Genomic DNA, 72,089 nt, shown 5'->3' on the forward strand with positions numbered 1-72,089 from the left:
TCCCAGCATACATTGGGCAAAAGGCAGGAATACACCCTGGACAGGTCGCCAGTCCATCGCAGGGCGCACACACCATTCACTCACACACTCCTACCAATGGGCAATTTAGATTCTCCAATCAGCCTAACCTGCATGTCTTTGGACTGTGGGAGGAAACCGGAGTACCCGGAGAAAACCCACACAGACACGGGGAGAACATGCAAACTCCACACAGAGAGGCCCCGGCCGACGGGGATTCGAACCCAGGACCTCCTTGCTGTGAGGCGGCAGTGCTACCCACTGCACCATCCGTGCCGCCTTTCTTTCTGACAGAGGCAATTAATAGTAAATGTCAAATTATTACAGATGAGCCATACAAATGTACATGGTGTGGGAAGTGTTTTACTTTCAGATATGCATTAAATAGACATCAGACAATTCATACAGGTAAAAAGCCCTACACATGTTCTGAGTGTGAGAAATGCTTTTCCACAAAATACAGTTTAAATATCCACGAGAGAACTCATACAGGTGAGAAGCCCTTCAATTGTATTCTTTGTGGAAAGTACTTTTCCACAAAATCTTATTTAAATACCCACAAGATAATTCATACAGGTAAAAAGCCCTACACATGTTCTCAGTGTGGGAAATGCTTTTCCAGAAAAAATGCTTTATATGTCCACCAGATGACTCATACAGGTGAGAAGCCCTATACTTGTACTCTGTGTGGAAAGTGCTTTTCCAGAAAATCTCATTTAACTATCCACGAGAGAATTCATACAGGTGAGAAGCCCTATACTTGTACTCTGTGTGGAAAGTCCTTTTCCGCGAAAAGTACTTTAAATATCCACCAGATAACTCATTCAGGTGAGAAGCCTTTAAATCGCCGCAAGATGATTCATGCAGGTCTTTAATGCACGATATTTATACTTCTGATTATTCAACCAGACGAATATCCCTGGGAGTATACACAGAGTAGGATCTGTTGAGGAAACATAATTTAACTACCACTGTACCATTTAACTTACCATTCCTGCAATAGCCCTGCAAATGGAATATAGCTACCGGAATATAGCTTTCAACTATGCGGTATCTATATAAAAATAAATAAAGCAATACATTATCATGAGGCTATTTATCCATTGGATATTGAAAGTGAAAATTCCCTGCTTTCAGTAAAAAACAGACCATGATTGTCCCGCGCCATATAAAATGCATTGGCAAAGTTTGCCGTTACATAATAATATAGCAAATTGTATAGAGACCTGTATTGGCATGTGTGCAAAATTTTTAGACCAGTCACCTATGGTAAAATAGAATAAACAACCCTGTCTGTAAATTATTTACAGCAGCATATTTACAGATTTCACGCAAATTAAGTCTGTCAGGCAGAAGCCATAGGGAAGAGGGATGAAAACATTAAGAATTCTTATTTTACCTGATGCATTTTAAGAAATGAGAGGCAATCGACCAGCATGCCTGGACATTAACTACAGGGATTTAACTTGCCTACGGAATGCTGTAACTGTGAGGTTACACTGAACCATGTCAATGTACATGTAAATCTTTAAGTTCGCAATTAGGCTATTATCTGACTTATAATGTTGAAATTGAACTATTAAGATGGCCCAAAATGCAATTCAAAAATTGGGATGCTATTCGTTTCCAAAAACTGATGATTTCTCACATTCCTAACTAATGTGGTGCCCTTAATGCAATATGAATGCAGTCGACCACACCGATTACATTTGGAAACAAGCACCACCACGTACTCTGGTGTGAAGTCTGCTGTTGCTCAACCGATAGAAGACACCAAATGACAGATGATTGAGTTCACGATGAGTGATGAGTTCATGCATTTGCGAATTAACAAATTGAATTAAAAAAATTTACAAAAAAAGTGCATATTTATTGATTTTGGAACCATGTTTGTAAGCGTTCTGATAATAAGAGAACCATAGCATTATATTTGTTTTTGAAGAAGATATCTGTGTCTTTAGGTAGGGTGTCCAATATGGGTCAGCTTTGGGTTTCTCTCTCTTGAATAGTTGGCTCAGGACCAAACCACATTCTAACACTCATATCGGTCAACATGCATTAAAATCGTTCAAATTATTCAAATCTAAAAGGGTGTGGTGAGAAAGTGATTGATTTCTGATGGAATGGCCCATAACTGTTTTCAGTAAATAAATCAATGGTAATTAAAAAAATGTCCCCATGTTTTCTGTTTACTCTGTATCCTTTTGTCTATTGCACATTCTGTCTTAAAATTCAAAACAATATTGTGTGTCAAGCAGTTATGGAGGAAATGAGGTCGGGAGCAAATACTTTTTCATTGCACTGTATATTGTGAATATGCACTGGCAAAAGGATTTCATGCCATGTACACATCTTTATGAACTATATGTGTTACTGCTTTCTGCTTTACTATCCATTTGTAAATGTAGTTTCATTCCTGCTGCAACACTAATCATGTAATAAATACATTCAGCTCATATGGGGTGTGTATTGTATGAATCATGTTCATGCTCACCTAATTCCATTACTCGATGTCCTGAGGAATCCATTTCAGGCTTCTTTTTTCAGTTGAGTGTTTTCATTTTGCATGAGATCAAGGTTTGTAATCCCAATATACAAATATGGGTGGACATGTGAGAGGCAGGAAATGCTCCTGACGAGCTGGTTGGTACCTTACATGGCAGTCAATCGCCTTTGGTGTGTGAGTGTTTGTATGAATGGGTGAATGAGAAGCATCATTTGTACAGCGCTTTGGATAAAGGCTCTATATAAAGGCCAACCATTTACATTTGCTTTCTCAGGAGTAATTTGCTATTGCTGGCTAATGTTTACCCACATTGATTTAATATCTATGTTCTCTTTAAGCAATGAATGTATGTGTTTGAATTGTAGTACTTTTTCTTATTATGATGGTTGTTCATTTTTAGCAAAATTAACATTAATATTTTACTACTGTCAGTCTAGTCCTGATTCTGTCGACGATCGTAAAACCAAGTATCGCAAAAAACACCATTACATGCAATACTTCATCCATTTTTGCCAATGTGTATTGTCATTTCCAAGAACATTATTACTATTCACTGGAACTCACCACCACATTCAGCATGACCATCATAATAATCAACAACATATAAAAGTTATTTTGGATTAATCTGAATGTTGGTCAGCATATAAATCTTTTTTAGGGTCACCTTTCTGTACTGGTGGAGGGTTCTGACTAGCTGTGGCCACAGGCTCCTACAAGCACCTCCAGTCCTCCCACAGTCCCCCAGCAGCTGCTCTCTCAGAAATACAGTTACAGTGTTATTGTTATTATTGTTCTTCAAGAATCGAATTTCCGAAATGTACACTGAAAGGACAGTAAGATTCTCGTTGCGTACAAACGAACACATTTTCCAAGCAGATAAACATACAAATTAATTATACATTGCTGGCTAAGATTACACTTGAGTTGCGGTGAGCAATTTTTAGGCACTTTTCCTACATTTCTGAGAGTGTGGGCAGCCTCTAGCTCTGCAAGGCTGCTAGTTTGTATTAGGGCAAGTAGACTCAGATCTGCTGCCTGCTACGGCTGCACTAGCCACGTGAAAAATATTTTATACAGAGGGTTCACCACAACATGTAAACCATTGGTGAGCCTCAAAAACAGGAAGACCAGATTAGAGTTTGCCAAACAACATCTAAAAAAGCCTTTACAGTTCTGGAACAACATCCTATGGACAGATGAGACAAAGATCAACTTGTACCAGAATTATGGGAAGAGAAGAGTATGGAGAAGGAAAGGAACTGCTCATGATCCAAAACATACCACTTCATCAGTGAAGTATGGTGGTGGTAGTGTCATGGCATGGGAATGTATGGCTGCCAATGGAACTGGTTCCCTTGTATTTATTGATGATGTGACTGCTGACAAAAGTAGCAGGATGAATTCTGAAGTGTTTTGGGCAATATTATCTGCTCATATTCAGCCAAATGCTTCAGAACTCATTGGACGGTGCTTCACAGTGCAGATGGACAATGACCCGAAGCATACTGCGAAAGCAGCCAAAGAGTTTTTTAAGGCAGAGAAGTGGAATGTTATGCAATGGCCAAGTCAATCACCTGACCTGAATCCGATTGAACATGCATTTCACTTGCTGAAGACAAAACTGAAGGGAAAATGCCCCAAGAACAAGCAGGAACTTTATAGAAACATATACAAACTGTTGTAATTCCTACACCGTTCACCTGATTTGGATGTAAATACCCTCAAATTAAAGCTGAAAGTCTGCAGTTAAAGCACATCCCGTTCGTTTCATTTCAAATCCATTGTGGTGGTGTATAGAGCCAAAAAGATGAGAATTGTGTCGATGTCCCAATATTTATGGACCTGACTGTAGCTGCAAGTGTCATTATACAGGTTCTTGATCATGTTACAGAAACTCTAACCAAAAGAAAAAAACATGTTCAATCATGTTGAAAGCTTTAAATAAATTTGTGGTTAAAATGAAGGCATCAGTCTCAACTAATGAGTTATAATCAAACATTTCCAAAATTGGACGGATGTGCTTGTGAATGTGCCTCCACTTAATAAATGCCACCCATTGGTATTCAGCAATGATATTTGGCAGTCCATCTTTTAGCCTGGTGGCGTTGACTAAGGCTGGAAGCTTATAACGTTATGCGTCCCCAGCTATCTATCTGTAATTTATCGTTATTAAGCTTTCGGAGTAGTTTGTTGATTGGGTCTGTGTTTTTCAAAACCAAAGTAGAAGGTATTATTGTCTCCCTCTTCTTGCCATTTGGTATATGACTGATTAAATGCTCCTTTTGTTTGTCAGTGTAAAATATATTAATTTTTTTATCTGAAGAGTTTTGTATTGTCTTCCAGTTTGAAATCCTTTTTACAGCACAGATTATTGATTTCTCATCCTGCTTCACTTTCTTCTGTTGTGCCAAATCTTTTGACATTTCAATAGCAATTTGCTTTTCCCATTTATCCATTGAGGACATTTCTACCATCATAACTTAATTATAAGGGACCTTACTCTGTGACAAAAAGTTTAGAAGGAAGTAAATTATTAATACACGTCCAATGGGATTCAATAGTAGGCACATTCTTAAAATGGAAAATTCAGCCAATAATCAAAAAAGAAATGAACTTTTATTTTGAAGCTCACTTGGAATCAGCACCGGAAGACACGATTTAAATGTCCACCAGAGTACTCATACAGGTGAGAAGCCCTACAGTTGTATTCTTTGTGGTCAGTACTTTTCAACAAAAGGTTATTTAAATATCAACCGGAATACTCATACAGGTGAGAAGCCCTACAGTTCTACTCTGTGTAGAAAGTGCTTTTCCACAAAAGGTTATTTAAATATCCACCAAAGAATTCAAACAGGTGAGAAGCCCTCCAGTTGTACTCTGTGTAGAAAGTGCTTTTCCACAAAAAGGTCATTTAAATACAAAGTGAGTACTAAACGTTTAAAAGAAAATTCTAGCCGATCATTTTTGCTGAAGCTGGAATGGTAAACTCAGTTCGCCATCGCACCCTATTTGGTAACGTTGGCAAAGTTTGCGTTCCATAAAAAGATATATAATTGTTCGGAGACCTGTACTGGCATAAAAGTTAAATCATTAGACCTGTCGCCTATGGTAAAATAGATCCGGTGTTATCATATTATATCAGGCAAATATTGCGTAAGCACAATTTTGAGTGGACAACCCCGTCTGCAACAAAGCTCTTAACAGCAGCATATTTGCAGATTTCATGCCAAGTCTATCAGGCAGAAGCCAAAGGGAAGAGGGATGAAAACATCAAGAATAACATTTTTACTGATGCATATTAAAAAAATGACACACGATCGACCAGCATGCCTGGAGGTAAACTACAGGAATTTAACTCCAGGCTTCTGTGACTGTGAGGCTACACTGCACAATGTAAATGTAAATCTTTAATTTGGCAAATTGGCCATTATCTGACTTACAGTGTTGACATTTAACGATTGAGATGGCTCAAAATAAAGTTTGAAAATGCGATTAAATTTGACAGTACTCCACTAAAAAAAAATATATATATATATATATAGATATGTACGGTCATAAGCAGTATCGGTTATAACCGTTTAAAAATGGGATGGTAACTGTTGACAAAAGTAGTGATTGTCACATCCCCATTCCTTTTTTCAGTGTAAAAAATATCTATTTGATATCTGAAGAGAATTGAGTTTAATATTGTCGTCAAGTGTTAAATCTTTTTTACAGCACGGATTAGTGATTTCACATATACCTTCATCCTGCTTCAGTTTCTTCTGTTGTGTCAAATCGTTTGACGTTTCAATAGGTATTGACGTTTGCCATTTATACATGAGGATGAGGACATTTCTACCATCTCAATTTAATTATAAGGGACTTTACAATGGGATTTAATAGTAGGCACGTATGGCATAATGACCTGTTAAAGGAGAAGCAGTACTGTCACTGCTTGAGAGGAGCCAAAAGTCTAACCTGGGCCATTGCCGTTTCCATATCCGTTAAAGCATGTATAATTTAAACCATTACGATTTGCCATTCTTCATACGTCTACCAAATGTAATTTAGTTTGTTCATGTATTTTTAGTTAATGATCTTGGTAAATATTTATTTCACATTATTTCTGTTCTCCATTCATTTATTTCTTTTAAACAGCGGCGGAATTCACGAAGAACTGTAAAATAGCTTGTCCACAACTGGAAGTACACAACGAGCTCGACATTTTACTTGATTACCACACTGGAATAACGAATGTAATGTTTAAGCCTCCATGAGCTCGCCAGCTAAATTGCTTGGAATTACGCATCATGTAATCACTTTACTTTCACTCAGACAACTTTCTGCTTTCAAAGTGCGTCTCAATCGCGTGCTGCGAACACACCTCCGAAGTCGCCTTTTTTTGAAGGACAGATTACTAATCAAGCAACTGATTTCGGTTTCGGACACAGCACAGGCGACTGAAAGTGATCAATGGCGGAGCAGTAATACAATGAAACCAAGCGGACCAATCACATTTCTTACGGAACGGTATTTACATTTCTGGGGAGGTGAGCGTCAGGCCAGAACGCGGCTTGTCGTAGACTCGACACAGACGTATAAAACTCTGCTTAAAGAATTGTGCGAGGAGCCGATTAAGGAGGCTGCTATGTTTGACTATGGGGCTCAGTGGCGCTATTTTGACACCAGAGCATGTGCACTGGAAAAATAAACGGGAACGAATCAATTGGAATGAAAACAAACGTATGTGCTCCTCCGAATAAAATCGGTCCGTGGTGAGAAATTCATTCAGAGGAAAGAAAATTAGAATCGGAAAATTACTGTCCACTGTAGTATAAATTCACCATGGTAAAACATCGGATCAATGTTTTGTACATAAGTAGGCCTATTATACCTTTAGAAGTACATAACGTTTAATTTTGATTGGAAACTTTCTACCTTGTCATCTACATGGTTGAGCATGGAACAGTTTGTGGTCATTTTCTACACACACCCAACTTTATTTACTTTATTATGTTTTTCAAAAAGAATACAATTTGACTTCATTTTCCCTGTGGCTGTTATTTTTTTGAAATGGTTACAGTTCCCTCAAAGTATTGGAACAGCAAGACCAATTCCTTTGTTTTTGTAATCCACTGAATACATTTGTGGTTGAGATAAAAAGATGAACATGAGACAAGAGTTCAGAATTGATGCTTTTATTTCTTGGTATTTACAACTAGATGTGCGAACGAACTCCCCGTTGAGGTCAGAACTATAGAATCTCTCCCCACCTTCAAGCACAAGCTGAAGACGCACCTCTTCAAGCAGCACCTCTCCCCATCCCTCCCTACCTCCCTGTGAACCTTAATTGTTGTCTCTGTGACTTGCTTTGTGTATCGGTATTTTTAGTTGGCTAGGTAAGCAGTGTTTGGATAGTTAACTTTGGTGACTTTTTCTCTGTTTGTTTGTTTGTTTGTTCAAAAAAAATAAAAATAAAAAAAAGCCCCTTGTCCTTATCTTTGTTGTACAGGTAGCAGTTGAAATTGTACTTACCTCTAGGGTCTTTCAGCGAAGTTATCCCTGGTTATGGGTATGCACTTTGTTGTATGTCTCTCTGGATAAGAGCGTCTGCCAAATGCCAATAATGTAACGTAATGTAATGTAATGTAATGTGCAAAACTACTTATAACATAGCGCCTTTGTTATCAGACCACCCCATCTTCAGGTTAGAAAACGTGTTTGGTGATGAACTTGGCCCGCCTAAAACCTTCCACTTTTACTCCCTAATGCAGTGTACAACTTTGGTAGGGTAATCTTGGTCCCATCAGTCCATAAAACTTTGTGTGAGAACTTTGATGTCACTGACTGATGTTTTGGGGGTTTTCTTCACAGCTCTCACAATGATTCTGTCATCAACTGCTTTTGTTTTCCTTTGTTGACCTTTTTGATGTCTGTTGCTCAGTAGACCAGTGGTTTTTCAGGACATTCTGAGTTGTTGTTCCAAGCTATTCTCAATGCTTGTGCAATCTCTGTGATTGATTGATGGCTTTCTTTTCTCCCAAAGACAGCTCTCTGGTCTCCATGTATTCTAACACAAATGCAGTCATTCAGAACTATTTTTTAAACCGAAATTAGGTCATCTGATACTGTTTAACAAATCTAGATACAAATACCAGGAAATAAAAGCTGAAATTCAGATCTGTCATCTCAAATATATCTTTTGACCTCAATTGTCTTCAGGATATAGCAAAAGCAAAGGAATTGGCCTTGCTTTTCCAATACTTTTGGAGGCGGCTATATATTCAGTTTGGATACCGTCCACCAAGTGATGCTGATGTGGGAAGCCATCAAAGTATGTTTTATTTCCATTCCAACTCAATTTTTTGGACATGAGTAGGCCTATTACAGCTTTTTAACTACATGAATTTACATTTTGGTAAGGAACTTTCCTTACTTGGTTACTTACTTTTTGGTAATTTTCTGTCCCAACTTTGGCTTAGATGATTTTCTAAAATGATAGTAAAATTCTAAAATTAGTCGGTGTGCAACTGCATCAAACTGATGTCTGCATCAAGGTCCGATTCCTTAACTGTGCATCATCGCAGCGCCCCGTGTGGCTGTTCTTCATCATAGCAGTTTAGAATTCAAACACCAAGTGGTGCTGTTCTTTATTGAATCTACACTCACCAGAACATTTCAGTTTTATTGCACCTACTTATTGAGTATCCCAGAAACTGCTGATCTCCTGCGATTTTCATGCACACTAGACTCTTGAAAGGGTTTGTAAAAAATAGTGCAAAAAACAAAATCAAATCTAGTGAGCAGCAGTTGCCCAGACAGAAATGCCTTGCAAATGAGATGTCAGAGGAGAATGGCCAGACTGGCCAGACTGGTCAAAACTGACAGGAAGATAACAGTAATGCAAATAACCTCACATTTCTGCAGTGATATGTAGGAGAGCATCTTTGAACACACAACGTATCATAATTAAGTGGATAGGCTACAGTAGTAGAAGTGTAAATATAGTGCTTGGTGAATGTATAAAGAACACTTACACAATATTGGAGTGGTCAACTCCCACACCTCTGGTAGATTTTTCACAGAATACAGCATGTACAGCAGCCTCAGAATCCACAGAGAATGTCCACAGGGTTTCTGAAGATGCTGCTGGTGCACACTGATTCCACCATGAATGTCATGGAGACCAGTGTTCTGCCCTTTTGCCATGGCCAGCCCATTCTTCCTGTTCTCAGGCCCTTCAGAAACGGCTTTCTTTCAGTGTTCACAGTTGAAGCTAAAGCTGTGTTTTTAAAGTGGAACTGTGGTATCAGCCATTGAGGGAATAAGGGTTTCCCCCACCTCAAAATGTTAGAGCCCCCCTGTGGTCAGTCAGGTATCTGCAGGACTGCAGAGTGTAAAGAATGTGTCCTTCGGACCCATTTGATTCAGGTTAAAACCATTCCCCTGTTTCTCCCCAGGAGCTGAACATTTGCACACCTGTGAGCAGCAGTATGATGCAGACAGGAGTCTTTCTGAGACAGGACACTGAGACAACACTACCAGAGCTCACTGAGCAGCACAGGATCAGACTGAAAAAAGAGGAACTCGGTGGACTGGTCCACATGGCAGAGTCAGAGACGTGTGCTGCAGCAGGACTCAACACTCTGGAGCCAGTGTGTGTTACATTACACAGAGGGGTCAGTGATGTACACCATACACACACATCACTGATTAAAACAGAAACTGATCTGGGCTTCACCCACCCTGGGGACCTTATTAAGACAGAGACACTAGACAGTGCAGAGCTGGGATATGTAACCCATCTGCATCCTGACCAAATCAAAACCGAGACTGGTAATGGAGGATACCTTAAGGCAGAACACATGAGTGACTTGGAGAATATTAAATGTGTTCATTTGAAATCTGATAAAATTAAGTGTGAATCCAGTGAAAGTTTAGTGAGTGATCTCATGAATGCTATGATGAATGGAGCTGCAGGTGATCACAAAGCCAAGACAGAACCATCGCAATGTGCAGGAGAGCCAAATCCAAACTGTAAAAAGGAAGAAATGCACGATCCGCTGACCCAGTGTGGAGACTTAAATCACCTCTGTCATATAAACGGTGAGAATAGTCTGACCAGAATGTTGCAGAAAGGTAGAAATGGCAGCAACAAGCATTTTAATTGCCAGGGAACGAATGAGAGAACTGAACCCATAACCAATTCAAGTAAAACCCCAAGCCTTTTGAATTTCTTTCGGACATCCATCCATCCATCTATCCATTATCTTAACCCGCTTATCCTGAACAGGGTCGCAGGGGGGCTGGAGCCTATCCCAGCATACATTGGGCAAAAGGCAGGAATACACCCTGGACAGGTCGCCAGTCCATCGCAGGGCGCACACACCATTCACTCACACACTCCTACCAATGGGCAATTTAGATTCTCCAATCAGCCTAACCTGCATGTCTTTGGACTGTGGGAGGAAACCGGAGTACCCGGAGAAAACCCACACAGACACGGGGAGAACATGCAAACTCCACACAGAGAGGCCCCGGCCGACGGGGATTCGAACCCAGGACCTCCTTGCTGTGAGGCGGCAGTGCTACCCACTGCACCATCCGTGCCGCCTTTCTTTCTGACAGAGGCAATTAATAGTAAATGTCAAATTATTACAGATGAGCCATACAAATGTACATGGTGTGGGAAGTGTTTTACTTTCAGATATGCATTAAATAGACATCAGACAATTCATACAGGTAAAAAGCCCTACACATGTTCTGAGTGTGAGAAATGCTTTTCCACAAAATACAGTTTAAATATCCACGAGAGAACTCATACAGGTGAGAAGCCCTTCAATTGTATTCTTTGTGGAAAGTACTTTTCCACAAAATCTTATTTAAATACCCACAAGATAATTCATACAGGTAAAAAGCCCTACACATGTTCTCAGTGTGGGAAATGCTTTTCCAGAAAAAATGCTTTATATGTCCACCAGATGACTCATACAGGTGAGAAGCCCTATACTTGTACTCTGTGTGGAAAGTGCTTTTCCAGAAAATCTCATTTAACTATCCACGAGAGAATTCATACAGGTGAGAAGCCCTATACTTGTACTCTGTGTGGAAAGTCCTTTTCCGCGAAAAGTACTTTAAATATCCACCAGATAACTCATTCAGGTGAGAAGCCTTTAAATCGCCGCAAGATGATTCATGCAGGTCTTTAATGCACGATATTTATACTTCTGATTATTCAACCAGACGAATATCCCTGGGAGTATACACAGAGTAGGATCTGTTGAGGAAACATAATTTAACTACCACTGTACCATTTAACTTACCATTCCTGCAATAGCCCTGCAAATGGAATATAGCTACCGGAATATAGCTTTCAACTATGCGGTATCTATATAAAAATAAATAAAGCAATACATTATCATGAGGCTATTTATCCATTGGATATTGAAAGTGAAAATTCCCTGCTTTCAGTAAAAAACAGACCATGATTGTCCCGCGCCATATAAAATGCATTGGCAAAGTTTGCCGTTACATAATAATATAGCAAATTGTATAGAGACCTGTATTGGCATGTGTGCAAAATTTTTAGACCAGTCACCTATGGTAAAATAGAATAAACAACCCTGTCTGTAAATTCTTTACAGCAGCATATTTACAGATTTCACGCAAATTAAGTCTGTCAGGCAGAAGCCATAGGGAAGAGGGATGAAAACATTAAGAATTCTTATTTTACCTGATGCATTTTAAGAAATGAGAGGCAATCGACCAGCATGCCTGGACATTAACTACAGGGATTTAACTTGCCTACGGAATGCTGTAACTGTGAGGTTACACTGAACCATGTCAATGTACATGTAAATCTTTAAGGTCGCAATTAGGCTATTATCTGACTTATAATGTTGAAATTGAACTATTAAGATGGCCCAAAATGCAATTCAAAAATTGGGATGCTATTCGTTTCCAAAAACTGATGATTTCTCACATTCCTAACTAATGTGGTGCCCTTAATGCAATATGAATGCAGTCGACCACACCGATTACATTTGGAAACAAGCACCACCACGTACTCTGGTGTGAAGTCTGCTGTTGCTCAACCGATAGAAGACACCAAATGACAGATGATTGAGTTCACGATGAGTGATGAGTTCATGCATTTGCGAATTAACAAATTGAATAAAAAAAATTTACAAAAAAAGTGACAGATAATTTTGGCATTGATGGAATTGTTTCACAAAAGCCTTATTTAAACGGTTGACCAAACCTTAGTTGTAAATGTTTACAATGCATTTCTATGTGATAATTTTTTCTGAAGCTGAAATCTCAGTTGAAAATAAATACACATTCACCATAAGCTGTATTATTGCGGTTTTCCTCATTTTTTGTGGTTGATTTTTGTGATGTCATAATAGTGGAGCCAGCCACAACAAAAGGCAGAACATGCTATCTAGGTTCAAAATGCATGAGCAAAGACGCATCAACACTTGACCAATGGCTTCAAAATGAATACAAAGATTGCATGGATTTACACTACACACTGACTGTAGCGTCATTGTGTAATGTTAATTTTGATTGCAAACTTATGGGAAAAGTGACATATTATTTCAGGTGAAAGAAAATCTTAGGCAACATTAAAGTTTCATGTGTTATACTGACCCACCCACCATGTACTCCATGTGCACCAAATGACAGATGATGGAGTTCATGATGAGTGATGAGTTCATGCATAGCATTATATTTGTTTTTGAAGAAGATATGTGTCTTTAAGTAGGGCATCCAATATGGTTCAGCTTTGGGTCTCTGTCTTTTGAATGGTTGGCTCAGGACTAAACCACATTGTAATACTCATATAGGTCACCATGCATTAAAAAATTGTTAAAATCTAAAAGGGTGTGGTCAGAAAGTGATTGATTCTAATGGAATGGCCCAGAACTTTTTTCAGTAAATAAATGAATGGTTACTTTAAAAATGTCCCCATGTTTTCTGATTACTGATCTATTGCACATTTTGGTCTTAAGATCTGAAACTATGTTGTGTGTCAAGCAGTAATGGAGGAAATGAGGAAGGGAGCAAATACTTTTTCATTGCACTGTATATTGTGAATGTGCACATGCAAAAGGGCCGCATGCTATGTACATATCTTTATGAACTATATGTGTTACTGCTTTCTGCTTTACTATCCATTTGTAAATGTAGTTTCATTCCTGCTGCAACACTAATCATGTAATAAATACACACCCCTTATGAGTTAAATATATTGTATGAATCATTTTAAACATGTTCATGCTCACCTGATTCAATTACTCAATGTCCTGAGTATTCCATTTCAGGCTTCTTTTATTCAGTGGAATGTCTTAATTTTGCATGAGAGCAAAGTACAAAATACAAAATACAAAGACTAAAACTCATCTGAATCTCTTATGATACCTTCAGATTAGTTAATTTCATGTTTGCTTTCTCAGGAGCAGTTTGCTTTTGTTGGCTAATGTTTACAATATCTATATTCTATTTCTGCAATTAATGTGTGTATGAATTGTAGTATTTTTTCTTACTGTGATGGTTGTTAATTTTAAGCAAAATTGACATTATTCACAACTGTCAGTCTCATCCATGATTCTGTCGACTATCGTAAAACCAAGTATAGCAAAAAACACCATTGCCTGCCTTAGCCAATATCCATTTTAGCCAATCTGTATTGTCATTTCTAAGAACATTATTAATATTCACTGGAATACCATATTCAGCATGATCATCATAATAATTAACAACATATAAAAGTTAATTTGGATTAATCTGACTGTTGGTCACTTTCCTCGACTGGGGGAAGGTTGCAGGAACGTTATGGGTCCCCAGCCATCTATCTGTAACGTATCTTTATGAAGCTTTGGGAGTAGTTTGTTTATTATGTCTGTTTTTCAAGCCCAAAGTAAAAGGTATTATTGTCTCCCCCTTATAGCCATTTGGTATTTGACTGAATAAATGCTCCTTTTGTTTGTCAGTGTAAAAAAGAGAACTGAGTTTAGTATTGTCTTCCAGTTTTAAATCCCTTTTACACCACAGATTATTGATTTCTCCATCCTGCTTCACTTTCTTCTGTTGTGCCAAATCTTTTGACATTTCAATAGCTATTTGCTTTTCCCATTTATCCATTGAGGATATTTCTACCATCATAACTTAATTATAAGGGACCTTACTCTGTCTAAAAGTTTAGAAGGAAGTACATTATTAATACAGGTCCAATGGGATTTAATAGTAGGCACATTCTTAGAATTGGATAAATGCAATGATCTGACGCAATGGCCTGATAAAGGAGGAGCAGTAATATTACGGCTTGAGACGAGCCAATAGTCTAACCTTGACCATTGCCGTTTCCAGATGCGTTAAAACATGTATAATTTATGCTATTAAGATTTGTCATTCTCCATATGTGTACTAACTTTCATTTTGGTTAATGATCTTGGTATATAAATGTGGTTTATTATTCACATTGTTTCTGTTCTAGTTTATAATATATACAGTGGTGTGAAAAAGTGTTTGCCCCATTCCTGATTTCTTATTTTTTTGCATGTTTGTCACACTTAAATGTTTCAGATCATCAAACAAATTTAAATATTAGTCAAAGACAACACAAGTAAACACAAAACGCAGTTTTTAAATGAAGGTTTTTATTATTAAGGGAGAAAAAAAAATCCAAACCTACATGGCCCTGTGTGAAAAAGTGATTGCCCCCTAAGCCTAATAACTGGTTGGGCCACCCTTAGCAGCAACAACTGCAGTCAAGCGTTTGCGATAACTTGCAATGAGTTTCTTACAGCGCTGTGGAGGTGACAAACATGCAAAAGAATAAGAAATCAGGAAGAGGGCAAACACTTTTTGACACCACTGTATATATATATATAACTAGAACAGATACAATGTGAAAAAGTAATGAGTTTTAGTCTTTGTATTTGCTGTAGGAACTTTTGTGAGTGTAACTCTCACATGTCCACCCATATTTTGATATTGGGGAGCCATCCACTGAATAAAAGAAGCCTGAAATGGATTCCTTAGGACATTGAGTAATTGAATCAGGTGAATTTATTACATGATTAGTGTTGCAGCAGGAATGAAACTACATTTACAAATGGGGAGTAAAGCAGAAAGCAGTAACACATATAGTCCATAAAGATATGTACATAGCATGAAATCCTTTTGCATGTGCACATTCACAATATACAGTGCAATGAAAAAGTATTTGCTCCCTTTCTCATTTCCTCCATTACTGCTTGACACACAATATAGTTTCAGATCTTGAGAAAAAAATGTGCAATAGACAAAAGGATACGGAGTAAACAGTAAACATGGGGACATTTTTAAAGTAACCATTCATTTATTTACTGAAAAAAGTTCTGGGCCATTCCATTAGAAATCAATCACTTTCTCACCACATCCTTTTAGATTTTAACAATTTTTTAATGCATGGTGACCTACATGAGTATTAGAATGTGGTTTGGTCCTGAGCCAACCATTCAAAAGACAGAGACCCAAAGCTGTTTAAAAGTGTAAAAACTTTTAAACATTCATGTGTACATTTGTAGTGTCGTCAAATGTATCAAAACATTGTACAACTGTACAGCAATTAAAGCTCATTGGCTGAAAAATGGTTCCAACTGCCACAGGCAATGGCATTCTGGGGGTTTATTCCGATTGTTCGTGTCGCTGTCCAAAATGCACTCCAGACAAGCAATCACAGAAGCTCTGTGTACTATTGATTCAAGCGAAGACTACATATCTAGTTATGAAACAATACCGGTTTGTTATCGGTAGCAACAAGCAAATTGGGTATAGTTAGCTTGAAGAATTTACTAATATCCACTTCCGATAAAATATAGGCAGCGTATATACAGCGTCCGCTGTATTCACAGGCAAAGCAACAAGCGCATCTGATCATCAAACTAACAGTTAACTAGTGAAGTGCAGAGCTCCACCAGGAGAGCACACAGCTGATACATGGTTTGTTTACATGGTGAAACCATGCGCCTTTACGCACAGCCAACATTCACTCATACAGTGGACTAGGAAGGCTATATAGTAGGGAGGGCAAAGTGGAGCTTTAGAATATAGACCGCTGTGTGTGCACGTGAGTTCGCCAATAATTTCTCACAGAAAACGTAATTTGTACAGTTTTTTTACTTCACAGTAGAGGTGATGAAATTTACAATAACTAAGTGCTAGCGTGTTCTAAGCCTTTACTGGTCCCTCTATGAGGCTAGCATGATGTAGCTAGCATACGCGAATAGCACAAAGCCATACAATTTGTTTTTTGACGGCACTTGGGGTCAGTCGAACAATATTTTACATTACGTTATTGGCATTTGGCAGACGCTCTTATCCAGAGCGACGTACAGTTGATTAGACAAAGCAGGAGACAATCCTCCCCTGGAGCAATTATTGTGGCTACACCAGGATTAGGACCACCGACCTTGCGTGTCCCAGTCATTTACCTTAACCACTACGCCCCCATTTATAAATTAAAGCATTCGATTCGTTCAACGGCACCGAACATTTCTGTCGCACCGTCCATAAATGGCAAAAGTCCCACCATAGGATGGTTTTAAACCTTTAAAGGTTAAACATTTTCTGAATCGTCATTCATTTCTCTTGGCCGTTATCGGTGATTCCGCGTGATCTGAGAGTTCAGTTGCTATGTACATTACGTTAGAAGGATACAACACGGTTATTTGCAACGTAGGCGCACGCTCGAGAGCGTTCACATGATTGAAGTCTGACATGTCTACTGTCAAAATCCATTGAAACTATTCAAAAGTAACCAGGGACTTTGGATTTATAAGGCGGGACATACCGAGTATCCAGCGAAAATATTGACCTGGCTACAGCCTGGAACTGCCACCAACTGCCATGTATGAGCGCGTGAAGTCAACCAGTAAATGCTATTGTTGCGTCAACATTTTCGAGCTCCATAAATGTAAACATGGAATAGTCAATGAAATCTGCCTGTTTTTCGGTGCTGTCGGGGTACAGCATTTAACATTGATGGAATGCTGGTAAAATGAGCGCTTAAAAGCCACAAAACAGTCATTTCATGACATTAAAATTCCACCTGAGCATAATTATTGTCAACAACAGGTTAATTCAAGGTTAAACTGAGATTTTAATCATAATACTCATGTTGATTTCCGGAAAAACATTTTTCGGTTGTCCTCCCTATTACAGGACAAGCAAGTCGGTCTAGCTGTAGCTAAAATGAACAAAAACCCAAGCCAGTGTACAAAAATCAAAAGATGACTAAAGAGTCCACATTAGTACATGAACAGCCATCAACATGGCTACAGTCTAATGGCATTCCAAATGAGAATTCTACTGCACCTTAGCCATTGTTGGCAGAGTATGCTGTGAAGTGTCAATCTGGGGAAGTCGTTTAGGAACATGAAATGAACCTTTATTTAGCAACTTCTGTGAAATCGGACACCGGAAGTAAGATTCGTATTGGGGCGGGCTTCCGCTGGTCCTGCACGATTAACACAACTAGTCGAACTCCATGCGACTTTTTATGGTTAACAGATGTAACGTGCATTGGGAACCTTTACCTCCAATAATTACATTACATCCAAAAACGATTGTGCAGACGTCATTTATTCATCATCCGACCAGGGTAAGTATTTCCCCCATAGTCTTCATGCTTTAACGAACTGCTTCATGAATGTTTGCAGAAGATATCGGATTTCAAATTTGTCAGTCGATTTTAGCCTGGAGTTGTCGCATGTTATGTACAATTCATTTTCTAGTTATAAAACTTCGGGATACACAAGTACTGGAGAGAGCTTCCGCCTGCTGGTTCCATGGATTTCAATGAGAACTGTTCATTGTGCGAGGAGCCGATTTATGGAGGATTCCATGTTTGACTATGGGGCTTTGTCGCATGCTTAGTTGTTAGTGGCGCTACTTTGGCACCGGAGCATGTGCATTGAAAACCTAAACGGTAAGGAATGAATGGCAATCAAATCGGTCCTTGTAGAGTAATTCATTCAGTGGGAAATTTTGAATTGAAAAGTACTGTCCAATATAGTAAAAATTCACCATGGTAATCGTAATTTTGAATGGGCTTTAATGATAAAATGTGCTTTTCGTCGCCAAAGGCTAAATACGCTGCATTACGTCGTAACCACTGGCGTTTGCGTGTTTCTCTGGGTGGGGGTCCAGTGTTCACTTTACTTCACTTTACCGAATGAACTTGGTTACAATGGCGTCAGATTGTAAGACTAAATTCGTCCATTGAACAGGTCCTCCATAAATCGTGTGGAACATATAAATGGCGAGCTTGATAGAAAAAAAAAGGCTTTGCAGTATCAGATCAATATTTTATTCCTAAGTAGGCCTATTATACCTTATTGAAGGACAAAACGTTTAATAATCTACCTTACCATCTACAGGTGCTACAGGTACAATAATCTAGAATCTCAGAATATTAAAATATTACATAAGACCAATCAAAAAAAATGATTTATAATACAGGAATGTCGACCTTCTGAAAAGTATGTTCTTTTGTGCACTCTACTTCGGGGCTCCTTTTGCACAAATTACTGCATCAATGCGGCGTGGCAGGGAGGTAATCAGCCTGTGGCACTGATGCCTATGTGTAATGAATCAAGAATATATGAAAGTTTCACTTTTTGAATGAAATTACAGAACAAAATGAACTTTTCCAAGATATTCAAATTTTGTGTGATGCACCTGTACTTGGTTGAGCATTGAACACCAAGATATTTTTTTCCAAAAGAATACTATTAGACTTAATTTTCCAAATTTTTCATGGCTGTTCTTTTTTAACAGTTACAGTCCCCTCCAAAAGTATTGGTACAGCAAGTCCAATTCCTTTGTTTTTGCCATCTACTGAATACATTTGGGGTTGAGATAAAAAGATGAACACGAGACCAGAGTTCAGATTTTCCACTTTTATTTCTTGGAATTTACACCTAGATGTGTTAAACTACTTGGAACATAGCACCTTTGGAATCGGACCACCCAATCAATTTTTATGTTTAGAAAAAGCATTGGTAGACCTGAGTATTTATGAAAATGAAAGTAAATAATACTTAATATTTGGCAGCATATCCCTTGCCTACAATAACTGCATCAAGCCTGTGACCCATTTATATCACCAAACTGTTGCATTCTGCTTTTGTGATGCTTTTCCAGTCTTTTACTGCAGCCTCTTCCAGTTGTTATTTGTTGAGGGGTTTTTCCCTTCGATCTCCTCTTCAGAAGGTGAAATGCATTGTCAATTGTCTTCCCCTGTTTCTCTCCAAGAGCTGTCCCAGCTATCAGATGTTTTTATTATTATTAAGGTAAAGACCTCAGACCTCCTCACATACCCTCCGCTCTGCAACCACCAACCTCCTCAAACCCCCCAGGACCAAGCTCCGCACAATGGGGGATCGGGCATTCTGCTCGGCCGCTCCCAGTCTGTGGAATGCTCTCCCCGACCACCTGAGGGCACCACAGTCTGTGGATACTTTTAAACGAGGTCTAAAAACCTAGAGCCTTCTGCTAGATTTTAAATTTTTCTCATGTTTTGTATTTCTTTTTTTTAGCACTTTTTTAATATTATTATTATTATTATAAAACCCTTCCCCTGTTTCTCCCCAAGAGCTGAACATCTGCACACCTGTGAGCAGCAGTATGATGCAGACAGGAGTCATTCTGAGACAGGACACTGAGACAACACTACCAGAGCTCACTGAACAGCACAGGATCAGACTGAAAAAAGAGGAACTCGGTGGACTGGTCCACATGGCAGAGTCAGAGACGTGTGCTGCAGCAGGACTCAACACTCTGGAGCCAGTGTGTGTTACATTACACGGAGGGGTCAGTGATGTACACCATACACACACATCACTGATTAAAACAGAAACTGATCTGGGCTTCACCCACCCTGGGGACCTTATTAAGAAAGAGACACTAGACAGTACAGAGCTGGGATATGTAACCCATGTATGTAATCTGCATCCTGACCAAATCAAAACCGAGACTGGTGATGGAGGATACCTTAAGGCAGAACACATCAGTGACTTGAAGAATATGAAATGTGTTCATTTGAAATCTGATAAAATGAAGTGTGAATCCAGTGAAAGTTCAGTGAGTGATCTCATGAATGCTATGATGAATGGAGCTGCAGGTGATCGCAAAGCCAAGACAGAACCATCGCAATGTGCAGGAGAGCCAAATCCAAACTGTAAGAAGGAAGAAATGCATGATCCGCTGACCCAGTGTGGAGACTTAAATCACCACTGTCACATAAACGGTGAGAATAGTCAGACCAGAATTCTGCAGAAAGGTGGAAATGGCAGCAACAAGTGTATTAATTTCCAGGGAACAAACGAGAGAACTGAATCCAATCCAAGACTTTGGAATTTCTGTCAGAAGGAAGCAATTAATAAAAGTAAAGGTCAAATGAATAGTGATGAAAAGCCATACAGATGTACATGGTGTGAGAAGTGTTTTAATTTCAAATCTGCTTTAAATAGACATCTGATAATTCACACAGGTGAAAAACCATACAAATGTACTCATTGTGGGAAGTGCTTTTCCACAAAAGGTCATATAAATATCCACCAGAGAATTCATACAGGTGAGAAGCCCTACAATTGTATTATTTGTGGAAAGTGCTTTTCCACAAGATATAATTTAAATATCCACCAGAGTACTCATACAGGTGAGAAGCCCTACAATTGTATTATTTGTGGAAAGTGTTTTTACACAAAAAGTAAATTAAGTGTCCACCAGAGAACTCATACAGGTGAGATGCCCTACAATTGTATTCTTTGTGGAAAGTGCTTTTCCACAAGATATAATTTAAATATCCACCAGAGTATTCATACAGGTGAGAAGCCCTACAATTGTACTCTGTGTGGAAAGTGCTTTTCCTCAAAAGCTTATTTAAATATCCACCAGAGAATTCATACAGGTGAAAAGCCCTATACTTGTACTCTGTGTGGAAAGTGCTTTTCCATGAAAAGTAATTTAAATATCCACCAGATAACTCATTCAGGTAAGAAGCCTTACAAATGTTCTACGTGTGGGAAGTGCTTTTCTGGAAAATCTAATTTAAATCGGCACAAGATGATTCATGCAGGTCTTTAATGCAAGATATTTATACTTCTGACTATTCAACCAGATGAATATCCCTGGGAGTATACACAGAGTAGGATCTGTTGAGGAAGCATAATTTAACTGCCACCGTGCCATTTAACTTACCATTCCTGCAATAGCCCTGCAAATGTATTCGGTTTGGGTTGGGAGATGTTTTTCACAAGTGTTTTTCTTGGGTACACAGCGTGGGATGTGTTATTTAACAAAATCGTATTAATTTCTACCAACAAATCAATCCATTGGAGGATCCTTCCTTGTGTAGTACACCGTATGGAAAGTGCTTTTTCAGAGGAAGAAATCACCAGTAGCCTCATTTATAAAACTTTATAAAAGGCATACGCCTTCCAGTGAGCAAGAGGGAGGCTGCTCGAGCAGCATGGAGCGACTCACTGACGGAGAGGAGCGCGGTCTCTGTCGAGTGGCCCGATCTGAAGCCAGACTGATGGGGGTCTAGCAGGTTGTTAGAAAAGAAAGAAGAAAGTTGAGTAGAAGCGGCTCGTTCTATGGTTTTAGAAAGAAAAGGAAGAAGAGATACCGGGCGGTAGTTCTAGATGATGGAGGGATCCAGAGTAGGCTTTTTTAGCAGCGGAGTGATGTGGGCCCTCTTGGGGGATGCTGGACAACAGCCAGAAGACAGGGAGGAGTTGACAAGGGAGGTGACAAATGGGAGAATGTCAGGTGTGATAGTCTGGAGAAGAGAAGAGGGAATAGGGTCAAGGGCACAGGTTGTAGGGCGGTGGGAGAGCAGGAGGTGAGAGACATCAGAGTCTGTAAGGGGGGAGAAAGTGGAAAAGGAAGGGATGGGCCTAGAGGGGGGGAAGGGCACAGAGAGGGGGGCGGTGGTTGTAAGGGATCTGCGGATGTCTGTGACCTTCTCATGGAAGCCGTATTGTAACCCTTTGAGAATTAGTGAAATTGCTTAACAATTGAATCAATCAGTGTGGACAAATTGATGCCCCAGTCCATTATGAAAATGTTTTTGAAAATAGATACTTTTTTTTTTTTTGGTTATGTGCTTTATTGGTAACAAAACGATTACTCAGGCTTTGATTTTCCGCTGACAGTGATATTCAGTAATATTATTAGCAGACTTCCAAATTGTAGATGGAGTCCAAATAATTGAGTGAAATTGTCATTAGAACATATTCTAGATTTTATTTATTTCACTACTTTGCCTGCAGAGTCGCTGTTGCCCTCTGCCTCCATAAAGTTTCTGTCAATCTTCGCATTTTTCCTCATCAAGTTTATGCTTAGAAAGTGGCGTACACACATTTAAAGTCATTTTTTGCGCGTACGCAATGATTATAAATGAGACCCCAGGACAGAATTCATCCAGGTGAAAAGCCAAACAAGTATCCGCAGAGTGGTCTGATCTATAGTAATAATATAATAATCAGATAATTAATTCAGCACCAACCTTATGTGCATTAATATGGGCGTTTCCCAGGTAGATAATTTGTGCAGCTACCAAATAATGTGTGCAGGTGAAAAGCTTTTTGTACCAACTTTGTTTTTCAATAAAGAATTTGTTATTTATGACTCCAAGAAAGCATAGACTGCTAAAAAGCTGCTACTGCTAATTCTCATTGTGTGAAGTGTTATACGGCGTCATACTTCATGAGGTGTGCATTGTGTGAAGTGTTTCCAGTGTTCATCCAATTCAGAACCACACCTGATGAATTGTATTTTTTCAGAAATCGCCTGAAAACTGTTACAAATATGCAGTGTTGGATTTGAAATGCGATGATGAATATGAGGTTAAAGTGAAGACTGTCACCATTAAACATTTTGGGAAATTCGGCGAGATGTTCAATTTCAGTTAAATTTTTGTGCATTCACTGGCTCAGTTTCAATGTTAGTGTACACAAGATATTGTGTATTTGAAATACAAAATACAAAAAATTTGATGCACTTGACTAATGGCTTCAAAATATATACTTAAGATCTTAACTTCAGGGATTTACATTACACATTTACACTGACTTCAGTGTGAGTGTGTACTGTTAATTTTCAGTTTTTCAATCATGTGATTGTAAATGTTTGGGGAAAAAAGTGACATTATTTCAGGTGAAAGAAATTCTTAGGCAACATTAAGGTTTCGGTGTTATACTGACCCACCCACCATGTACTCTGGTGTGAAGTCTGCTGTTGCTCAACCGATAGAAGACACCAAATGACAGATGATTGAGTTCATGATGAGTTCATGCATTTGCGTTTTAGGAAAAAAAAAGTGCATATTTATTGATTTTGGAACCTTGTTTGTAAGTGTTCCGATAATAAGAGAACCATAGCATTATATTTGTTTTTGAAGAAGATATCTGTGTCTTTATGTAGGGTGTCCAATATGGGTCAGCTTTGGGTTTCTGTCTCTTGAATGGTTGGCTCAAGACCAAACCACATTCAAACATTCATATAGATCAACATGCATTAAAATTGTTCAAATTGTTCAAATCTAAAAGGGTGTGGTGAGAAAGTGATTGATTTCTGATGGAATGGCCCAAAACTTTTTTCAGTAAATAAATGAATGGTCATTTAAAAAATGTCCCAATGTTTTCGGTTTACTCTGTATCCTTTTGTCTATTGCACATTCTGTCTTTAAATTCGAAACTATATTGTGTGTCAAGCAGTAATGGAGGAAATGAGGAAGGGAGCAAATACTTTTTCATTTCACTGTATATTGTGAATGTGCACATGCAAAAGGGTTTCATGCCATGCTTACATCTTTATGAACTGTATGTGTTACTGCTTTCTACTTTACTATCCATTTGTAAATGTATTTTAATTCCTGCTGCAACACTAATCATGTAATAAATACATTTAGCTCATATGGGGTGTGTATTGTATGAGTCATGTTCATGCTCACCTAATTCCATTACTCAATGTCCTGAGGAATCCATTTCAGGCTTCTTTTTTCAGTTGAGTGTTTTCATTTTGCACGAGATCAAGGTTTGTAATCCCAATATACAAATATGGGTGGACATGTGAGAGGCAGGAAATGCTCCTGACGAGCTGGTTGGTACCTTACATGGCTGCCAATCGGCGTTGATGTGTGAGTGTTTGTATGAATGGGTGAATGAGAAGCATCAATTGTACAGCGCTTTGGATACAGGCTCTAAATAAAGGCCAACCATTTCCATTTGCTTTCTCAGGAGCAATTTGCTATTGCTGGCTAATGTTTACCCACATTGATTTAATATCTATGTTCTCTTTAAGCAATGAATGTATGTGTTTGAATTGTAGTACTTTTTCTTATTATGATGGTTGTTCATTTTTAGCAAAATTAACATTAATATTTTACTACTGTCAGTCTAGTCCTGATTCTGTCGACGATCGTAAAACCAAGTATCGCAAAAAACACCATTACATGCAATACTTCATCAGATGCCAATGTGTATTGTCATTTCCAAGAACATTATTACTATTCAGTAGGTTTCACCATATTCAGCATGACCATCATAATAATCAACAACATATAAAAGTTATTTTGGATTAATCTGAATGTTGGTCAGCATATAAATCTTTTTTAGGGTCACCTTTCTGTACTGGTGGAGGGTTCTGACGAGCTGTGGACACAGGCTCCTACAAGCACCTCCAGTCCTCCCACAGTCCCCCAGCAGCTGCTCTCTCAGAAATACAGTAACAGTGTGGGTACATTTTTGTTCTTCAAGGATCAAATTTCCGAAATGTACACTGAAAGTACAGTGAGGTTCTTGTTGGGTACAAATGAGCACATTTTCCAAGCAGATAAACATACAAATTAATTATACATTGCTGGCTAAGATTACAATTTAGTTGCGACAAACAATTTTTAGAGAGTGTGGGCAGCCTCTAGCTCTGCAAGGCTGCTAGTTCGTCTTTGGGCAGGTAGACTCAGATCTGCTGCCTGCTACGGCTGCACTAACCAAGTGAAAAATATATTTTAGTTGGTCAACCGATGCCATAGCTGGAGCCTGGCTGGAGGACTGCCCTTCCTACGATGCTGAAGCACCCCTTCAGCCCTGATCAGAAAGGCTTCTGTCCTCCTCTTCACAAGGATCCTCTTGATCTTAGCTTTGAATCTTCTGCATTTGCAAGGTGTTCCTTGGACTGGGAATCCATTTTAAATCATTGTTTCAGTGTGTGATTGGAAATGTCTTTTAATGTTCACCATGAAGGCAAAAAGCAGGAAAACCTAAAAAATAATAAACGGTGAATAATTTTGTCTCTGTGTTATTTCAAATTAGACTTGAACACTGCTGAGAGCTAACCAACATGCATCATTGCCCCACGCAGAAAGCCTCCAAAAGGTTCAGAAACAGATAAGGGAGAACCGGACTGACTGTGGTGACACGTATGAGGCATTGGGGGCCAAAGCGAGCAATATGCCCCCTGTCCTCACTCCTTATGAATGTCCAAACTGACCATTCTCCCACCCTGACCCCAAGATTGCATGACTCCAGCACCATCATGTTCCAGCAACAAATGACAATTCATTTCTGAAAATTGTGGTGAAAATGTCATTTGGTTCGGATTTCATGTATATATTTTGGGGGTTTTTTTGAGACCAAGAATCATAGAAACACCAATATAACATGATCTGAAACAACATCACAATCTAAGTGGTGCAAGAAGATGGTTATTCAACAAAAAACTACATTCGAAAGGGAACTTAAAAAAAAAAATTATTATTAAAAAGTATATACATCAGTGACCACTTTTAGGTAGACCTGTACACCAGCTTGTTAATGCATTACATTACACTACATTATTGGCATTTGGCAGACACTTATCCAGAGTGATGTACAGTTGATTAGACTAAGCAGGAGAAAATCCTCCCCTGGAGCAATGCAGGGTTAAGGGCCTTGCTCAAGGCTGCCCTGTAGTGGAGAGCATGGTGTGAAAAACAAAAACTTTCAGTGAGCAGTTCTGCAGGCAGACATGTGTTGTTAATGAGACAGGACAGAGGAGAAGGGCCAGACTGGTTGTGCCAAAGATTTCATCTTAGCCCAGCTGATCCTGAATACGTCAATCACTTGTAAAGCTATAGGCACCATTGAAACAGCTGTGTCATCCACAAATTCACTTAATGGATATGTTCTATCAAGGATGTCAATTCCAGTGGATGGTAATACTTGGGTAGCTAAAATGAAGAGTACCCTTTTATAGCTGCAAGTGTCATTAAACAGGGTTTTGATCATGTTACAGAAACTGACCAAAAGAAAAAAACATTAAATCATGTTGAAAGCTTTAAATACATTTGTCGTTAAAATGAAGGCATCAGTCTCAACCAATGAGTTATAATCAAGCATTTCCAAAATTGGACAGATGTGCTTGTGAATGTGCCTCCCCTTAATAAATGCCATTGGTATTCAGCAATGATATTTGGCAATCCATCTATTAGTGTGGTGGCGTTGACTAAGGCTGGAAGCTTATAATATTTTGAAAGTAACGTTATGCGTCCCCAGCTATCTATCTGTAATCTTTATTAAGCTTTGGGAGTAGTTTGTTGATTGTGTCTGTGTTTTTCAAAACCAAAGTAGAAGGTATTATTGTCTCCCTCTTCTTGCCATTTGGTATTTGACTGATTAAATGCTCCTTTTGTTTGTCAGTGTAAAAAAATATATCTTTTTATCTGAAGAGTTTTGTATTGTCTTCCAGTTTTAAATACTTTTTACAGCACAGATTATTGATTTCTCCATCCTGCTTCACTTTCTTCTGTTGTGCCAAATCTTTTGACATTTCAATGGCTATTTGCTTTTCCCATTTATCCACTGAGGACATTTCTACCATCATAACTTAATTATAAGGGACCTTACTCTGTTACAAAAAGTTTAGAAGGAAGTAAATTGTTAATACACGTCCAATGGGATTGAATAGTAGGCACATTCTTAAAATGGAAAATTCAGCCAATAATCAAAAAAGAAATGAACTTTTATTTTGAAGCTCACCTTGAATCTGCACCGGAAGACACGATTTAAATATCCACCAGAGTACTCATACAGGTGAGAAGCCCTACCAATTGTATTCTTTGTGGTAAGTACTTTTCAAAAAATGGTTATTTAAATATCCACCGGAATACTCATACAGGTGAGAAGCCCTCCAGTTGTACTCTGTGTAGAAAGTGCTTTTACACAAAAGGCCATTTAAATACCCACAAATAAAAGTACTGTCCTCGTTTAAGCGTTTAAATGGTTAACCAAACTGAGTAGTAAACGTTTAAAAGAAAATTCTAGCCGATCATTTTTGCTGAAGCTGGAATGGTAAACTCAGTTTAATATAAATCCGCATTCACCATCGCACCATATTTGGTAACGTTGGCAAAGTTTGCGTTACAGAAAAATATATATAATTGTTCGGAGACCTGTATTGGCAAGAAAGTTAAATCATTAGACCTTTCGCCTATGGTAAAATAGATCCCGTGTTCTCACATTGTATCAGGCAAATATTGCGTGACCACAATTTTGAATGCACAACCCCGTCTGTAACAAAGTTCTTAACAGCAGCATATTTGCAGATTTCATCCCAAGTCTATCAGGCAGAAGCCATATGGAAGAGGGATGAAAACATCAAGAATAACGTTTTTACTGATGCATTAAAAAAAAATGACACGATCGACCAGCATGCCTGCAGGAATATAACTCCAGGCTTCTGCGACTGTGAGGCTACACTGCACAATGTTAATGTAAATGTAAATCTTTAATTTGGCAAATAGGCCATTAGCTGACTTACAGTGTTGACATTTAACGATTGAGATGGTCCAAAATATAGTTTGAAAATACAATTAAATTTGACAGTACTCCACAAAAAAATTATTTTGTGAAATACGACCCCCAGCGGTCATAAGCAGTATCGGTTATAACCGTTTAAAAAATGGGACGGTAACTGTTTACAAAAACAGTGATTCCTTTTTTCCCATTCCTTTTTTCAGTGTAAAAAATATCTATTTGATATCTGAAGAGAATTGAGTTTAATATTGTCCTCAAGTGTTAAATCTCTTTTACAGCACCGATTAGCGATTTCACATATACCTTCATCCTGCTTCAGTTTCTTCTGTTGTGTCAAATCGTTTGACGTTTCAATAGGTATTAGCGTTTCCCATTTATACATGAGGATGAGGACATTTCTACCATCTCTATTTAATTATGAGGGACTTTACAATGGGATTTAATAGTAGGCACATATGACATAATGACCTGTTAAAGGAGAAGCAGTAATGTCACTGCTTGAGATGAGCCAAAAGTCTAACCTGGGCCATTGCCGTTTCCATATCCGTTAAAGCATGTATAATTTAAACCATTACGATTTGCCATTCTTCATACGTCTACCAAATGTAATTTAGTTTGTTTTCATGTATATTTGGTTAATGATCTTGGTAAATATTTATTACACATTATTTCTGTTCTCCATTCATTTATTTATGTTAAACAGCGGCGGAATGCACGAAGAACTGTAAAATAGCTTGTCCACAACTGGAAGTACACAACACATTTTACTTGATTACCACACTGGAATAACGAATGTAATGTTTAAGCCTCCATGAGCTAGCCAGCTAAATTTCTTGGAATTACGCATCATGTAATCACTTTACTTTCACTCAGACAACTTTCTGCTTTCAAAGTGCGTCTCAATCGCGTGCTGCGAACACACCTCTGAAGTCGCCTTTTTTTGAAGGACAGATTACTAATCAAGCAACTGATTTCGGTTTCGGACACAGCACAGGCGACTGAAAGTGATCAATGGCGGAGCAGTAATACAATGAAACCAAGCGGACCAATCACATTTCTTACGGAACGGTATTTACATTTCTGGGGAGGTGAGCGTCAGGCCAGAACGCGGCTTGGCGTAGACTCGACACCGACGTATAAACCTCTCTGCTTAAAAGAACAGAAGTGGAAGAACAGAACTCCGGCGACTTCATATGGTTAACACAGATGTAATCAGTCATTGGGAGCCTTTAACTGCAAGAAGTACATTCCATCGAAAAACAGTCATTCATTCATCATCCAAACAGGGTAAGTATTTTCCCCATCGTCTTCATGCTTTAACGAACTGCTTCATTAATGTTTGCAAAAGATATCGTTTTTCAAATTTGTCAGTCGATTTTAGCCTGGAACTGTAGCACGTTATGAATAATTAATTTTCTATTTATTAAACTTCGGATTCGTCCAGCTATCGGGATATATAAGAACTGGGTAGAGCTTCCTCCTGCTGGTTACATGGATTCCAATGAGAACTTGTCAATTGTGCGAGGAGCCGATTGAGGAGGCTGCCATGTTTGACTTTGGGGCTTTGTCGCGTGCTCAGTGGCGCTATTTTGTAACCAGAGCATGCGCACTGGAATAATAAACGTATGTGCTCCTCCGAATAAAATCGGTCCGTGGTGAGAAATTCATTCAGAGGGAAGAAAATTAGAATCGGAAAATTACTGTCCAATGTAGTATAAATTCACCCTGGTAAAACATCCGATCAATGTTTTGTACATAAGTAGGCCTATTATACCTTTACAATCATATAACGTTTAATTTTGATTGGAAACTTTCTACCTTCTCATCTACATGGTTGAGCATGGAACAGTTTGTGGTAATTTTCTACACAGACCCAACTTTATTTACTTTATTATTTTTTTCAAAAAGAATACAATTTGACTTCATTTTCCCTGTGGCTGTAATTTTTTTGAAACGGTTACAGTTCCCTCAAAGTATTGGAACAGCAAGACCAATTCCTTTGTTTTTGCAATCCACTGAATAAATTTGGGGTTGAGATAAATATATGAAGATGAGACAAGAGTTGTGTTTTTATGCTTTTATTTCTTGGTATTTACAACAAGATGTGCAAAACTACTTATAACATAGCACCTTTGTTATCAGACCACCCCATCTTCAGGTTAGAAAATGTGTTTGAACACAGAGTATTTAAGTAAATAAAAGTAAATAACACTTCATATTTTGTAGCATTTCCCTTGCTTACAATAACTGCATCAAGCCTGCGACCCATTTACATCACCAAACAGTTCTGCATTCTGCTTTTGTGATGCTTTTCCAGGCTTATACTGCAGCCTCTTCCAGTTGTTTGTTATGAGTGTTTTTTCCCTTCAGTCTCCTCTTCAGGAGGTGAAATGCCTGGTCAGTTGTCAGGTGTTGAACTTGGCCCGTCTAAAACCTTCCACTTTTGCTCCCTAATGAAGTCCTTTGTTTTGTTGGCAGTGTACAATTTTGGAAGGGTAATCTTGGTCCCATCAGTCCATAAAACTTTGTTTGAGAACTTTGATGTCACTGACTGATGTTTTGGGGGTTTTCCTCACAGCTCTCACAATGTTTCTGTCATCAACTGCTTTTGTTTTCCTTTGTTGACCTTTTTGATGTCTGTTGCTCAGTAGACCAGCGGTTTTTCAGGACATTCTGAGTTGTTGTTCCAAGCTATTCTCAATGCTTGTGCAATCTCTATGATTGATTGATGGCTTGCTTTTCTCCCAACGACAGCTCTCTGGTCTCCATGTATTCTAACACAAATGCAGTCATTCAGAACTATTTTTTAAACCGAAATTAGGTCATCTGATACTGTTTAACAAATCTAGATACAAATACCAGGAAATAAAAGCTGAAATTCAGATCTATCATCTCAAATATATCTTTTGACCTCAATTGTCTTCAGGATATAGTAAAAGCAAAGGAATTGGCCTTGCTTTTCCAATACTTTTGGAGGCGGCTATATATTCAGTTTGGATACTGTCCACCAAGTGATGCTGATGTGGGAAGCCATCAAAGTATGTTTTATTTCCATTCCAACTCAATTTTTTGGACATGAGTAGGCCTATTACAGCTTTTTAACTACATGAATTTACATTTTGGTAAGGAACTTTCCTTACTTGGTTACTTACTTTTTGGTAATTTTCTGTCCCAACTTTGGCTTAGATGATTTTCTAAAATGATAGTAAAATTCTAAAATTAGTCGGTGTGCAACTGCATCAAACTGATGTCGGCATCAAGGTCCGATTCCTTAACTGTGCATCATCGCAGCGCCCCGTGTGGCTGTTCTTCAGAATAGCAGTTTAGAATTCAAACACCAAGTGGTGCTGTTCTTTATTGAATCTACACTCACCAGAACATTTCAGTTTTATTGCACCTACTTATTGAGTATCCCAGAAACTGCTGATCTCCTGCGATTTTCATGCACACTAGACTCTTGAAAGGGTTTGTAAAAAAATAGTGCAAAAAACAAAATCAAATCTAGTGAGCAGCAGTTGCCCAGACAGAAATGCCTTGCAAATGAGATGTCAGAGGAGAATGGCCAGACTGGCCAGACTGGTCAAAACTGACAGGAAGATAACAGTAATGCAAATAACCTCACATTTCTGCAGTAATATGTAGGAGAGCATCTTTGAACACACCACGTATCATAATTAAGTGGATAGGCTACAGCAGTAGAAGTGTTAAAAATAAGTCCAATGAATACTGAATATAGTGCTTGGTGAATGTATAAAGAACACTTACACAAAGTTGGATCAATATTGGAGTGGTCAACTCCCCCACCTCTGGTAGATTTTTCACAGAATACAGCATGTACAGCAGCCTCAGAATCCACAGAGAATGTCCACAGGGTTTCTGAAGATGCTGCTGGTGCACACTGATTCCACCATGAATGTCATGGAGACCAGTGTTCTGCCCTTTTGCCATGGCCAGCCCATTCTTCCTGTTCTGAGGCCCTTCAGAAATGGCTTTCTTTCAGTGTTCACAGTTGAAGCTAAAGCTGTGTTTTTAAAGTGGAACTGTGGTATCAGCCATTGAGGGAATAAGGGTTTCCCCCACCTCAAAATGTCAGAGCACCCCCTGTGGTCAGTCAGCCATCTGCAGGACTGCAGAGTGTAAAGAATGTGTCCTTCGGACCCATTTGATTCAGGTTAAAACCATTCCCGTTTCTCCCCAGGAGCTGAACATCTGCACACCTGTGAGCAGCAGTATGATGCAGACAGGAGTCATTCTGAGACAGGACACTGAGACAACACTACCAGAGCTCACTGAGCAGCACAGGATCAGACTGAAAGAAGAGGAACTCGGTGGACTGGTCCACATGGCAGAGTCAGAGACGTGTGCTGCAGCAGGACTCAACACTCTGGAGCCAGTGTGTGTTACATTACACAGAGGGGTCAGTGATGTACACCATACACACACATCACTGATTAAAACGGAAACTGATCTGGGCTTCACCCACCCTGGGGACCTTATTAAGACAGAGACACTAGACAGTGCAGAGCTGGGATATGTAACCCATCTGCATCCTGACCAAATCAAAACCGAGACTGATGATGGAGGATACCTTAAGGCAGAACACATCAGTGACTTGGAGAATATTAAATGTGTTCATTTGAAATCTGATAAAATGAAGTGTGAATCCAGTGAAAGTTCAGTGAGTGATCTCATGAATGCTATGATGAATGGAGCTGCAGGTGATCGCAAAGCCAAGACAGAACCATCGCAATGTGCAGGAGAGCCAAATCCAAACTGGATGGAGCCTATCCAAGCACACATTGGGCGAAAGGCAGGAATACACCCTGGACAGGTCGCCAGTCCATCGCAGGGCACACACATCATTCACTCACACACTCATACCAATGGGCAATTTAGACTCTCCAATCAGCCTAACCTGCATGTCCTTGGATTGTGGGAGGAAACCGGAGTACCCGGAGAAAACCCACGCAGACACGGGGAGAACATGCAAACTCCACACAGAGAGGCCCCGGCCGACGGGGATTCGAACCCAGGACCTCCTTGCTGTGAGGTGGCAGTGCTACCCACTGCACCATCCGTGCCACCTTTCTTTCTGACAGAGGCAATTAATAGTAAATGTCAAATTATTACAGATGAGCCATACAAATGTACATGGTGTGAGAAGTGTTTTACTTTCAGATCTGCTTTAAATAGACATCAGAAAATTCATACAGGTAAAAAGCCCTACACATGTTCTCAGTGTCGGAAATGCTTTTCCAGAAAAGATGCTTTATATATCCACCAGATGACTCATACAGGTGAGAAGCCCTTCAAGTGTACTCTCTGTGGAAAGTGCTTTTGCGTAAAAAGTCATTTAAATCTCCACAAGATTATTCATACAGGTGAGAAGCCCTACAATTGTATTATTTGTGGAAAGTACTTTTCCACAAAAGCTTCTTTTAATATCCACCAGAGAATTCATACAGGTGAGAAGCCCTACAATTGTATTCTTTGTGGAAAGTACTTTTCCAAAAAAGCTCATTTAAATATCCACCAGAGAATTCATACAGGTGAGAAGCCCTATACTTGTACTCTGTGCGGAAAGTGCTTTTCCACGAAAAGTTGTTTAAATATCCACCAGATAACTCATACAGGTGAGAAGCCCTACAATTGTATTCTTTGTGGAAAGTACTTTTGCACAAAAGCTTATTTAAATATCCACCAGAGAATTCATACAGGTGAGAAGCCCTATACTTGTACTCTGTGCGGAAAGTGCTTTTCCACGAAAAGTCATTTAAATATCCACCAGATAACTCATTGAGGTGAGAAGCCTTTAAATCGCCGCAAGATGATTCATGCAGGTCTTTAATGCAAGATATTTATACTTCTGACTATTCAACCAGATGAATATCCCTGGGATTATACACAAAGTAGGATGTATTGAGGAAACATTATTTAACTACCACTGAACCATGTCAATGTAAATGTAAATCTTTAAGTTTGCAATTATCTGACTTACAATGTTGACATTGAACTATTAAGATGGCCCCAAATGCAATAAAAAATTGGGATGCTATTCATTTCCAAAAACTGATGCTTTCTCACATTCCTACCTAATGTGGTGCCCTTAATGCAATATGAGTGCAGTCGACCACACCGATTACATTTAGAAACATGCTGCAAATTGCGCTTTGATTTTGGCCTGTTCACCTGCAGTGTAGAGAAACTTTATGTATCGCTGGGTCATTCCAGTTATGCCATCCCACATTGATGGCATCACAAGGTTCAATGAGAATTGTGAAATCCCTGACCCCCTTACACCAATTCCCTCTGGAATGTGCTGGTTTCCAGAAATCCTAGAGTGGTCAAAATCTGTAAAGGGATCTAGTATTGGCCAGTTTCTGTAGGTTGGTCACTCTAATGTTGGGCCCAATTCAGCACACAATTCCAAGAGAATTGCTCTTAGGAATCGAAATCGGCTGATAAGCCAGTCATCATCTTGGGCCGGAAAATCCTAAAGTAGCCATTGTAACCCTTTGACAATTAGTGGAATTGCTTAACATTTTGAATCAATCAGTGTGGACGAATCGATGCCCCAAGTCCATTATGAAAATGTTTTTAAAAATAGAGATACATTTTTTTTTTTGGTTATGTGCTTTTTTGGTAACAAAATGATTACTCTGGCATGGATTTTCCACTGGCAGTGATATTAAGTAATATTATTAGCAGGCTTCCAAATTGTATATGGAGTCCAAATAATTGAGTGAACTTGTCATTAGAACATATTCTAGATTTTATTTATTTCTCTATTTTGCCTGCAGAGTCGCTGTTGCCCTCTGCCTCCATAATGTGTGTACGCATGAGTCAAAGTTTCTGTAAATGTTTGTTTGTAAATGTCCGTAAAAGTTTTTTTAGATGAATAAATATCCAAATGTATGCTTAGCAAGTGGCGTACACACATTTAAAGTCATTTTTTGTGTGTACACAATGGTTATAAATGAGGCCCCAGGACAGAATTCATCCAGGTGAAAAGCCAAACAAGTATCCACAGAGTGGTCAGATCTATATCTTCAAAAAAATAGACTTTCAATGTCTGCTCATAATTTATTCAGGACAAACCCTATGTGCATTAATCCCAGGTAGATAATTTGTGCAGCTACCAAATATTGTGTGCAGGTGAAAAGCTTTCTATACCAACTTTGTTTTTAAATAAAGTTCGTTATTTATGACTCCAAGAAAGCATATGCTGCTAAAAAGCTTGTCTAATTCTCATTGTGTGAAGTGTTATATGGCGTCATACTTCATGAAGTGTGCATTGTGTGAAGTGTTTCCACTGTTCATCCAATTCAGAACCACACCTGATGAATTGTATTTTTTCAGAAATCGCCTGAAAACTGTTACAAATATGCAGTGTTGGATTTTAAATGCAATGATGAATATGAGGTTCAGACTCAGTGCAGACTGTGCAGACTGTCACCATTAAGTGCAGACTGTCACCATTAAAGGAATACACCAACATTTTGGGAAATATACTTTTTTTCCGATTTATCCAGATTTTGACCAATGGCTCCACAATATGTACTCAAGATCTTAACTTCACAGGGATTTACACTACACATTTACACTGACTTCGTGATTGTATACTGTTAATTTTTAGTTTTTCAATCATGTGATTGTCAACGTATGGGATAAAAGTGACTTATTATTTCCGGTGAAAGAAATTCTTAGGCAACATTAAGGTTTCGGTGTTATACTGACCCACCCACCATGTACTCTGGTGTTAAGTCTGCTGTTGCTCAACCGATAGAAGACACCAAATGACAGATGATTGAGTTCATGATGAGTGATGAGTTCATGCATTTAAGGTTTAGGACAAAAAAAGTGTATATTTATTGATTTTTGATCGTTGTTTGTAAGCATTCCGATAATAAGAGAACCATAGCATTATATTTGTTTTTGAAGAAGATATCTGTGTCTTTAGGTAGGGTGTCCAATATGGGTCAGCTTTGGGTTTCTGTCTCTTGAATGGTTGGCTCAGGACCAAACCACATTCTAACACTCTCATATCGGTCAACATGCATTAAAATTGTTCAAATTGTTCAAATCTAAAAGGGTGTGGTGAGAAAGTGATTGATTTCTGATGGAATGGCCCATAACTTTTTTCAGTAAATAAATGAATGGTAATTTTAAAAATGTCCCCATGTTTAATGTTTACTCTGTATCCTTTTGCCTATTGCACATTCTGTCTTTAAATTCGAAACTATATTGTGTGTCAAGCAGTAATGGAGGAAATGAGGAAGGGATCAAATACTTTTTCATTTCACTGTATATTGTGAATGTGCACATGCAAAAGGGTTTCATGCCATGTACACATCTTTATGAACTGTATGTGTTACTGCTTTCTGCTTTACTATCCATTTGTAAATGTAGTTTCATTCCTGCTGCAACACTAATCATGGAATAAATACATTTAGCTCATATGGGGTGTGTATTGTATGAATCATGTTCATGCTCACCTAATTCCATTACTCGATGTCCTGAGGAATCCATTTCAGGCTTTTTTCAGTTGAGTGTTTTCATTTTGCATGAGATCAAGGTTTGTAATCCCAATATACAAATATGGGTGGACATGTGAGAGGCAGGAAATGCTCCTGATGAGCTGGTTGGTACCTTACATGGCAGCCAATCGACGTTGATGTGTGAGTGTTTGTATGAATGGGTGAATGAGAAGCATCAATTGTACAGCGCATTGGATAAGGGCTCTATATAAATGCCAACCATTTACATTTGCTTTCTCAGGAGCAATTTGCTATTGCTGGCTAATGTTTACCCACATTGATTTAATATCTATGTTCTCTTTAAGCAATGAATGTATTTGTTTGAATTGTAGTACTTTTTCTTATTATGATGCTTGTTCATTTTTAGCAAAATTGACATTAATATATTACTACTGTCAGTCTAGTCCTGATTCTGTCGACGATCGTAAAACCAAGTATCGCAAAAAACACCATTATATGCAATGCTTCATCCATTTTTGCCAATGTGTATTGTCATTTCCAAGAACATTATTACTATTCACTGGAACTCACCACCATATTCAGCATGACCATCATAATAATCAACAACATATAAAAGTTATTTTGGATTAATCTGAATGTTGGTCAGCATATAATTCTTTTTTATGGTCACCTTTCTGTACTGGTGGAGGGTTCTGACTAACTGTGGTCACAGGCTCCTACAAGCACCTCCAGTCCTCCCACAGTCCCCCAGCAGCTGCTCTCTCAGAAATACAGTAACCGTGTGGGTACATTTTTGTTCTTCAAGGATCAAATTTCCGAAATGTACACTGAAAGTACAGTGAGGTTCTTGTTGGGTACAAATGAGCACATTTTCCAAGCAGATAAACATACAAATTAATTATACATTGCTGGCTAAGATTCCAATTTAGTTGCGACGAACAATTTTTAGAGAGTGTGGGCAGCCTCTAGCTCTGCAAGGCTGCTGCCTCTAGCTCGGCAAGGCTGCTAGTTTGTATTAGGGCAGGTAGACTCAGAGCTGCTGCCTGCTACGGCTGCACTAACCAAGTGAAAAATATATTTTAGTTGGTCAACCGATGTCATAGCTGGAGCCTGGCTGGAGGACTGCCCTTCCTACGATGCTGAAGCATCCCTTCAGCCCTGATCAGAAAGGCTTCTGTCCTCCTCTTCACAAAGATCCTCTTGATCTTAGCTTTGAATCTTCTGCATTTGCGAGGTGCTCCTTGGACTGGGAATCCATTTTAAATCATTGTTTCAGTGTGTGATTGGAAATGTCTTTTAATGTTCAACCTGAAGGCAAAAAGCAGGAAAACCTAAAAAATAATAAACGGTGAATAATTTTGTCTCTGTGCTATTTCAAATTAGACTTGAACACTGCTGAGAGCTAACCAACATGCATCATTGCCACATGCAGAAAGCCTCCAAAAGGTTCAGAAACAGATAAGGGAGAACCAGACTGACTGTGGTGACACGTATGAGGCATTGGGGGCCAAAGCAAGCAATATGCCCCCTGTCCTCACTCCTTATGAATGTCCAAACTGACCATTCTCCCACCCTGACCCCAAGATTGCATGACTCCAGCACCATCATGTTCCAGCAACAAATGACAATTCATTTCTGAAAATTGTGGTGAAAATGTCATTTGGTTCGGATTTCATGTATATATTTTTGGGGGTTTTTTTGAGACCAGAATCATAGAAACACCGATATAACATGATCTGAAACAACATCACAATCTAAGTGGTGCAAGAAGATGGTTATTAAACAAAAAACAACATTCGAAAGAGAACTTACTATTAAAATAAAAAATTATTATTAAAAAGTATATACAATCAGTGACCACTTTTAGGTAGACCTGTACACCAGCTTGTTAATGCATTACATTACACTACATTATTGGCATTTGGCAGACACTTTTATCCAGAGTGATGTACAGTTGATTAGACTAAGCAGGAGAAAATCCTCCCCTGGAGCAATGCAGGGTTAAGGGCCTCGCTCAAGGCTGCCCTGTAGTGGAGAGCATGGTGCGAAAAACAAAAACTTTCAGGGAGCAGAAGTTCTGCAGGCAGACATGTGTTGTTAATGAGACAGGACAGAGGAGAAGGGCCAGACTGGTTGTGCCAAAGATTTCATCTTAGCCCAGCTGATCCTGAATACGTCAATCACTTGTAAAGCTATAGGCACCATTGAAACAGCTGTGTCATCCACAAATTCACTTAATGGATATGTTCTATCAAGGATGTCAATTCGGTATTTCCATATTTAATAATGGTAAGTAGATGGTAATACTTGGGTAGCTAAAATGAAGAGTTTCAAGTAGACAGGGCACCCTTATATAGCTGCAAGTGTCATTATACAGGGTCTTGATCATGTTACAGAAACTAACCAAAAGAAATAAACATATTAAATCATGTTGAAAGCTTTAAATAAATTTGTGGTTAAAATGAAGGCATCAGTCTCAACCAATGAGTTATAATCAAGCATTTCCAAAATTGGACGGATGTGCTTGTGAATGTGCCTCCCTTTAATAAATGCCACCCATTGGTATTCAGCAATGGTATTTGGCAATCCATCTTTTAGTCTGGTGGCGTCGACTAAGGCTGGAAGCTTATAATATTTTGAAAGTAACATTATGCGTCCCCAGCTATCTATCTGTAATCTTTATTAAGCTTTGGGAGTAGTTTTTGATTGGGTCTGTGTTTTTCAAAACCAAAGTAGAAGGTATTATTGTCTCCCTCTTCTTGCCATTTGATATTTGACTGATTAAATGCTCCTTTTGTTTGTCAGTGTAAAAGATATATATTTTTATCTGAAGAGTTTTGTATTGTCTTCCAGTTTTAAATCCTTTATACAGCACAGATTATTGATTTCTCCATCCTGCTTCACTTTCTTCTGTTGTGCCAAATCTTTTGACATTTCAATAGCTATTTGCTTTTCCCATTTATCCATTGAGGACATTTCTACAATCATAACTTAATTATAAGGGACCTTAATCTGTTACAAAAAGTTTAGAAGCAAGTAAATTGTTAATACACGTCCAATGGGATTTAATAGTAGGCACATTCTTAAAATGGAAAATTCAGCCAATAATCTAAAAAGAAATGAACTTTTATTTTGAAGCTCACTTGGAATCTGCACCGGAAGACACGATTTCAAGGTCCACCAGAGTACTCATACAGGTGAGAAGCCCAACAATTGTATTCTTTGTGGTAAGTACTTTTCAACAAAAGGTTATTTAAATATCCACCGGAATACTCATACAGGTGAGAAGCCCTACAGTTCTACTCTGTGTAGAAAGTGCTTTTCCACAAAAGGTTATTTAAATATCCACCAAAGAATTCAAACAGGTGAGAAGCCCTCCAGTTGTACTCTGTATAGAAAGTGCTTTTACACAAAAGGCCATTTAAATGCCCTCAAATAAAGTACTGTCCTCGTTTAAGCGTTTAAATGGTTAACCAAACTGAGTTCTAAACGTTTAAAAGAAAATTCTAGCCGATCATTTTTGCTGAAGCTGGAATGGTAAACTCAGTTTAATATAAATCCGCATTCACCATCGCACCATATTTGGTAACGTTGGCAAAGTTTGCGTTTCAGAAAAATATATATAATTGTTCGGAGACCTGTATTGGCATACAAGTTAAATCATTAGACCTTTCGCCTATGGTAAAATAGATCCCGTGTTATCACATTGTATCAGGCAAATATTGCGTGACCACAATTTTGAGTGCACAACCCCGTCTGTAACAAAGTTCTTAACAGCAGCATATTTGCAGATTTCAAGTCAAGTCTATCAGGCAGAAGCCATATGGAAGAGGGATGAAAACATCAAGAATAACATTTTTACTGATGCATTTTTAAAAAATGACACACGATCGACCAGCATGCCTGCAGGAATTTAACTCCAGGCTTCTGCGACTGAGGCTACACTGCACAATGTTAATGTAAATGTAAATCTTTAATTTGGCAAATAGGCCATTAGCTGACTTACAGTGTTGACATTTAACGATTGAGATGGTCCAAAATAAAGTTTGAAAATGCAATTAAATTTGACAGTACTCCACTAAAAAAAATATTTTGTGAAATACGACCCCCAGCGGTCATAAGCAGTATCGGTTATAACCGTTTAAAAAATTGGATGGAAACTGTTTACAAAAACAGTGATTCCTTTTTTCCCATTCCTTTTTTCAGTGTAAAAAATATCTATTTGATATCTGAAGAGAATTGAGTTTAATATTGTCCTCAAGTGTTAAATCTCTTTTACAGCACGGATTAGTGATTTCACATATACCTTCATCCTGCTTCAGTTTCTTCTGTTGTGTCAAATCGTTTGACGTTTCAATAGGTATTAGCGTTTCCCATTTATACATGAGGATGAGGACATTTCTACCATCTCTATTTAATTATGAGGGACTTTACAATGGGATTTAATAGTAGGCACATATGACATAATGACCTGTTAAAGGAGAAGCAGTAATGTCACTGCTTGAGAGGAGCCAAAAGTCTAGCCTGGGCCATTGCCGTTTCCATATCCGTTAAAGCATGTATAATTTAAACCATTACGATTTGCCATTCTTCATACGTCTACCAAATGTAATTTAGTTTGTTTTCATGTATATTTGGTTAATGATCTTGGTAAATATTTATTACACATTATTTCTGTTATCCATTCATTTATTTATGTTAAACAGCGGCGGAATGCACGAAGAACTGTAAAATAGCTTGTCCACAACTGGAAGTACACAACACATTTTACTTGATTACCACACTGGAATAACGAATGTAATGTTTAAGCCTCCATGAGCTAGCCAGCTAAATTTCTTGGAATTACGCATCATGTAATCACTTTACTTTCACTCAGACAACTTTCTGCTTTCAAAGTGCGTCTCAATCGCGTGCTGCGAACACACCTCCGAAGTCGCCTTTTTTTGAAGGACAGATTACTAATCAAGCAACTGATTTCGGTTTCGGACACAGCACAGGCATTTCTTACGGAACGGTATTTACATTTCTGGGGAGGTGAGCGTCAGGCCAGAACGCGGCTTGGCGTAGACTCGACACCGACGTATACACCTCTCTGCTTAAAGAACAGAAGTGGAAGAACAGAACTCCGGCGACTTCATATGGTTAACACAGATGTAATCAGTCATTGGGAGCCTTTAACTGCAAGAAGTACATTCCATCGAAAAACAGTCATTCATTCATCATCCAAACAGGGTAAGTATTTTCCCCATCGTCTTCATGCTTTAACGAACTGCTTCATTAATGTTTGCAAAAGATATCGTTTTTCAAATTTGTCAGTCGATTTTAGCCTGGAACTGTAGCACGTTATGAATAATTAATTTTCTATTTATTAAACTTCGGATTCGTCCAGCTATCGGGATATATAAGAACTGGGTAGAGCTTCCTCCTGCTGGTTACATGGATTCCAATGAGAACTTGTCAATCGTGCGAGGAGCCGATTGAGGAGGCTGCCATGTTTGACTATGGGGCTTTGTCGCATGCTCAGTGGCGCTATTTTGTAACCAGAGCATGCGCACTGGAATAATAAACATATGTGCTCCTCCGAATAAAATCGGTCCGTGGTGAGAAATTCATTCAGAGGGAAGAAAATTAGAATCGGAAAATGACTGTCCAATGTAGTATAAATTCACCATGGTAAAACATCCGATCAATGTTTTGTACATAAGTAGGCCTATTATACCTTTACAATCATATAACGTTTAATTTTGATTGGAAACTTTCTACCTTCTCATCTACATGGTTGAGCATGGAACAGTTTGTGGTCATTTTCTACACAGACCCAACTTTATTTACTTTATTATTTTTTTCAAAAAGAATACAATTTGACTTCATTTTCCCTGTGGCTGTAATTTTTTTGAAACGGTTACAGTTTCCTCAAAGTATTGGAACAGCAAGACCAATTCCTTTGTTTTTGCAATCCACTGAATAAATTTGGGGTTGAGATAAATATATGAAGATGAGACAAGAGTTGTGTTTTTATGCTTTTATTTCTTGGTATTTACAACAAGATGTGCAAAACTACTTATAACATAGCACCTTTGTTATCAGACCACCCCATCTTCAGGTTAGAAAATGTGTTTGAACACAGAGTATTTAAGTAAATAAAAGTAAATAACACTTCATATTTTGTAGCATTTCCCTTGCTTACAATAACTGCATCAAGCCTGCGACCCATTTACATCACCAAACAGTTCTGCATTCTGCTTTTGTGATGCTTTTCCAGGCTTATACTGCAGCCTCTTCCAGTTGTTTGTTATGAGGGTTTTTTCCCTTCAGTCTCCTCTTCAGGAGGTGAAATGCATGGTCAGTTGTGTTAAAGTCAGATGATGAACTTGGCCCGTCTAAAACCTTCCACTTTTGCTCCCTAATGAAGTCCTTTGTTTTGTTGGCAGTGTACAACTTTGGAAGGGTAATCTTGGTCCCATCAGTCCATAAAACTTTGTTTGAGAACTTTGATGTCACTGACTGATGTTTTGGGGGTTTTCCTCACAGCTCTCACAATGTTTCTGTCATCAACTGCTTTTGTTTTCCTTTGTTGACCTTTTTGATGTCTGTTGCTCAGTAGACCAGCGGTTTTTCAGGACATTCTGAGTTGTTGTTCCAAGCTATTCTCAATGCTTGTGCAATCTCTATGATTGATTGATGGCTTGCTTTTCTCCCAACGACAGCTCTCTGGTCTCCATGTATTCTAACACAAATGCAGTCATTCAGAACTATTTTTTAAACCGAAATTAGGTCATCTGATACTGTTTAACAAATCTAGATACAAATACCAGGAAATAAAAGCTGAAATTCAGATCTATCATGGGCTATCTGGGCTTCACCCACCCTGGGGACCTTATTAAGAAAGAGACACTAGACAGTGCAGAGCTGGGATATGTAACCCATCTGCATCCTGACCAAATCAAAACCGAGACTGATGATGGAGGATACCTTAAGGCAGAACACATCAGTGACTTGGAGAATATTAAATGTGTTCATTTGAAATCTGATAAAATGAAGTGTGAATCCAGTGAAAGTTCAGTGAGTGATCTCATGAATGCTATGATGAATGGAGCTGCAGGTGATCGCAAAGCCAAGACAGAACCATCGCAATGTGCAGGAGAGCCAAATCCAAACTGGATGGAGCCTATCCAAGCATACATTGGGCGAAAGGCAGGAATACACCCTGGACAGGTCGCCAGTCCATCGCAGGGCACACACATCATTCACTCACACACTCATACCTATGGGCAATTTAGACTCTCCAATCAGCCTAACCTGCATGTCCTTGGATTGTGGGAGGAAGCCGGAGTACCCGGAGAAAACCCACGCAGACACGGGGAGAACATGCAAACTCCACACAGAGAGGCCCCGGCCGACGGGGATTCGAACCCAGGACCTCCTTGCTGTGAGGTGGCAGTGCTACCCACTGCACCATCCGTGCCACCTTTCTTTCTGACAGAGGCAATTAATAGTAAATGTCAAATTATTACAGATGAGCCATACAAATGTACATGGTGTGAGAAGTGTTTTACTTTCAGATCTGCTTTAAATAGACATCAGAAAATTCATACAGGTAAAAAGCCCTACACATGTTCTCAGTGTTGGAAATGCTTTTCCAGAAAAGATGCTTTATATATCCACCAGATGACTCATACAGGTGAGAAGCCCTTCAAGTGTACTCTCTGTGGAAAGTGCTTTTGCGTAAAAAGTCATTTAAATCTCCACAAGATTATTCATACAGGTGAGAAGCCCTACAATTGTATTATTTGTGGAAAGTACTTTTCCACAAAAGCTTCTTTTAATATCCACCAGAGAATTCATACAGGTGAGAAGCCCTACAATTGTATTCTTTGTGGAAAGTACTTTTCCAAAAAAGCTCATTTAAATATCCACCAGAGAATTCATACAGGTGAGAAGCCCTATACTTGTACTCTGTGCGGAAAGTGCTTTTCCACGAAAAGTCATTTAAATATCCACCAGATAACTCATTCAGGTGAGAAGCCTTTAAATCGCCGCAAGATGATTCATGCAGGTCTTTAATGCAAGATATTTATACTTCTGACTATTCAACCAGATGAATATCCCTGGGATTATACACAAAGTAGGATGTATTGAGGAAACATTATTTAACTACCACTGTACCATTTAACTTACCATTCCTGCAATAGCCCTGCGAATGTATTCAGTTTGGGTTGGGAGATGTTTTTCACAAGTGTTTTTCTTGGGTACACAGTGTGGGATGTGTTATTTAACAAAATCGTATTAATTTCTACCAACAAATCAATCCATTGGAGGATCCTTCCATGTGTAGTACACAGTTTGGAAAGTGCTTTTTCAAAGCAAGAAATCACCAGTGGCCCCATTTATAAAACTTTATAAAAGGCATATGCCTTCCTGAGCAATTTCTTTTCATAAACCCCAAATCAATTTGGAATTGTCCATACATTCACAAGCCCAACACACCACCTAGTTCACTCCTACAATTACCCTTTAATGGTTAAGGAAACGCCCTTAATTAATATTGAAAAGCATAGATAATCCCTATGTAGGCTATGTCTGTGAATGGCAATGTCAGAGTGCAAAGCAAAGAAGAGAAATTTAGAAAGATAAATAAGAAAGATAATTTGGACATTGATGGAATTGTTTCACAAAAGCAAATTTGTCCTCGTTTAAATGGTTAACCAAACTGAGTTGTAAACGTTTACAAAAAATGACTCACTGGTCATTTTTTCTGAAGCTGAAATGGTAAACTCATTTTAAAATATATACGCATTTACCATCAGCTGTATTATTTTGGTTTAAGCAATATTGCAATGCCCTGTTTAGATTCTAAACTAGCTACCAATCTGTGGCTATTTCAGGGCGTTTGGAATACAAACACCGCAGGGAATTGAATGCAGAAACACTATAGTTATCAAATCATTTCTGTGTGTTCTAAATCTGTAGCTGTTGGTTTACTGGTGGCTTATTGTATGGCAATTTTGAAGGAGCGCAATACAGCCTTCAGATCAGGTGACAGAGAGCATTACAGCGCAGCCAGGCACAATTTGAAAAAAGGCATTAAGCAGGCAAAAGCTGCATACAGGGAAAAAATCGAGGATCACTTCACCAACAGGGATCCGGCACAGGGATCCGGCACGTAATGTCTCCTTGGCTGAGGAGCTCAATCATTTCTTTGCCCGCTTTGAAACAGTGGGGCTTGATAATGGAGCTGCACCTTCACCAACGGCCTCTGACCACATACTGACTGTACAGACACAGGAAGTGAGGCGAATCTTAAATTCTGTGAATGAAAGGAAGGCGGGGGGGCCGGATGGGATTCCAGGGAGACTGTGCCCACCAGCTTGCAGATGTCTTCACAGACATTTTTAATCTGTCTCTGTCCCAAGCTACTGTGCCGACCTGCCTCAAATCATCCACAATCATCCCAGTGCCCAAACAAAGCAACATCAGCACTTTTAATGACTATAGACCTCTGGCACTCACCCCTGTCATCGCCAAGTGTTTTGAGAGACTGGTTATGAAGCACATTAAATCTGCCCTCCCCCCTAACCTGGACCAACATCAGTATGCATATAGAGCAAACAGGTCCACAGAGGATGCTATCGCCACAACCCTTCATACAGCACTGGCGCACCTGGACCAGAGTGGGACATATGTGAGAATGCTTTTTATAGATTACAGCTCGGCGTTCAACACAATTGTCCCCAGTAGGTTGGTCACCAAACGTCTCGACCTGGGTCTCAGCAACTCTCTGTGTATGTGGATTAAAGACTTTCTATCCAACCGCCCACAGACAGTCCGACTCGGCCCACACCTCTCCTCCAGTCTGTCCCTCAGCACCGGCGCACCACAAGGCTGTGTGCTGAGTCCACTGCTCTACTCCCTCTACACACATGACTGCATCTTCACACACCCCTCAAACACAATAATTAAATTTGCAGATGATACAACAGTGGTGGGACTGATTTCCAACAGTGATGAGACAGCCTACAGAGATGAAGTCCACAAACTGATAGGATGGTGCACAGACAATAACCTCACACTAAACATCAAAAAGACTAAAGAAATCATCATCGACTTCAGGAGACGCAGAGGGGACCTTTCCCCCCTAACCATCAAGGGAGAGGAAGTGGAGAGGGTCTCCTGCTTTAAGTTCTTGGGGACCCACATGACTGAGGACCTCAAATGGTCAGCCAACTCCACGGCACTGGTAAAAAAGGCCCAACAGCGGCTCTATTTTTTAAGGACACTCAAGAAAACCAACTTGTCTGCTGAGCTGCTCAAGGCCTTTTACCACTGCTCTATCGAGAGCATTTTAACCTATTGCATCACGGCATGGTATGCAAACTGCACAGAAACGGAAAGGAAATCCCTGCAGAGAGTCATTAACACTTCGCAGAAAATCATCGGACTTCCCCTGCCCACACTGGATGACATCTTCAGGTCACGCTGCCTCCGCAGAGCTAGCAGCATCCTGAAAGACGGAACCCACCCCTCTCATCACCTCTTTTCTCTGCTGCCATCTGGAAGGCGATACAGGGCCTTCAAAGCCCGCACCTCCAGGCTGCAGAACAGCTTCTTTCCAAGAGCCATCACTGAACTAAATAAACACTCCCCGCCTATTGCCATCACATCTGCATCATAACACTCAGGACTAAACCATCATTTATTTATATATATATATTTTAATAATTGTGGGACGTGCAATATTTTTCTACTGCTTGAAATGTTCTCCTATGCTGCTTTTAAACTCGGGTGCGTGAGTGTGTAATGTGTGTAGTGTGTGGGTGCATGAATGTGTAGGGTGTGTAGTGTGTGGGTGCATGAATGTGTAGGGTGTGTAGTGTGTGTATGCATGTATCGTTTTAGGTGCTGCACATCAAATTTCGTTGTACTGTTTGTGCAATGACAATAAAGCTTTCTGATTCTGATTCTGATTTTTCATTCGTGTTTATTTGTTGACTCAAACTACCGGCAAACTGAATATAGCTTTCAACTATGCGGTATCTATATAAAAATAAATAAAGCAATACATTATCATTAGGCTATTTACCCATTGAATATTGAAAGTGAAAATTCCCTGCTTTCAGCAAAGAATGTTAATCTCAGAACCATGATTGTCCCGCGCCACATAAAATGCATTGGCAAAGTTTACCGTTACATAATAATATAGCAAATTGTATAGAGACCTGTATTGGCATATATGTAAAATTATTAGACCAGTCGCATATGGTAAAATAGAATAAACAACCCTGTCTGTAAGTTCTTTACAGTTGCATATTTACAGATTTCATGCAAATCAAGTCTGTCAGGCCATAGGGAAGAATACTTATTTTAACTGATGCAGACGCGATCGACCAGCATTCCTGGACGTAAACTACAGGGATTTAACTTACCTACGGACTGCTGTAACTTTGAGTTTACACTGAACCATGTCAATGTAAATGTAAATCTTTAAGTTTGCAATTATCTGACTTACAATGTTGACATTGAACTATTAAGATGGCCCCAAATGCAATAAAAAATTGGGATGCTATTCATTTCCAAAAACTGATGCTTTCTCACATTCCTACCTAATGTGGTACCTTACATGGCAGCCAATCGACGTTGATGTGTGAGTGTTTGTATGAATGGGTGAATGAGAAGCATCAATTGTACAGCGCATTGGATAAGGGCTCTATATAAATTCCAACCATTTACCATTTACATTTGCTGAAATTGTGAAAAAGCAACAAGACATGTTGAAGAGCAATTTCAAAGTAGAGGCTACAAACGTGGACAGTGTTCAAATAAAACAGAGGTTCAACACAGGCAAAGAAAGGCAGCAGAAGATGCAAGCTAGAACTAAACACAGAAACACTCATCAGCCTCAGCCAGGTAATCAGCCAAGGTGCAAGTGGTGTGGTGGAACACCAGCACACAGCAAGATGCAGTGCCCAGCTAAAAACGCAGCATGCAACCTATGTAATAAAAGGGGACATTATGTAAAAGTGTGCAGGTCCGGGACTATTAATGAAGTCAACACAACTAATGATGAGAATGAGGATATTGCATTCCTAGGCATAGTTAGCTCAGAATCTGCAGACACACCATGGTTAATCACACTGAAAGTAGATGACTATGATGCAGTATTCAAAATAGATACAGGTGCAGACGTAACAGAGTTGTCAGATGAGGTGTTTAAGAAGGGACCATTTCAGTGCCTGGAGCAGACGAATAAAATCCTGCAGGGACCAGGTCAGACCCCCATTAGAGTGAATGGAAAATTCACAGCCACACTGAAAACAGAGAGTAAGTGCACAGTACAGGAAGTCTATGTAGTTCCGGGTCTGAAGTTTAGTCTATTGGGACGTCCAGCTATCCAAGCACTAGGTTTAGTGGCCAGAGTAGATTCTGTGTCCCTGAACTCTAGAGAGCGAGTGAAGCAGCAGTTCCATAAACTCTTCAAAGGGTTAGGAAAACTGGAGGGAGAATACAAGATTGAGCTTAAAGAAGATGCCAAGCCGTTCTCCATATCAACTCCACGACGCATCCCACTGCCTCTCATGTCCAGAGTCAGAAAAGAACTCACCCGTATGGAAGAGCTAGGTGTGATTTGAGCGACCCACAGACTGGTGTGCTGGTATGGTTCCAGTACCAAAACCAGGCAGAGATGAGGTGCGCATTTGCGTAGACTTGACCAAACTGAACCAGTCAGTCAAGAGAGAAAGACACATGCTCCCGTCAGTCGAGCACACACTTGGGCAGCTAGAGGGTGCCAAAATCTTCTCGAAAATCGACGCAAACTCTGGGTTTTGGCAAATTCCCTTAGCCAAAGAGTCAGCCCTCCTCACGACGTTCCTCACACCTTTTGGGAGATTCTGCTTCAACCGCCTATGTTTCGGCATATCCTCTGCACCTGAACATTATCAAAGGAGAATGTCCCAGATACTGGAAGGTCTGGATGGCGTACTATGCCAAATGGCTTGTGCTTGTGCACGGAGACACACAGGCGCAGCACGACACACGACTGTTTGCAGTGTTAGAGAGGCTGCAGGTGTCACGCTGAGAGGAGAGAAATGTGAATTCTCAGCAGACTGTGTCAAATTTCTCGGACAGATCATAGATGCAGCGGGCGTGAGAGCAGATCCCATCAAGGTGAAAGCAGTGAGAAACATGGAGCAGCCCACAGACACGGGAGGAGTGAGACGATTCCTTGGAATGGTGAATCACCTGGGCAAGTATCTCCCTCATCTTGCAGAAAAGACTCAGCCTCTCTGGGACCTGTTAAAGACAAAGAACGTGTGGATGTGGGGACACGACCAACAGAAAGCGTTCAACAGCATCAAGGAGGAGCTGAGCACCCCACCAGGGCTAGCGCTCTACAACGCAAAAGCAGAGGCAGTTGTCTCATCAGACGCGTCATCATATGGACTGGGAGCCGTGTTACTCCAGAGGCAGGATGACGGCCAGCTCAAGCCAGTCGCATATGCATCCAGGGCACTCACCGACACAGAGAAAAGGTATGCCCAAATAGAAAAAGAGGCCCTAGCCATCACGTGGGCGTGTGAGCGATTCTCAGACTTCTGGTGGGAATCAGGTTCCACATCGAGACGGACCACAAGCCCCTGGTGCCGCTACTAGGGTCCAAAAACCTCGACGAGCTTCCGCCACGCATCCAGAGACTCAGGATGAGACTGTTGGCTTTCTGTTACTCCATCTCACATGTGGCAGGCAAGAACTTACCCACAGCTGATGTACTGTCAAGAGCACCGTTGAGAGAGAGAGAGCAGTTGGAGCAGGAGAGAGAGGTAAATCTGTATGTGAACATGGTCCTGTCAAGCTTGCCAGCCACATATAAAAGGCTGCAGGAAATTCAAGATCATCAAAAACGAGATGAGATACTGAGCCAAATGAAAAGGTACTGTCTTGAGGGCTGGCCAGACAGATTCACAATAGATCGAGCTTTCCTTCCTTACATGCAGTTTGCTGGAGAGATAACAGTTGAAAACGGACTACTACTAAAAGGGTGTAGGTTAATTATTCCCAAGTCACTACAAACCGAAATCCTACACAAACTGCATGTAGGGCACCAGGGGATAGCAAAATGCCGTGAAAGAGCAAAACAGTCAGTCTGGTGGCCGGGACTGAGTGCACAGCTTCAGAAAGTGGTTGAGGACTGTGACGCATGTGCAAAGGAGAAAAGCAACTTCAAAGAGACATTACTGCCAACAGAGTTCCCAGACAGGCCATGGGCCAAGGTCGGTGCTGATTTATTTCAGTGGAGTGATGACCAGTACCTACTGGTTGTAGACTACTTCTCCCGTTTCATAGAAGTGGCTAAACTCGCATCAACAACCTCAGCAGCAGTGGTGGAACATTTCAAGTCCATCTTCGCCAGGCATGGCATAGCATCCGAGGTAATGACAGACAATGGTCCCCAGTTCTCCTCGGAGTGCTTCAGACAGTTCGCGGCACAGTGGGGATTCACACACACCACGTCTAGCCCCAGATATCCCCAGAGCAATGGGGAAGCAGAGCGTGCTGTGAGGACAGTAAAAAGCCTACTCCAGAAAGACAAGGACCCTTACTTAGCACTCATGGCTTACAGAGCCACTCCTCTAGCAAATGGGTACAGTCCAGCTGAACTACTGATGGGCCGGCGGCTCAGAACAACAGTTCCTGTCACTCCATCGTCCCTGGACCCAGGTTGGACTGACATAACAAAACTCAAAGAGGAGGAACAGAACAAGAGACAGAGACAAAGTAAGAACTTCAACAAAAGACATAGGGCTCACGATCTGTCAAGAGTAATTCCAGGTGATCATGTCTGGGTAAAGGACACAAAAGAAAAAGGGACTGTGATGAGACAGGCGGATGCACCAAGGTCATACATCATTGACACACCCAGAGGGACCCTACGTCGGAACCGGAACCACCTTGTCACAACGCCAGTGGCTCCAGCGACGCAGATCATCCTGCCAGAGCAACCTACAAGTCAGCCAGCGAGTCCATGCCGACCAGAGCAGGGGCCAACTCAGCCACACAGCCCTGAGCGTATGAAACACTACCCTACAAGAGAAAGAAAAGCTCCAGAGTACCTGAAAGACTTTGTGCCTAAATAGCAGGTACTCCTGGCCAATGTGTATTGTCATTTCCAAGAACATTATTACTATTCACTGGAACTCACCACCATATTCAGCATGACCATCATAATAATCAACAACATATAAAAGTTATTTTGGATTAATCTGAATGTTGGTCAGCATATAATTCTTTTTTATGGTCACCTTTCTGTACTGGTGGAGGGTTCTGACTAGCTGTGGTCACAGGCTCCTACAAGCACCTCCAGTCCTCCCACAGTCCCCCAGCAGCTGCTCTCTCAGAAATACAGTATCAGTGTGGGTACATTTTTGTTCTTCAAGGATAAAATTTCTGAAATGTACACTGAAAGTACAGTGAGGTTCTTGTTGGGTACAAATGAGCACATTTTCCAAGCAGATAAACATACAAATTAATTATACATTGCTGGCTAAGATTACAATTTAGTTGCGACGAACAATTTTTAGAGAGTGTGGGCAGCCTCTAGCTCTGCAAGGCTGCTGCCTCTAGCTCGGCAAGGCTGCTAGTTCGTCTTCGGGCAGGTAGACTCAGAGCTGCTGCCTGCTACGGCTGCACTAACCAAGTGAAAAATATATTTTAGTTGGTCAACCGATGCCATAGCTGGAGCCTGGCTGGAGGACTGCCCTTCCTACGATGCTGAAGCACCCCTTCAGCCCTGATCAGAAAGGCTTCTGTCCTCCTCTTCACAAAGATCCTCTTGAGCTTAGCTTTGAATCTTCTGCATTTGCGAGTTGTTCCTTGGACTGGGAATCCATTTTAAATCATTGTTTCAGTGTGTGATTGGAAATGTCTTTTAATGTTCAACCTGAAGGCAAAAAGCAGGAAAACCTAAAAAATAATAAACGGTGAATAATTTTGTCTCTGTGCTATTTCAAATTAGACTTGAACACTGCTGAGAGCTAACCAACATGCATCATTGCCACATGCAGAAAGCCTCCAAAAGGTTCAGAAACAGATAAGGGAGAACCGGACTGACTGTGGTGACACGTATGAGGCATTGGGGGCCAAAGCAAGCAATATGCCCCCTGTCCTCACTCCTTATGAATGTCCAAACTGACCATTCTCCCACCCTGACCCCAAGATTGCATGACTCCAGCACCATCATGTTCCAGCAACAAATGACAATTCATTTCTGAAAATTGTGGTGAAAATGTAATTTGGTTCGGATTTCATGTATATATTTCTGGGGGGTTTTTTGAGACCAGAATCATAGAAACACCGATATAACATGATCTGAAACAACATCACAATCTAAGTGGTGCAAGAAGATGGTTATTAAACAAAAAACAACATTCGAAAGAGAACTTACTATTAAAATAAAAAATTATTATTAAAAAGTATATACAATCAGTGACCACTTTTAGGTAGACCTGTACACCAGCTTGTTAATGCATTACATTACACTACATTATTGGCATTTGGCAGACACTTTTATCCAGAGTGATGTACAGTTGATTAGACTAAGCAGGAGAAAATCCTCCCCTGGAGCAATGCAGGGTTAAGGGCCTCGCTCAAGGCTGCCCTGTAGTGGAGAGCATGGTGCGAAAAACAAAAACTTTCAGGGAGCAGAAGTTCTGCAGGCAGACATGTGTTGTTAATGAGACAGGACAGAGGAGAAGGGCCAGACTGGTTGTGCCAAAGATTTCATCTTAGCCCAGCTGATCCTGAATACGTCAATCACTTGTAAAGCTATAGGCACCATTGAAACAGCTGTGTCATCCACAAATTCACTTAATGGATATGTTCTATCAAGGATGTCAATTCCGTATTTCCATATTTAATAATGGTAAGTGGATGGTAATACTTGGGTAGCTAAAATGAAGAGTTTCAAGGAGACAGGGCACCCTTATATAGCTGCAAGTGTCATTATACAGGGTCTTGATCATGTTACAGAAACTAACCAAAAGAAAAAAACATATTAAATCATGTTGAAAGCTTTAAATAAATTTGTGGTTAAAATGAAGGCATCAGTCTCAACCAATGAGTTATAATCAAGCATTTCCAAAATTGGACGGATGTGCTTGTGAATGTGCCTCCCTTTAAGGAATCCGCGCTGTAAGGACGTCATTCGTTTATCTGGTTTATTTGTTTTTTTGGTTTATTTATTTAGCACAAATTTTAGTACAAATCTGTGCAAGGTGGGAGCGAAGCCCTAACAGGCTTGTACAGAGCTCCACACCTAACCAACACTTACTACATTTAGTACATTTAGCAGGCAAAATAAAATGTAGCCAATCCATATCCAACATAGGCTGATACGAGAAAGAAAAGAAAAATAGAATGTTTAAGGATTAAACATCAGTTGATACGAGAAAGAAGAAACAGACAACATAGGATGATGATTAAATATAAGATGATATAAGAAAGAAGAAACAGACAACATAGAGTGATGATTAAACATAAGATGATATAAGGAAGAAGAAACAGACAACAAAGAATGATGATTAAACAAAAAATGATATAAGAAAGAAGAAACAGACAACATAGGATGATGATTAAACATAAAATGATATAAGAAAGAAGAAACAGACAACATAGGATGATGATTGAATATAGGATGATACGAAAAAGAAGAAACAGACATCATAGGATGATGATTGAACATAGGATGATACGAGAAAAAAGAAACAGACAACATAGGATGATGACTAAACATGGGATGATACAAGAAGAAGAGAAACAAATAACTGAGATGAATATTGAGTAGCAGTTTAGGTAGACATTAGATATTTTTTCAAATGTTTTTTAAAGACAGTATGTGAGGACATAGATCTCAGTTGAGGGCTTAGTTCACTCCACAGCTTTGGGCCTCTAACGGAAAGATTATACTGGTGTCTTGATGTTTGTGAGCGCGATAGGAGTAGATTATTGTTGCTGTGTCTCGTTTGATGTGAATGGACATTGGAGGTGGCAATAAATAGATTCTGAAGGGTGTCTGGAAGTTCATGTTTTCTATACATGAATTTGTGGATGAATATGCATATCTGGTATGTGTTCACTTTTTCAATCGGCAATATGTTATATTTTTTAAAAAGGGGGGCGGATGGTGCATATCTATTTGAGTGGGAGATAAACCTTAAGTATTTCTTCTGTACTGTACGTAGTTTATTAAGATATGTAGGATAGGTCGCTGCCCAGATAATGTTACAGTAATTGATGAAAGGGAACAGGAAGCTATAATACAGAGTAAGATGAGCTGAAGAGTGAACTAAGGGACAAACTTTCCTCAATATGCCCAGCATCCTTGAAGATCTTTTGGTGACTAGGTCAATGTGATTAGACCACTTGAGATCACTATCAATAATGATGCCTAAGAATTTAGTTTGCTGGACTAGATTGATTTCAGCATTATTTATGAGAATTTTGGCTAGTTCTTTTGGGTAGTGTTTATTTATGTTACAAAAGATCATGAAGTTGCACTTCTTCACATTGAGGGTTAGTTTGTTTCGTTGGAACCATTGCGCTACAATAGATAGTTCATTATTAACAATTCTGATCAGGGAGTGAAAATCATCGTGGGAAGCTATGAGATTTGTGTCATCCGCAAACAGAACTGGAAGGAGATTTGTACATGACATGGCCATATCGTTTATATAGATTAAAAATAATAAAGGACCCAGGACTGAGCCCTGGGGGACACCAAATGCGATCTTAGATTTCTTTGAGGAAACACCATTTAGATGGACATATTGCTCTCTATTGACAAGGTAACTGGTTAACAGTTTAAGGGCAGTATCCTTCACTCCATATCTTTTGAGTTTGGCAAGCAGTATAGCATGGCATACCGTGTCAAAGGCTTTGCTTAGATCCAGGAAGACACCAAGGGCAAATTTTTTGTTATCAAGAGCTGATGAGATATAATTAACGAGCTGTATTATGGCATACTCGGTAGAGTATTTTTTACGAAATCCATATTGGTGTTTGTATAATATATTATTTACTGCAAGGTGATTGGATAGTCTAGAATAGATCAGTTTTTCTAAGATTTTAGAGATATAGGACGAATTGATATAGGACGGTAGTTACTAAATTCCTAAGAATCACCTGATTTGAATATGGGTATGACTTTTGCGATTTTTAGATCGTGGGGGATGGTGCCAGAGAGAAGAGATAAAGAAAGAATATGAGTAAGAGGTGTGATGATGTGATCAATTGTCTCCTTGATAAGGATACTCTTGATTCCATCATGACCATGAGCTGAGTTCTTTAGAGACATGATGATGTCTCGGACTTCCTGTGGAGTTGGAGGATCGAGATTTTGGAGTGAAGAATACTGACCCCTGATCGAGTCACAAGGATCAACATTAGAGTTCTTAAAGTTAGAGGCAAGTTCAGGACCAACATTTACAAAGAAATCATTGAAACCATTAGCAATATCCGTTGGGTTGGAAAGAGATCCCTTAGTATCATTCATTTCCATAGGAGTAGCTGATGATTTTTTATAGCGTTTCATAAGATGATTGATGAGGCTCCATGTTGCCTTGATGTCATTTGATGCTAATTTAATTTGATCTCGGAACAGCGCCGCGATATCAACGTGCGGCCAAGAATATATCGCATCCGAAGTGATAAGAACTTCCGTTGAGAATGAATGGGAAAAGTTAAGGAAAGTTAAGCTTAACTATCGCGGCGATGAGAAGAGCATCATCCACTGTATTCACTGGCAAAGCAACAAGCGCATCTGAGCCATACAATTTGCTTTTTGACGGCACTTGGGGTCAGTCGAACAATATTTGACATTACGTTATTGGCATTTGGCAGACGCTCTCGAGAGCGACGTACAGTTGATTAGACAAAGCAGGAGACAATCCTCCCCTGGAGCAATGATTGTGGCTACGCCAGGATTAGGACCACCGACCTTGCGTGTCCCAGTCAGTTACCTTAACCACTACGCTGCAGGCCGTGCCCCATATACATTAAAGCATTCGATTACGTTCAACGGCACCGAAAATTTATGTCGCATCGTCCATAAATGGCAAAAGTCCCACCATAGGATTATTTTCAACCTTTAATAGTTATACATCTTCTGAATCGTCATTCACTTCTCTTGATCGCTATCGGTGATTCCGCGTGATATGAGAGTTCAGTTGCTATGTACATTACGTTAGAACGATACAACACGGTTATTTGCTACTTAAACGTAGGCGCACGCTTAAAGTCTGACATGTCTATTGTCATCCATTGAAACTATTCAAAAGTAACCAGGGACTTTGGACTTATAAGGCGGGACATACCGAGTATCCAGCGAAAATATTGACCTGGCTACAGCCTGGAACTGCAGTGCCACCAACTGCCATGTATGAGCGCGTGAAGTCAACCAGTAAGTGCGTCACCATTTTCGAGCTCCATAAATGTAAACATGGAATAGTCAATGAAATCTGCCTGTTTTTCGGTGCTGTCGGGGTACAGCATTTAACATTGATGGAATGCTGGTAAAATGAGCGCTTAAAAGCCACAAAACAGTCATTTCATCACATTAAAATTCCATCTGAGCATAATTATTGTCAACAACAGGTTAATTAAAGGTTAAACTGAGATTTTAATCATAATACTCATGTCGATTTCCGGAAAAACATTTATCGGTTGTCCTCCCTATTACAGGACAAGCAAGTCGGTCTAGCTGTAGCTAAAATGAACAAAAACCCCAGCCAGTGTCCCAAAAGTCAAAAGATGACTAAAGAGTCCACATTAGTATATGAGCAGCCATCAACATGGCTTCCATTATATTATATTGCAGAATTCTACTGCATCTTAGCCATTGTTGGTAGAGTATGCTGTGAAGTGTCAATCTGGGGAAGTCGTTCAGGAATATGAAATGAACCTTTATTTTGAAACTTTTGTGAAATCGGACACCGGTAGTAAGATTCGTATTGGGGCGGTCTTCCGCTGGTCCTACACGACTAACGCAACTAGTCGAACTCCAGCGACTTTTTATAGTTAACACAGATGTAACGTGCATTGGGAACCTTTACCTCCAATAATTACATTACATCCAAAAATGATTGTGCAGACGTAATTTATTCATCATCCAACCAGGGTAAGTATTTCCCCAATAGTCTTCATGCCTTAACCAACTGCTTCATGAATGTTTGCAGAAGATATCGGCGTTGTCGCATGTTATGTACAATTCATTTTCGAGTTGTAAAACTTCGGATTGGCCCAGACATTGGGATACATAAGTACTGGACAGAGCTTCCGCCTGCTGGTTCCATGGATTTCAATGAGAACTGTTCATTGTGCGAGGAGCCGATTTATGGAGGCTTCCCTGTTTGACTATGGGACTTTGTCGCATGCTTAGTTGTTACTGGCGCTATTTTGGCACCGGAGCATGTGCATTGAAAACCTAAACGGTAAGGAATGAATGGTAATCAAATCGGTCCTTGTAGAGTAATAAATTCAGTGGGAAATTTTGAATTGAAAAGTACTGTCCAATATAGTAAAACTTCACCATGGTAATCGTAATTTTGAATGGGCTTTAATGATAAAATGTGCTTTTCGTCGCCAAAGGCTAAATACGCTGCATTACGTCGTAACCACTGGAGTCTGCGTGTTTCTCTGGGTGGGAGTCCGGCGTTCACTTTACTTTACCGAATGAACTTGGTTACAATGGCGTCACATTGTAAGACTAAATTCGTCCATGGAACATGTCCTCCATAAATCGTGTGGAACATATAAATGGCGAGCTTGATAGGAAAAGAAAAGGTTTTGCAGTATCAGATCAATATTTTATTCATAAGTAGGCCTATTATACCTTTTGAAGGACATAACGTTTAATAATCTACCTTACCATCTACAGGTGCTACAGGTACAATAATCTAGAATCTCAGAATATTAAAATATTACATAATCAAAAAAATGATTTATAATACAGGAATGTCGACCTTCTGAAAAGTATGTTCCTTTGTGCACTCTACTTCGGGGCTCCTTTTGCACAAATTACTGCATCAATGCGGCGTGGCAGGGAGGTAATCAGCCTGTGGCACTGATGCCTATGTGTAATGTGTAATGAATCAAGAATATATGAAAGTTTCACTTTTTGAATGAAATTACAGAACAAAATGAACTTTTCCAAGATATTCAAATTTTGTGTGATGCACCTGTACTTGGTTGAGCATTGAACACCAAGATATTTTTTTCAAAAAGAATACTATTAGACTTAATTTTCCAAATTGTTCATGGCTGTTCTTTTTTAATAGTTACAGTCCCCTCCAAAAGTATTGGTACAGCAAGTCCAATTCCTTTGTTTTTGCCATCCACTGAATACATTTGGGGTTGAGATAAAAAGATGAACACGAGACCAGAGTTCAGATTTTCTTGGAATTTACACCTAGATGTGTTAAACTACTTAGAACATAGCACCTTTGGAATCGGACCACCCAATTTTTATGTTTAGAAAAAGCATTGGTAGACCTGAGTATTTAAGAAAATGAAAGTAAATAATACTTAATATTTGGCAGCATATCCCTTGCCTACAATAACTGCATCAAGCCTGTGACCCATTTATATCACCAAACTGTTGCATTCTGCTTTTGTGATGCTTTTTCAGTCTTTTACTGCAGCCTCTTCCAGTTGTTATTTGTTGAGGGGTTTTTCCCTTCGATCTCCTCTTCAGAAGGTGAAATGCATTGTCAATTGTCTTCCCCTGTTTCTCTCCAAGAGCTGTCCCAGCTATCAGATGTTTTTATTATTATTAAGGTAAAGACCTCAGACCTCCTCACGTACCCTCCGCTCTGCAACCACCAACCTTCTCAAACCCCCCAGGACCAAGCTCCGCACAATGGGGGATCGGGCATTCTGCTCGGCCGCTCCCAGTCTGTGGAATGCTCTCCCCGACCACCTGAGGGCACCACAGTCTGTGGATACTTTTAAACGAGGTCTAAAAACCTAGAGCCTTCTGCTAGATTTTAAATTTTTCTCATGTTTTGTATTTCTTTTTTTTTAGCACTTCTGCTTTTTAATCTGTAGCACTTTGAGATTTTTTCTAAAAATATAAAGTGCAATACAAATAAAATTTATTATTATTATTATTATTATTATTATTATAAAACCCTTCCCCTGTTTCTCCCCAGGAGCTGAACATCTGCACACCTGTGAGCAGCAGTATGATGCAGACAGGAGTCATTCTGAGACAGGACACTGAGACAACACTACCAGAGCTCACTGAGCAGCACAGGATCAGACTGAAAAAAGAGGAACTCGGTGGACTGGTCCACATGGCAGAGTCAGAGACGTGTTCTGCAGCAGGACTCAACACTCTGGAGCCAGTGTGTGTTACATTACACAGCGGGGTCAGTGATGTACACCATACACACACATCACTGATTAAAACAGAAGCTGATCTGGGCTTCACCCACCCTGGGGACCTTATTAAGACAGAGACACTAGACAGTGCAGAGCTGGGATATGTAACCCATCTGTATCCTGATCAAATCAAAACCGAGACTGGTAATGGAGGATACCTTAAGGCAGAACACATCAGTGACTTGAATATGAAATGTGTCCATTTGAAATCTGATAAAATGAAGTGTGAATCCAGTGAAAGTTCAGTGAGTGATCTCATGAATGCTATGATAAATGGAGCTGCAGGTGATCGCAAAGCCAAGACAGAACCATCGCAATGTGCAGGAGAGCCAAATCCAAACTGTAAGAAGGAAGAAATGCACGATCCGCTGACCCAGTGTGGAGACTTAAATCACCACTGTCACATAAACGGTGAGAATAGTCAGACCAGAATTCTGCAGAAAGGTGGAAATGGCAGCAACAAGTGTATTAATTGCCAGGGAACAAACGAGAGAACTGAATCCAATCCAAGACTTTGGAATTTCTGTCAGAAGGAAGCAATTAATAAAAGTAAAGGTCAAATTAATAGTGATGAAAAGCCATACAGATGTACATGGTGTGAGAAGTGTTTTAATTTCAAATCTGCTTTAAATAGACATCTGATAATTCACACAGGTGAAAAACCATACAAATGTACTCATTGTGGGAAGTGCTTTTCCACAAAAGGTCATATAAATATCCACCAGAGAACTCATACACGTGAGATGCCCTACAATTGTATTCTTTGTGGAAAGTGCTTTTCCTCAAAAGCTTATTTAAATATCCACCAGAGAATTCATACAGGTGAGAAGCCCTACAATTGTACTCTGTGTGGAAAGTGCTTTTCCTCAAAAGCTTATTTAAATATCCACCAGCGAATTCATACAGGTGAAAAGCCCTATACTTGTACTCTGTGTGGAAAGTGTTTTTCCATGAAAAGTAATTTAAATATCCACCAGATAACTCATTCAGGTAAGAAGCCTTACAAATGTTCTACGTGTGGGAAGTGCTTTTCTGGAAAATCAAATTTAAATCGGCACAAGATGATTCATGCAGGTCTTTAATGCAAGATATTTATACTTCTGACTATTCAACCAGATGAATATCCCTGGGAGTATACACAGAGTAGGATCTGTTGAGGAAGCATAATTTAACTGCCACCGTGCCATTTAACTTACCATTCCTGCAATAGCCCTGCAAATGTATTCGGTTTGGGTTGGGAGATGTTTTTCACAAGTGTTTTTCTTGGGTACACAGCAAGGGATGTGTTATTTAACAAAATCGTATTAATTTCTACCAACAAATCAATCCATTGGAGGATCCTTCCATGTGTAGTACACAGTATGGAAAGTGCTTTTTCAGAGCAAGAAATCACCAGTAGCCTCATTTATAAAACTTTATAAAAGGCATACGCCTTCCAGTGAGCAAGAGGGAGGCTGCTCGAGCAGCATGGAGCGACTCACTGACGGAGAGGAGCGCGGTCTCTGTCGAGTGGCCCGATCTGAAGCCAGACTGATGGGGGTCTAGCAGGTTGTTAGAAAAGAAAAAGAAAGTTGAGTAGAAGCGGCTCGTTCTATGGTTTTAGAAAGAAAAGGAAGAAGAGATACCAGGCGGTAGTTCTGGATGATGGAGGGATCCAGAGTAGGCTTTTTTAGCAGCGGAGTGATGTGGGCCCTCTTGGGGGATGCTGGACAACAGCCAGAAGACAGGGAGGAGTTGTCAAGGGAGGTGACAAATGGGAGAATGTCAGGTGTGATAGTCTGGAGAAGAGAAGAGGGAATAGGGTCAAGGGCACAGGTTGTAGGGCGGTGGGAGAGCAGGAGGTGAGAGACATCAGAGTCTGTAAGGGGGGAGAAAGTGGAAAAGGAAGGGATGGGCCTAGAGGGGGGGAAGGGCACAGAGAGGGGGGCGGTGGTTGTAAAGGATCTGCGGATGTCTGTGACCTTCTCATCGAAGCCGTATTGTAACCCTTTGAGAATTAGTGGAATTGCTTAACAATTGAATCAATCAGTGTGGACAAATTGATGCCCAAGTCCATTATGAAAATGTTTTTGAAAATAGATGCTTTTTTTTTTTTTTTTTTTGGTTATGTGCTTTATTGGTAACAAAACGATTACTCAGGCTTTGATTTTCCGCTGACAGTGATATTCAGTAATATTATTAGCAGACTTGTAGATGGAGTCCAAATAATTGAGTGAAATTGTCATTAGAACATATTCTAGATTTTATTTATTTCACTACTTTGCCTGCAGTCGCTGTTGCCCTCTGCCTCCATAAAGTTTCTGTCAATGTTCACATTTTTCCTCATCGAGTTTATGCTTAGAAAGTGGCGTACACACATTTAAAGTCATTTTTTGCGCATACGCAATGATTATAAATGAGACCCCAGGACAGAATTCATCCAGGTGAAAAGCCAAACAAGTATCCGCAGAGTGGTCTGATCTATAGTAATAATATAATAATCAGATAATTAATTCAGCACCAACCTTATGTGCATTAATATGGGCGTTTCCCAGGTAGATAATTTGTGCAGCTGCCAAATAATGTGTGCAGGTGAAAAGCTTTTTGTACCAACTTTGTTTTTCAATAAAGAATTTGTTATTTATGACTCCAAGAAAGCATATACTGCTAAAAAGCATGTCTAATTCTCATTGTGTGAAGTGTTATATGGCGTCATACTTCATGAGGTGTGCATTGTGTGAAGTGTTTCCAGTGTTCATCCAATTCAGAACCACACCAGATGAATTGTATTTTTTCAGAAATCGCCTGAAAACTGTTACAAATATGCAGTGTTGGATTTGAACAACATATAAAAGTTATTTTGGATTAATCTGAATGTTGGTCAGCATATAAATCTTTTTTAGGGTCACCTTTCTGTACTGGTGGAGGGTTCTGACTAGCTGTGGCCACAGGCTCCTACAAGCACCTCCAGTCCTCCCACAGTCCCCCAGCAGCTGCTCTCTCAGAAATACAGTAACAGTGTGGGTACATTATTGTTCTTCAAGGATCAAATTTCCGAAATGTACACTGAAAATACAGTGAGGTTCTTGTTGGGTACAAATGAGCACATTTTCCAAGCAGATAAACATACAAATTAATTATACATTGCTGGCTAAGATTACAATTTAGTTGCGATGAACAATTTTTAGAGAGTGTGGGCAGCCTCTAGCTCTGCAAGGCTGCTAGTTCGTCTTCGGTCAGGTAGACTCAGAGCTGCTGCCTGCTACGGCTGCACTAACCTCACCATGAGGTGTCTCAGGGACGAACTCTCTTTTTCTTTAAGTACTCCGAACGTTCTGGAGCCCTGGTAAGTTCTACTGAACTTCCAGCCCAGTCTCAAAGTGAAGGGTGTGATGCAAATCTGGTATACGATTTCCTGTATTTACTGTATTCCTCTAAAAGAACCTTTATCACATATGATTATAGTAAGATATACTTTCTTATAATCACTCAAAAGAATAGAGTTATACAGCTTACAGGATATATATCATCTTTCAGTTTGCTGATCACATGCAAGTTGCATATACCCCTTTAGCTCTTTCTAATTTACCTTTCCACCATGATGTTACATTACATTACATTACATTATTGGCATTTGGCAGACGCTCTTATCCAGAGCGACGTACAACAAAGTGCATACCCATAACCAGGGATAAGTTCGCTGAAAGACCCTAGAGGGAAGTACAATTTCAACTGCTGCCTGTACAACAAAGATAAGGACAAGGGCCTTTTTTTTTTTTTTTTTTTGAACAAACAAACAAGCAAACAGCAAAAGTGACCAAAGTGAACTATCCAAACACTGCTTACCTAGCCAACTAAAAATACCGAAACACAAAGCAAGTCACAGAGACAACAATTAAGGTTCACAGGGAGGTAGGGAGGGATGGGGAGAGGTGCTGCTTGAAGAGGTGTGTCTTCAGCTTGCGCTTGAAGGTGGGGAGAGATTCTATAGTTCTGACCTCAACGGGGAGTTCGTTCCACCACCGTGGAGCCAGAACAGACAGTAGTCGTGAGCGTGAGGTCGAGGTTCAGAGAGGGGGAGGTGCCAAGCGGCCTGTGGAGGCTGAACGAAGAGGTCTGGCAGGGGTGTAGGGTCTGATGATTTTTTGCAGATAAGCTGGGGAAGACCCTTTAACTGCTTGGAAGGCTAGCACCAATGTTTTGAATTTGATGCGAGCCATGACAGGCAGCCAGTGGAGGGAAGTAAGCAGGGGGGTGACGTGTGAGTATTTGGGAAGGTTGAAGACCAGACGAGCTGCTGCATTCTGGATGAGTTGGAGGGGTCTGATGGCGGACGCTGGGAGGCCAGCCAAGAGGGAATTGCAGTAGTCCAGGCGGGACAGAACCATCGCTTGGACCAGGAGCTGGGTCGAGTAGGGGGTGAGAAAGGGGAAAATTCAAAGGTACACCGCTCAAATACCCATCATCCTCTTTGGCCTTTACCTTATCTTATGGCTCCCCCTTCACGGAGATAAAAGCTACTGAACTTCCATTAATACAATGGGTATGAACACCCCTAAAGTCTACTACTTATTTATATCGTATATAGTATCTTACTAAAAAATAAAAGACATAAAAATGAAAGGAAACATAACTTTTAAATCACCTAATAATGCTACCTTCTATAGTATCTTACTGAAAACGAACAGACATAAAAATGAAAGGAAACATAACGTTGAGCTTCCATGTACTACTTTTACAAGTACTATAGATTATAATTACCACCCATGCCCTAAATATAGCCATCTCGTTTTCTGCGGGATTTGATCCCTCCTCCTTGCTGTTGATGAGCTCTTTGAACAGCTGCATTGGTTTGGGAATCTGGGGCAGGATCAGGACCCAGACTTTCGAAAGACGTGACTTTGCACTTCGTACTTCTCCTGCCTGTTGTATGGGATGTGCACTGGTATGTCTTCGAACACGTCGAGGGTTTTGCAGTGCAGCCGCAGCATATGCCTCTCCTCACTGACACTGAGGTTAGGGGGGGAGGCTTCAGGTTCTTGCGTGGGTCCAGCAGGAAGGTGTTCTGTAGCATGGAGGAACGCCCCGTCCCGTCTGTTGGCCTCCAGGTGCAGTTCACGGCTCCAAGCATGTCGTAAAAGCCCTTTAACTCTTTTCTGTATGATGAGGGATGCGCATGAACACCTCTTCGACATCAGTCCCGCTGCCACAACTCTTGGGCTGAGTCCGCACAGCGTACGTCACTCCTCTCTCCATATCCATATCCTGGAGTGGTGCCCAGAGGGAGCGTGCCACTCCAGCTTGACTACAGCTGTCCTGCGTTGCTCTCTCTTCAACAGCCCATAGATATCTTCTGAAGCAAAATTCTAAGATGCTTTTTTTTCTTTCTTCTCCTTCTTTTTTCCTGCTTTTTTAACGTCTAAAAGCTCACTCCTTATATATCCTTAGCTCATATAAAAGTGTACCTTTTTTTGATAAGAAATGTCCCCAGTATACTGAGTGGAAAGACATTTATCTCTTATGCAACTTTTTTTTCTCATACCTCAAAGGAAATTTCCCCAATACTTTATCTCATGTGCCCCTCCGGTTGGGAGTTTCCACCATCTCAGTATACGAGTGGAAAAACACTAGCTCTTATGTAATTTTTTAATGAACCTATTCATCACTGGTATTTGTCTCCCTGTCATAACTCTCCAAACTTTGACTTCATACAAGCCAGAAGTTAGTGCCCTCCACCATCTCAACACACTCTTCAGGTGCCCCTCTCCGCGGCGCCTTAAGGGATCTACAAAGGACATCCAGCCAATAGCTGAGTGTAAATCATCCACCAACTCTTCTACAGTCAGTCCTTTGAATCTATCCAATAAATTATCAGATTATAATCAGGAAGGCCCTTAAAGCCTCTTAATATTCTTTCGGTATTGACATCCCTTCCGTTTTCCTTATCTTTTTGCTTTTAGCCAGGCATTGTGCTCCTCCCCTGTAGGGTTGGGGTATTCCCCGACTGCTCGCTCAGCATGTTGAATCTCCTCCAAGGTTATGCTGGAACTCATTCTATGCATGGCCTCAGTCAGAACTTTAACCTTGCTCCTTAGTACTCTAAATCTAAGTCCCCCGACTTCAGACTCCTCCGCTGACAAGTAGGGCTGCTCATTATCTCTGAACCACATATTTTTCCTCTTATGGGCGTTCTTGCTACCACCTCAATGGCGTGTGCGAGGGGTTAACAATGCATTCCTTCCTAACCCATCCCTGTCAATCTCTCATCTGGGGGGCCTAGGGCCTGGTCCTCAACACCCTCTTCTTGCCATTTGGTATTTGACTGATTAAATGCTCCTTTTGTTTGTCAGTGTAAAAAATATATATTTTTATCTGAAGAGTTTTGTATTGTCTTTTGTATTGACAGCACAGATTATTGATTTCTCCATCCTGCTTCACTTTCTTCTGTTGTGCCAAATCTTTTGACATTTCAATGGCTATTTGCTTTTCCCATTTATCCATTGAGGACATTTCTACCATCATAACTTAATTATAAGGGACCTTACTCTGTTACAAAAAGTTTAGAAGGAAGTAAATTGTTAATACACGTCCAATGGGATTTAATAGTAGGCACATTCTTAAAATGGAAAATTCAGCCAATAATCAAAATAGAAATGAACTTTTATTTTGAAGCTCACTTGGAATCTACACCGGAAGACACGATTTAAATATCCACCAGAGTACTCTGACAGGTGAGAAGCCCTACAATTCTACTCTGTGTAGAAAGTGCTTTTCCACAAAAGGTTATTTAAATATCCACCAAAGAATTCAAACAGGTGAGAAGCCCTCCAGTTGTACTCTGTGTAGAAAGTTATTTTACACAAAAGGCCATTTAAATACCCACAACTAAAAGTACTGTCCTCGTTTAAGCGTTTAAATGGTTAACCAAACTGAGTACTAAACGTTTAAAAGAAAATTCTAGCCGATCATTTTTGCTGAAGCTGGAATGGTAAACTCAGTTTAATATAAATCCGCATTCACCATCGCACCATATTTGGTAACGTTGGCAAAGTTTGCGTTACATAAAAATATATATAATTGTTCGGAGACCTGTATTGGCATGAAAGTTAAATCATTAGACCTTTCGCCTATGGTAAAATAGATCCCGTCTTATCACATTGTATCAGGCAAATATTGCGTGACCACAATTTTGAGTGCACAGCCCCGTCTGTAACAAAGTTCTTGACAGCAGCATATTTTCAGATTTCATGCCAAGTCTATCAGGCAGAAGCCATATGGAAGAGGGATGAAAACATCAAGAATAACATTTTTACTGATGCATTTTTAAAAAAATGACACGATCGACCAGCATGCCTGCAGGAATTTAACTCCAGGCTTCCCATTTATACATGAGAATGAGGACATTTCTACCATCTCTATTTAATTATGAGGGACTTTACAATGGGATTTAATAGTAGGCACATATGACATAATGACCTGTTAAAGGAGAAGCAGTAATGTCACTGCTTGAGAGGAGCCAAAAGTCTAACCTGGGCCATTGCCGTTTCCATATACGCATGTATAATTTAAACCATTACGATTTGCCATTCTTCATACGTCTACCAAATGTAATTTAGTTTGTTTTCATGTATTTTTGGTTAATGATCTTGGTAAATATTTATTTCACATTATTTCTGGTCTCCATTTATTTATTTATGTTAAACAGCGGCGGAATTCACGAAGAACTGTAAAATAGCATGTCCACAACTGGAAGTACACAACGAGCTCGACATTTTACTTGATTACAACACTGGAATAACGAATGTAATGTTTAAGCCTCCATGAGCTAGCCAGCTAAATTGCTTGGAATTACGCATCATGTAATCACTTTACGTTCACTCAGACAACTTTCTGCTTTCAAAGTGCGTCTCAATCGCGTGCTGCTTGCTAATCAAGCAACTGATTTTGGTTTCGGACACAGCACAGGCGACTGAAAGTGATCAATGGCGGAGCAGTAATACAATGAAACCAAGGGGACCAATCACATTTCTTACGGAACGGTATTTACATTTCTGGGGAGGTGAGCGTCAGGCCAGAACGCGGCTTGGCGTAGACTCGACACCGACGTATAAACCTCTCTGCTTAAAAGAACAGAAGTGGAAGAACAGAACTCCGGCGACTTTATATGGTTATAACACAGATGTAATCAGTCATTGGGAGCCTTTAACTCCAAGAAGTACATTCCATCGAAAAACAGTCATTCATTCATCATCCAAACAGGGTAAGTATTTTCCCCAGCGTCTTCATGCTTTAACGAACTGCTTCATTAATGTTTGCAAAAGATATCGTTTTTCAAATTTGTCAGTCGATTTTAGCCTGGAACTGTAGCACGTTATGAATAATTAATTTTCTATTTATTAAACTTCGGATTCGTCCAGCTATCGGGATATATAAGAACTGGGTAGAGCTTCCTCCTGCTGATTACATGGATTCCAATGAGAACTTGTCAATTGTGCGAGGAGCCGATTGAGGAGGCTGCCATGTTTGACTATGGGGCTTTGTCGCATGCTCAGTGGCGCTATTTTGTAACCAGAGCATGCGCGCTGGAATAATAAACGTATGTGCTCCTCCGAATAAAATCGGTCCGTGGTGAGAAATTCATTCAGAGGGAAGAAAATTAGAATCGGAAAATTACTGTCCACTTCTCATCTACTTGGTTGAGCATGGAACAGTTTGTGGTCATTTTCTACACAGACCCATCTTTATTTACTTTATTATTTTTTTCAAAAAGAATACAATTTGTCTTAATTTTCCCTGTGGCTGTTATTTTTTTGAAACGGTTACAGTTCCCTCAAAGTATTGGAACAGCAAGACCAATTTGACCAACCTTTGTTTTTGCAATCCACCGAATACATTTGGGGTTGAGATAAAAAGATGAACATGAGACAAGAGTTTTGTGTTTTTATGCTTTTATTCCTTGGTATTTACAACAAGATGTGCAAAACTACTTATAACATAGCACCTTTATCAGACCACCCCATCTTCAGGTTAGAAAACGTGTTTGAACACAGAGTATTTAAGTAAATGACACTTCATATTTTGTAGCATTTCCCTTGCTTACAATAACTGCATCAAGCCTGTGACCCATTTACATCACCAAACAGTTCTGCATTCTGCTTTTGTGATGCTTTTCCAGGCTTATACTGCAGCCTCTTCCAGTTGTTTGTTATGAGGGGTTTTTCCCTTCAGGAGGTGAAATGCATGGTCAGTTGTGTTAAAGTCAGGTGATGAACTTGGCCCGTCTAAAACCTTCCACTTTTGCTCCCTAATGAAGTCCTTTGTTTTGTTGGCAGTGTACTACTTTGGTTGGGTAATCTTGGTCCCATCAGTCCTTAAAACTTTGTGTGAGAACTTTGATGTCACTGACTGATGTTTTGGGGGTTTTCCTCACAGCTCTCACAACGTTTCTGTCGTCAACTGCTTTTGTTTTCCTTTGTTGACCTTTTTGATGTCTGTTGCTCAGTAGACCAGCGGTTTTTCAGGACATTCTGAGTTGTTGTTCCAAGCTATTCTCAATGCTTGTGCAATCTCTGTGATTGATTGAAGGCTTGCTTTTCTCCCAAAGACAGCTCTCTGGTCTCCATGTATTCTAACACAAATGCAGTCATTCAGAACTATTTTTTAAACCGAAATTAGGTCATCTGATACTGTTTAACAAATCTAGATACAAATACCAGGAAATAAAAGCTGAAATTAAGATCTGTCATCTCAAATATATCTTTTGACCTCAATTGTCTTCAGGATATAGCAAAAGCAAAGGAATTGGTCTTGCTTTTCCAATACTTTTGGAGGCGGCTATATATTCAGTTTGTGATGCTGATGTGGGAAGCCTTCAAAGTATGTTTTATTTCCATTCCAACTCAATTTATTGTACATGAGTAGGCCTATTACAGCTTTTTAACTACATGAATTTACATTTTGATAAGGAACTTTCCTTACTTGGTTCCTTACTTTTTGGTAATTTTCTGTCCCAACTTTGGCTTAGATGATTTTCTAAAATGATAGTAAAATTCTAAAATTAGTCGGTGTGCAACGGCATCAAACTGATGTCTGCATCAAGGTCCGATTCCTTAACTGTGCATCACCGCAGCGCCCCGTGTGGCTGTTCTTCGTCATAGCAGTTTAGAATTCAAACACCAAGTGGTGCTGTTCTTTATTGAATCTACACTCACCGGAACATTTCAGTTTTATTGCACCTACTTATTGAGTATCCCAGAAACTGCTGATCTCCTGCGATTTTCATGCACACTAGACTCTTGCAAAGAGTTTGTAAAGAATACTGCAAAAAAACAAAAACAAATCTAGTGAGCAGCAGTTCCCCAGACAGAAATGCCTTGCAAATGAGATGTCAGAGGAGAATGGCCAGACTGGCCAGACTGGTCAAAACTGACAGGAAGATAACAGTAATGCAAATAACCTCACATTTCTGCAGTGATATGTAGGAGAGCATCTTTGAACACACAACGTATCATAATTAAGTGGATAGGCTACAGTAGTAGAAGTGTAAATATAGTGCTTGGTGAATGTATAAAGAACACTTACACAATATTGGAGAGGTCAACTCCCACACCTCTGGTAGATTTTTCACAGAATACAGCATGTACAGCAGCCTCAGAATCCACAGAGAATGTCCACAGGGTTTCTGAAGATGCTGCTGGTGCACACTGATTCCACCATGAATGTCATGGAGACCAGTGTTCTGCCCTTTTGCCATGGCCAGCCCATTCTTCCTGTTCTCAGGCCCTTCAGAAACGGCTTTCTTTCACTGTTCACAGTTTAAGCTAAAGCTGTGTGAAAGTGGAACTGTGGTATCAGCCATTGAGGGAATAAGGGTTTCCCCCACCTCAGAATGTTCGAGCCCTCCTGTGGTCAGTCAGGTATCTGCAGGACTGCAGAGTGTTAAGAATGTGTCTGTCGGACCCCTATTTCTCCCCAGACAGGAGTCATTCTGAGACAGGACACTGAGACAACACTACCAGAGCTCACTGAGCAGCACAGGATCAGACTGAAAGAAGAGGAACTCGGTGGACTGGTCCACATGGCAGAGTCAGAGACGTGTGCTGCAGCAGGACTCAACACTCTGGAGCCAGTGTGTGTTACATTACACAGAGGGGTCAGTGATGTACACCATACACGCACATCACTGATTAAAACGGAAACTGATCTGAGCTTCACCCACCCTGGGGATCTTATTAAGACAGAGACACTAGACAGTGCAGAGCTGGGATATGTAACCCATCTGCATCCTGACCAAATCAAAACCGAGACTGGTAATGGAGGATACCTTAAGGCAGAACACATCAGTGACTTGAATATGAAATGTGTCCATTTGAAATCTGATAAAATGAAGTGTGAATCCAGTGAAAGTTTAGTGAGTGATCTCATGAATGCTATGATGAATGGAGCTGCAGGTGATCGCAAAGCCAAGACAGAACCATCGCAATGTGCAGGAGAGCCAAATCCAAACTGTAAGAAGGAAGAAATGCACGATCCGCTGACCCAGTGTGGAGACTTAAATCACCTCTGTCACTTAAACGGTGAGAATAGTCAGACCAGAATTGTGCAGAAAGGTAGAAATGGCTGCAACAAGCATTTTAATTGCCAGGGAACGAATGAGAGAACTGAACCCATAACCAATTCAAGTAAAACCCCAAGCCTTTTGAATTTCTTTCTGACATCCATCCATTATCTTAACCCGCTTATCCTGAACAGGGTCACAGGGGGGCTGGAGCCTATCCCAGCATACATTGGGCGAAAGGCAGGAATACACCCTGGACAGGTCGCCAG

The 72,089-nt window shown here is 39.9% G+C and overlaps 3 protein-coding genes and 1 long non-coding RNA gene across 4 annotated transcripts; all 4 read left to right on the forward strand.

Moving 5' to 3' along the window:
* Positions 1-18,307: 18,307 nt before the first annotated feature.
* On the forward strand, positions 18,308-26,052 carry LOC133109485 (uncharacterized). The gene is made up of 3 exons (XM_061218807.1): positions 18,308-18,482; positions 20,151-20,942; positions 25,925-26,052. Exons 1-3 carry the CDS (start codon positions 18,461-18,463, stop codon positions 26,050-26,052), a joined length of 942 nt encoding a protein of 313 aa, XP_061074791.1. The 5' UTR covers positions 18,308-18,460.
* A 7,081-nt stretch (positions 26,053-33,133) lies between these two features.
* Positions 33,134-34,156, forward strand: LOC133109486 (gastrula zinc finger protein XlCGF62.1-like). The gene is made up of 3 exons (XM_061218808.1): positions 33,134-33,166; positions 33,521-33,704; positions 33,789-34,156. Exons 1-3 carry the CDS (start codon positions 33,134-33,136, stop codon positions 34,154-34,156), a joined length of 585 nt encoding a protein of 194 aa, XP_061074792.1.
* Positions 34,157-57,869: 23,713 nt separating this feature from the next.
* On the forward strand, positions 57,870-62,128 carry LOC133109605 (zinc finger protein 12-like). Its single transcript, XM_061219005.1, has 2 exons — positions 57,870-58,020; positions 60,053-62,128. The coding sequence occupies exon 2, from the start codon at positions 60,086-60,088 to the stop codon at positions 61,364-61,366; it is 1,281 nt and encodes a 426-aa protein (XP_061074989.1). The 5' UTR covers positions 57,870-58,020; positions 60,053-60,085; the 3' UTR covers positions 61,367-62,128.
* Positions 62,129-68,406: 6,278 nt separating this feature from the next.
* Positions 68,407-71,966, forward strand: LOC133109606 (uncharacterized). The gene is made up of 2 exons (XR_009704772.1): positions 68,407-68,523; positions 71,239-71,966. It is a non-coding gene; the product is annotated as an uncharacterized LOC133109606 (long non-coding RNA).
* The last annotated feature ends 123 nt before the right edge of the window (positions 71,967-72,089 follow it).

The sequence above is a fragment of the Conger conger genome, chromosome 14 (assembly GCF_963514075.1).
Source record: "Conger conger chromosome 14, fConCon1.1, whole genome shotgun sequence".
NCBI classification, from domain to species: Eukaryota; Metazoa; Chordata; class Actinopteri; order Anguilliformes; family Congridae; genus Conger; species Conger conger.

What these genes read in the sequence shown, in the direction of transcription:
- LOC133109485 (XM_061218807.1), top strand. Translation starts at nt 18,461, where the DNA reads ATGTGCATTGAAAACCTAAACG. An exon ending in GTGCATTGAAAACCTAAACG is followed by an intron (nt 18,483 to 20,150) that starts GTAAGGAATGAA and finishes TTTCTCCCCAAG; the next exon opens with AGCTGAACATCTGCACACCT. An exon ending in GAAGGAAGCAATTAATAAAA is followed by an intron (nt 20,943 to 25,924) that starts GTAAAGGTCAAA and finishes TGCCCCACGCAG; the next exon opens with AAAGCCTCCAAAAGGTTCAG.
- LOC133109486 (XM_061218808.1), top strand. Translation starts at nt 33,134, where the DNA reads ATGGAGCCTATCCAAGCACACATTGGGCGAAAG. An exon ending in AAGCACACATTGGGCGAAAG is followed by an intron (nt 33,167 to 33,520) that starts GCAGGAATACAC and finishes TGGTGTGAGAAG; the next exon opens with TGTTTTACTTTCAGATCTGC. An exon ending in AAAGTGCTTTTGCGTAAAAA is followed by an intron (nt 33,705 to 33,788) that starts GTCATTTAAATC and finishes TTTCCACAAAAG; the next exon opens with CTTCTTTTAATATCCACCAG.
- LOC133109605 (XM_061219005.1), top strand. Translation starts at nt 60,086, where the DNA reads ATGATGCAGACAGGAGTCATTCTGAGACAGGACACTGAGACAACACTA.